Raw genomic sequence first — 60,948 nt, forward strand, 5'->3', positions numbered from 1 at the left:
ACTTGTACAACCTATTTTCTTGAAGTTTCTTAGTGATTTTAGAAGGTTACATGACTAATACATCCTATTTTTTTTCATTTGAAAAATGTGTATTCTGAATTGTAGAACTGCAACATAATTTGAGAAAATTAATAAATTATTATTCTGTAATGATTTTTTAATGGAGCTTAATATGTTATGTTTGTTTGGTCAGCAAAACCTGCTAAAAATTTTAAGGGTGTTTGGTCCGTAAAATTCGTGTTTTTTTTTTTTTTTTAAATATGGGCATTAGAGGCGGTTTTACCCACCACAATAGTGCAGAAACGTGACGGTTTTAACTGCCACAAACCTGTAGATCGTTTATTTTTTACATAACTAGGTGCGGCTATGACCGCTGCAATTCTGGATCATTATAGCGGGTATAACCGCTGCTATATTCAGCATTCCTCAACACTACCCCGCCGGTCCTGAAATCGCCGTGGAATGTCTTTGCAGCGTATTGTAATTACGGTGGACATCCAACGGTCATAAAACCGCTACAAAAATATTTGTGTCGGGCACAACTGCCGAGAAAGGTTGAAATTTGTGCTGCGAAAGCCTGATTTTTTGGTAGTGAGCTTTCTTATTGTTTTCTAAAAGAATTTTTTAGCATAAAAAATTATGAAAAACGGCAAAAAATAGCTTTAAAAAATTATCCCTTTATCTCCAATAAGTATCTTTTCATCTCTCTCTTTGATATAATTAATTAACTATCTAATTTTTATTAAATTTCATATATTCATCTTAGGCCTCGTTTGGGACGGCTTTCTTACTACCTTTTAAAATTATATTTTAGTACAAAAAATTTGTAAACTAAAAAAATTTATACTAAAATGTTGCTTTAGAAAACAGTAAGAAAGTCGTCCCAAACCAAGCCTTAATTTCTTACAATGATTACATTCAGCTAACCTAATAGTGACTTGTTGCGGGCTAGAATATACGCGGCGGTAGAGTTTAGAAATTCACGTCCGAGCGTTTCACGAATATTCAACACATAAACATAAAAGAAAATGAACGTCAGGATTTTTACATGGAAAACCCATAAGAGGGAAAAAACCAAGGGGCCATGCCCAGCTAAAAAGTTCCAATAGTGTTTTTGTAAATTACAAGAAACTGATTCGTCCCACAAATCGGGACGATCAGATTACAACTTGAAGAAAATTTACAAAGTTTTGCAGAATCCTGTCATTTCCCAAAAATCCGGCAGAGTTTCGGCGTATTCAGGCGGCGGGAAGAGCTCCAGCGGTGGTCGAGGAGGAGAGGATTCTCCTTTTCCCCTTTCTCTTCTTCTTATCTTCTTCTTCTCTCTCTTCACTTGAGTCCAATTTTGTGAAGGATGAGGGCTCTATTTATAATTTTTCTGGAGTGGCATTGCTTGTAAATAGGTGGGAGATCAGGGGCGAATAGGGAGTGGTTTGAATGGACGGTCGATATTGAACCTTTCGATCGTGCACCGTTGATGTCGGAATTTGACGATCTTAGGCTCGTTGGATTCTTCTCGTCGAGCTGCTCGATTCGAGTATAAGCTCGTTAAAATCGGAGACCGTTTGGTAACTCAAATTGCGGTTTGAACCTTCCAACGGCGCTTCGGTTCCTTGATTTGGACCCATTTGGGCTCGGATCGGGTCGAATTTGGTGTCGTTGTGTTCGTATTTCCGAGACGCTCAGTTTGAATGTAAGCTCGCTGAAATCGGAGTTTGGGTGCTTCCGGATTTAATTTTTGAAGTTTCCGAGTTGGGTTTTGCATCGAGATTCATGCGCAATCAAGATAATTTGTGGTGACATATCATGACTATTGCTGCCTAATATTGAATCTATTCAACAGAAACAACCTAATTGAGTTTCATAAAAATCTTTTTATATCTTAATTATATCCTCTTTTTTAAATTTATATTAATGTAATTAAAACTACAAATTTTATATTCTTATATATAATTAATTATAATAAATTCAAAATTTAAAAATTGATCACATCTGCACAATATTTTTTTAAATACTAACTACAGCAAAAGCTTAAAAATATTTTTTTTCTAGAAGAATTTTATATTACTTTCTCACAATTATACAAAAACATCAAAGCCCCTAACTTCTGTAAGTTTGTATGGCACATTCGTAAAATTCAGCCAAAAATTTAGAAGCTGTAGTATGTTATAGAGGGACGGATTTGCTTTGTACACATCATCAACAAAACCACACATTTTATATAGAAACTATAGAAGATAATGTTCGGAAATTTTCATACGTGGGTCAATATATTTATACATATAAATAAAGAATTATATATTAGACGCTATCTAAAATTAAGACAATTAAATTCGTGATCTATTTAAGTATTAAACTATTATTTGACTTATGTAGCATCTGAATTAAATTTGTCTGGAATTAATTTGTGTAGAAGCCGAATATTTATTTTATTTTAATGATAGGCTGAAATAAAATAAATACAATTAAAAAAGAGTAGTGGTCCCCATTTTAAGCGGTTAAGTTCTTATTTTCCTCATTTTCCCATCTTAAGTGAAAAGAAGGGGTACTCTCTCGCTCTCTTGTGAACGCCGCTCTAAACGTGGAAGACCGAAACCTCAATTCTACATTTTAATGGATTTATGTACGTTTTCGAAAATTCTTCTCGATGATTTGACATGTCTTTCAGAGACGTTCGAATTATTTTTTTGTCTCCATTAAACCCTAACAGATAATGCATTTTACTTGCTAATATTGATCGCAACTTTATGGAAATCTGGCCTATTTTTTAAATATAGAGAAGAGATAATTCTAAAGGCTTAGATATGGATAAATTTCACGACAGTGAATAAATATTAAATATTATAATATGAAAAAGAATTTATGTTTTAATATTATGATTAAAAAATGATTAGGATTAATCTAAAAATTTTTGTAGATCTTTTGAGTTTATTAATGAATTTTATTTATCTAAAATTGTATAAAAAATTTCAAGCTCATCATCATAAAAAATTTTAATTAAAATATATTGGTCTAATTTTTCTTTTAACATTAATTAAGTATTTAATTTGTTAATCTATTCTTTTAAAATAAACTTAAATTTAAAAATAGTTCAAAATCAAATCGACGAGCACAAAGCTGTTCTTTTTGTCATAGTAGATGTGATTAAGCTACAGTAAAAAAATTATTTATATTTTATGTATTAAATAAAAAAGCTACAGTAAGAAAACAAGAATAAAAACTGTAAAAAATATCTTGAAGAAGATGAAGGCCTAAGGCTTTGTTTGTTTGAGCGTTTTTTTGCCTTTTACGTTTGGAAATGGAGGAATTTTTTTTTGTGTTGTTTGGTTCTTCAAATCACGTTCCCAATAACTCCATTTTTTCATTTTTCTACAGTTTCAAAAAAGCTTTTTATATATACTTTTCTGTTAGAAAATTTCATTTTTTGAACTAATATTTTTAAAACTGCCTTTTATAAAAGCACAAAAAAAAACTATTTATTTATAAAAAAACACGGCCACTCACTCTTTATTTTTCAATGGTAGCAAAGCCATTTGTAGTTTTTTTAATTTATTATTTATTTAATTATTTATTAATTAATTATTATTATTAATGCCGTTTGTAGTTTGTGCCGAGTGAGAGCAGCCTTTACAATTTAATAATTAATATATTCTTGTTTACATAACGCTGCAAAGACAAGTGGAGATGATCAAAATAAATAATATATATTAAAATGCATCTATTTTATAAATGCGAAGTAGATTTATAGTAAATCAAGGGATGTGGACCATGTGGTTACCCATCTCTCCTATTTTTTCATTTAGGCAATGTTATTTGAGAAATTTGGTTTTATATGACTCACAAAATTTGAATTGAAGAAATAGATTATTTATTTATTTTCTCGGAAAATATGTCAGAAAGATTATTTTAGTTTTAATTGTCCATTCACTTATGTAAATGAACTACTTCTTGGTGTCGATCTTGAACTAATTTGGTTCAAATAGACTCAAAATCGAACTAGGAAAGGTTTGAACCAAATCCAAAGAAGGTTAAATTTGATTTAGGCAACTAGTTCAAACTTTGTTCGAATCTAATTTGAACCACAAATTTGAATGAGCTTGTTTTAGTCTCATACCTAATCAATCTCATTAAGAAGCCCTAGCGAATGGAAGCAACTTGGTTGAATGATCCGGGTTTCTTGATGTTAAATCGCATTCACGTTCTTTTTTGGATGTTTTGTCAGGTACCTCTTCTTCGCATATTTTTTCTGATCTTAAAAAATCGACGCACTGCAGATTAACTTCTCTTTGGGTTTTGAAAGAGGAGTTTTTAGCTCTTGCGATTCCATTTGAATTTACTTTAGTTGGTAAATTCCCTGCTAGAAGGCCACCTCTAGATTCTATTAGGAAGTTCTTTTACAACTTTAAACTAATTGGGGGTTTCTCGGTTACCCTCTTAAATCCTAAGCATGTCTTGATTAAACTACTTTAAAGATTTGGATTACAGCCGTGTGTTCTCTCATCGATCGTATTTTGTAAACAATTGTTATATGAAAATTAACAAATGGTCGCATTTCTTTAATGTTGATATGGAATCACCAGTTATTAAGAGTAACATTTGTCCTATCACTGATGCCTCAAATCCTGTTACAGCTGCTTTCGTTAGAGATGCAATTGTAGATCCTCTTCCTTCTCAGGAATTAGCTTATGTCAATAATCTTGAAGTGCTCCTAAATTTGGCTGTTGTGGCTAATGTTGGAAATCTTGATCCTTCTACTGCTAATTTTCCTAATTATGTTGACATTTCTAATATGGGGAATGTTATGGACGTTGTTGACATGGGTGTGGTGCAAATGAATAATATTAATCCTAGTATTGTTAATAATTTAGATGTGCATTGTTGTTTGGCTGTTTTAGTTCCTAATGATGGTATGATTTTGAACACGCCTATGGTTGCTGCACCACATATTGTGCATTCAGATGAGACACATCATATTGTGCAGGCACCTATGAATGTAAAGCTTTGTGATTTTAATCAGGTTAGAGCTAGTTCCAATTTGTCTACTAGCTCTGATATTGGCTAGGATGTCGTTGAACATGAGAATTATGGTGATTTTTCGGGTTCTTTGAAACCTGTGGTCTGTAATGCTGCTAGTCCTTTGGATGCTTTGGGTGCTAATGCCCTTGTCGAGAGTGATGATAATGTTATTGTCTCTGATATCTTGCCCTGTAACATGAGGGGAAATGGGAATGTGGTTGTTGTTTCGATTGCTCTTATGTCAACTGATGAATTGAAAGTGAAATTGTCTGAAACTATTGTGCATCAATCTGATTGGTTGGATGTGTATGTTTCCTCGTATTGCGGGGATGATGGGAAGGACTTAGATGAGTTTTATAATTTGAATGTGAGTCGTATTGTTTTGAAAGATTTTTTTCATGGTGGAAGTAAAGGCCGTAGGCGAAAATTTAGGAAGAAGTAATTGGTGGGTTGTCTTTTGCTTTTAGGCCTCATTTGGATGTTTGTGGGTTTTCTCATGCTGTTCTGTTGGTGGTTTGGTTGTTCAGTGAGGGAAGTATGGTGCCTCTTTATGGTTGGTTGTTTTGGTTGCCTGCTCTTGGATCGATTAGGCTTTTTTTATTTTTTATGGTCTCCTGTTATGTTGTGGTTCCTTTCTGTATTTTGTTTTTTACAGGTCGGAAATTCAATAGATGATGTGCCTTGATCACTGTTGGTTGCTGCCTTAATGGCGGGTCTTATTTTTTGGCTTTGTTTTGTTTCTCGTTCATTTATTGTAATTAGTTTGAATCTAAGGCTCGTATGTTTTGCTTTAAATATTATATTTTAGAGGGCTTTTGATTCTTTAAGGTCATGTATCCTTGCTTTTAATTAACGCATATAGGTCATTTTTGTGGGTTTTATCTAAATAAAAAACTGTTTGAATTCAGGCCAATTTGAATGAATTTCTCTTAAGAAGAGCTTCAATGAGCAGAAAGCAATAGGAAAATATAGGTAGAACTGTCTGAAATAAATTTTCGGATATATCTCCCCAAGAAAATAAATAACAGGTTTTTTTTTTAAATTTTAAATATTTTAGAACATATAAAGTTAAAATTTTCTATTCCTTTGTACTCATTGTGTATAAAATTAAATTTTTATTTCTCTTAAAGTGTTTAAAATATCATGAATTTCAATTACGAATGAGACTTGTATTGAAATTAGTAAATGTGAAGTAAATTACTAAATTCAGTATTTATTCGAGCCACGATAAATTTTATTTTTAGCAGTTATATTATTATTATTGATACGTCATGCAAAAATTATCTTGATCGGGCACGAATCTCGAGGAAAAAAGCTAGCCGGAAACTTCAAAAATTAAATCCGGGATCATCGGCACTCCGATTTCAGCAAACATACAATCAAACTGAGCGTCTCAGAAATACGAACCCAACGACACCAAATTCGACCCAATCCGAGCCCAAATGGGTTCGAATCAAGGACCGAAGCGCTGTTGGAAGGTTCAAAACTCAATTTGAGTTACCAAACGGTCTCTGATGTTAACGAGCTTATAGGGAGCACACGAACTCCGATTTCAGCGAGCTTATAGTCAAACTGAGCGGCTCGACGAAACGAATCCTACGAGCTCAAGATCTCCAAATTTCTACATCATTAAGGTCTCCAAATGTCCAACGAATGGTGCACGATCGAAGGGTTCAATATCGGCCGTCCATTCAAACCACTCCCTATTCGCCCATGATCTCACATTTATTTACGAGACATGCCACTCCAGAAAAACTATAAATAGAGCCCTCATTCTTCACAAAGGGGACTCAAGTGAAGAGAGAGAAGAAAAAGAGAAGGAGGAGAAGGAAGAAGCTCCTCCTCGACCACCGCCGGAGCTCTTCCCGCCGCCTGAAGACACCGAAACTCTGCCGGATTTTCGGGAAACGCCGGGAATTTGCAAAACTTTGTAACTTTGTGAGAAGTTGATTGTAAACTGATCGTCTTGATTTGTAAGACGGATTAACCTTTGTACTTCAAACAAATAGTAGTGGAACTTTACAATTGGGCGAGGCCCCGTGGTTTTTCCCTCTTTCGGGTTTTCCACGTAAAAACCTTGGTGTTCATTTCTTTTTTTTGTTTGTGTTGAATACTCGTACAATGCTCGGACGCGAATTTATAAACTCTACCGTCGCGTACATTCTAGCATGCAACAATTATTATTACTATAAATAAAATGGTATTCTAATCAATTTTAATAGTTTAATATAATTCTAGTATTATTGAAAGTGAACTATAAAATATTAAAAAAAAAAGACATTTTAACCCTCACAAATAAAATTAAAATATCATTTTCTTAAAGTTATTTAAAAAATGAGAATTCTGCTCCATCAACAAACCTTCAATAAAAGCAAGCATTAGAACGTTTGTTTTGCATGCGCGGGGGCCACCACAATAGCCGTGAGCTGTGTCATAATAATTTTACACTTTTGATGTTAACAATTTTAAAACGTTTCAAGTATTCAACTTAATTAATGACTTTTAAAAATATTAGAAATTTTATGGTTATAAAAATTTTATGAGTTATATTTTAAACTTTTATAAAATTTCATATACTCATAAATAACGCAAAAAAAAAAAAAAAATATTAGGATACTAAGGATATACTTTTTACTCTTTTTAATCCTAAACAAATTTAATTTTACTGTTATTTATTTATTTTGTAATAGACCCCATAATTCAGAGCAAAATCTTTTTTTTTTCATTATTATCGATGCTTACAAGTTTATTAATCTATTTTGTATTTATTTATAATGTTGCATTATTATTTTATTAAAAATCAAATCAAATACTTTATGTTTAATGTAAATTACTAGAAAGTCATTAGCTAATCATCATTCATCATATCATGCAATCGATGTTTGATAATTCTTGTTGCATAAAATGTTATCTTCATTGTAGCAGTAGCGACTGGTAAAATTAATGCTTGGACAATAACTCAAAAATTAAGAGATGTACATCAGCTTTCTTTACCTTAAGAATTTGTTTTTGCAAAATCAACAATGGTGCTTAAGGATAAAGACTCATCACGAATACACATATCAGTAATGTATGTGGTAAGTTGATGTTCAAGAGTTATGTGCTCAATTGTAGATAAATCATTTGGATATAACTCTGTTAGGCAAATTAATTTCCCTTTATCATAAACAATGAATTAATCAATTGAGTTTAAGTATGCCAAAATAAAGAAGTAACTCAGTATTAGCTTTGGAGAAACGATTATTTAACTTTTGAAATCATATATCAACCATAGTGTAAAATAACTCAACATGATAATGATGCAAGTATTTTTTATTTCTTCACATCTTTGCATTAGTTGTTGACGAGCCTTTTATGTATCATTCATATTGGGAACATCAGTTTTAAGATATTACAAAAGCATGACACTTCATCTAATAAAATTTTTTATCCATGCTCTCTCATCATTTGTAACAATTGTATTGATACGTGCACCTATTTCGTTACATTCTTAATGCCGTAGTCTTTTTTTTTCTTAAGTATTGCGATAACTCATTTGTAATCTTAAAAATATCAATCATTAACTGTATTGTAAAAACAAAATCAAATGATTATATTACATCAATTAGGACACTCGCTTCAACTAATAGTTGATCATTCACCCCATCTTTTATAATAATCTCAAGCATCTCACGTATAGAAACATATATTTTCATAAGACTAATTAAAGTATGAAAAGGTGAAACCCAACGAGTGTCATCTACTTGTTGTAAAATGGTCTCTTGATTCAAATCTTAATCACTGATAAATTTGCCAGTTTTTAAATGCAAAAGTATTTTATCATGTTGAATGACTCTAAGAGCATTTGACCTCTAACAAGAAGCTCCAATAGTATTCAAAGTGAACTCAAGCATATGTTTCACTTGTCAATATTTTTTTGCAACAACTTCTAAGCATAGTTGGAGTTGATGGACAAAATAGTAGACATAAAATTATTGAGAATTAACATTAAGATTAAGTATCTTCAAACCATGAAACTCTTCTTGCATATTAGACTGCTCATCATAGCCTTGACCATGTATTTTATGTAAGCTCAATGAATATTTGACAAAAAAGGTTGCTTTAAGTGCAACGTTATTTATTGAGAAAATATATTTGATACAAATAAATCTTTTAATAACTTTCCCTTTTTTATCCATATATCTCATATTGACTATCTGTTGTTCTTTTTTTGACACATCATAAGTCTCATCTATCATAATTGCAAAATAAGAATAGCCAATATATGAGTGAAACTAATGTTTCAACAACTGCAGTAGAATATATCTCTTTCTGAACTTTTGGTAAAGTCAATTTCAACTTAGAATTAGCATTTTCAAAGTAACTTTCTTAATATCTTCATTATTATTAACAAGATAATATACAAAATAACTCCAAGTAATTTCCTTTGATATTTATGGCAACTCATCATAAACATAAAATGCTAATTCTTGATGCAAAAGGAATCTAACACAATCAACAAATGCAACTAATATAATTTGATATTCTTTCTTATTTTTGACATATTTATTTAGCCACGCTGTACTTAAGAATTTATTAAGCCTTCACATTTCTATTTTGCCTTGTTATGAGTGCTATTAAGCTCTCCAATATAAGCTAATAGCTTATCTTTTATCTTCCAATTTTTAAACACTTACTCAACAAATGAGCCTCCTTCATCTTGACCTTTAGTGGCTTGTTCTTAAACCTTGAACAAGAAGCAATATAGGTAGAATGCAGCATCTTATGTATACTCTATTCTAATCATTTTGAATATTTTGTTGAACCATTTTGAATTAAACATCCTAGCAATATTTTCTATTAGTATCTATGATAACTTATGATTTTTTTGGCGAATAGGGACCCTTCACCAAATATGCTCTTCGAACTCTATTTATTTCATTGACATCGATCATAACTCCAAATAGTAGGCCAAAGTATTGGGTCAATTGGATGACTATCAATATCAATCTTGTGGCAGGCTAGAATATATGCGATAGTAGAGTGAGGGTGTTTTGTCTTAGCATTGCATTAATATCCAGTACACAACAGAAAATATAAATCCTAAGTTTTTTTAATGTGGAAACCAAGGAAAAGGGAAAAAATCATGAGGCTTGTCCCAGTTTAAATGATTCAACTAGTATTTGAATGAATTACAAATCTTGATCCTTCATGTAATTTGAAGACGATAAAATTATAATACTAGAGAGAGTTAGAAGGAAGTCCGACGTCAATTGGTGGTTAGGCCAAAGTTCGGCGATGGTCGATGGCCGGATGGAAGTTATGCGATGGTCGGTGGCCAGGCAGAAGTCTTGTGACGGTCGATGGTCGGGCGAAATTCCGATAATGGTCGGTGGCTGGGCTGAAGTTTGGGGATGGTCAATGGCCGGGTGGAATTCTAACGTTGGACAAAAGTATAACATTGGTCGGTGGTCGAACGGAAGTCTGGTATCGGGCAGTAGTATGATGACATTTGGTGGTCGGGCGGAAGTCCAACGTCGGCGGTGGCTGGGCAGAAGTCCGATGATGGCCCGACGGTGGTTGAGGAGGAGCTTGGTGGCAAGAGAGATCTCATATTTCTCTTTCTTCCTCTTATTCTTTTCTCTCTCCTCTTTTATCAAGAATGCATGATCTATTTATAGTTTTTTAAGACTGACATGGCTAGTAAAGAATGAGAAGATCAAATATAGGTTGAAAGTGTTTCGGATGGACAAACGATATTTATTCCTTAGATCATGGATCATTTATCGTGTATTTGAGTATCTTAATAATGTTAGAATTCATAGATCTTGGGCTCGTTGGATTTGTCTCGTCGAGCCGCTCGATTCAACTATAAGCACGTCACATTTAAAAATCATTTGATCGTCTAACTTATGCTTTGAAGGTTCTAAACGTGTTTCAGACCATCGATTTGAACCCATTTGAGCTTAGATTGAATCGAATTTGGTGTCGTTGGGTTAGCCTTTCGAGAAGCTCGATTCGACTATAAGTATGCTAAAATCAAAGTTTGGATGGTCCCGAAATTAATTTCGGTAGTTTCTGATTCAAATTTTCCTTGAGATTCGTGCCAAATCTAGATAATTTTTTGATGATATAACAAATCTCAACCAGTTTCTTCCTCTTCACATATCAATCCATTTATGACTCCCTAAACAAAGAGAAAAATAGCAAGGATTTATGAATAAATTTTATTGATCTTTGTTCTTAGGGTAAAATCAATTGCCCTACCTCAAGCAATCAATGGTCTCTTAGTCGCTAAAATTATATATATATATATATATATACAAAAAAAATGACAGCCTCCCAATTTTTAAATAAGGATTTTTTCATAGAAAAAAATTAAGCTATAGATGTTACGAATTTTTCACTCGTTGATAGATTTTTAAAATTTTCTGAATTAGAAATTTTTTTTTAAGAAACAATAAGCAAATTATTCCAAATTAAGACTTCTTTTGGGACGACTTTTTTACTGCTTATTAAAATAATTTTTTAGTATGAAATTAAAATTTTTGTAATAAAAAATTTATTTTAAGAAATAATAAAAAAAACCGTATCAAACTAAGCCTAAATCTAAGAGAGAGAAAGAGTCTGACCCAAGGTATGATTAAATTAAAGTTTGATTTAAGAATAAATAAATGGCTGCACTTAAAAAAAATAAAAGAAGTAATAAAAAAAAGTGTACCTCAGATTTGGTATTTCCGCTATAAATAAAAACCTCTCTCCAATTCTTACCTTCACTGCGAAATCACATTAATAAAATTGAGAAATTCCTCTCACCGGCTTCCTCCATGTCCATCAACTCGCGCCGCCATCTCCAAACCGGTTTAGCCGGAGACGCCGTTTACTCCGGCAAACCCATCGGAAACAGCATCGGCGCCGACGTCATATTGATCATCGCCGTTCTCCTCTCCGTCATGATCTGTGCGCTTATGTTGGACTTCATCGTTCGTCTCGTCGTCCGCTGCCTCTACAGCGGTTCCGGCCCGAGGAACCCACCTGGCCCGATAAACCTCGGTCGGACTACGGACGCGATCCGGAAGCTGCCCATCGTGATCCACGGCTCGGATTGCTCGATCTGTTTGAACCAAATCGAACCGGGGGAACGGGTCCGGCTTCTGCCAAACTGCGGTCACTGCTTCCACGTGCAATGCGTGGACCGTTGGCTCGCAGTCCGATCGTCCTGCCCAACATGCCGGCAAACTCCCTTTGCCGCCGGCCTCGAAAGTGCCGAGTGCGCTGAACCGGAGAAGGCGGTTTGGAAGGCGTTGAACCGGGAGCTAGGGCTATAACCTGTAGATGATGCAAGCGGAATTCGGTCGAGATTGCCCGTTTTACTGTTAAGCTTGTTTGTTTGCTTTCTAATTAAGCTCAAGTAGAATTTTAAATCTGCTCAACTTTTTTTTTTTTTTTTTTTTGAGATTTACTTTTCATTGAGGTTCTTATGAAGAGAAAGGTTAGAGTCAATGGCCATTAAAGTTTCATTTGTGGCAGTTTTACATCACTGTTTTATTTTTTTTTTTTGCTTTTAAGAAATTTTTTTACTAAAATAATAGTTTTATAAAACATTGAAAAAGCCATTCAAAATAAAATCTAAATATGATTAGAGGAAAATTATCATTAGTATTTAATTTAATTTGATACAATCAATCATTGATTGGATAAACTTTTAATATAAAGGGAGGGCGTGACGGCGTAATTAATCTCTCGGCGGATCTAATGAGGCAACCCTTCGGCATCGGGCCCACACTTATTTTGCCCTATTGAAGAGAGAGACAGTAGTAGGGGGGACTCGAACCCGGGATGGGGGTTCCCTAAGACTTGGCGGGTAACTTTTAACATTCCTCAAAACATAATTTTGTGTTAAAAAATATTTGAATTAATATCAATATAGAATTGTGGTTGAACTCATAATATACTGATTGAAAATAAATTTAAAATCACGATTGATCAGATCCGAGCACTTATCCTGCCTAGAAAATTAAACTAAAAATTAGGATTAGAATCAAATCATACTGTAGATTTTCTTCAGATTATCCGTGAGCCAAAATCAGCAATATGTCTCAATTTTATTGGAAATGTTGCAGTGATATTATTTTGAACATTTTGAGATTGATCAAATTCTTCTGTTTTTTTTTTTATATTATGTAGAGTTTTTGTTGTCTTGATCAAGCTCTGTAATTTTTTTCTTTGTAATTTTTAATAAAAACACGTCTTTTAGGTTGTATATGTAATCGAAATTTTAGACATAAGAGAAGGGTGAATCACTTGTGCTCTATATATTTTGTTGAAATTTCTTCAGGTTCTAGGGCGCAAACAAGAGAGAAATTATTCTATACGGAGACCGGACGCAGAATGTCGTCCAAAGACCAATCAGAATGCGCCAAGTCAGCGGTACCGAACCGCAGTACCGAGCACATAGGTTACTTGGCGCATTCTGATTGGTCTCCGAAAGATGTTAAGCATCCACATAGAATATTTTTTTTTTCAAAATAAGAGGTGATCAAATTAATTTTATTTTCAAGTTACAAATCAATATTATCCAAGTTTTCATGTTACTGTAAATATAATTACTTGTTTGAAGTCTTTTATGAACAGTAAACTAAATTATCATAATATTGATATAGCTCAAATATCCCGGAGGCCGGATCTAATCTAATTTATAGGATATATGAAAAAAGTATTGTTATGTGCTAGAAAATTTGTGACAGCAGAGTTGGAGTTTACTGTCTTAGTGTTGTACAAAAATCAAGAACGCGCATAAAAATCTATAGAAGGTCAGAATTTTTTTACGTAATAAACCTGAAAATTAAAAAAAGCACAGGACCCGGCTTGCTTGCCCTATTTATAGCCTTTTGGAATGAATATTTTAGCAAATTCAACCACAATCCAGAACATTATCATACGACCCATATTGATCCCAATGTTCATAGATTGTTTATCAAACACTTGAATACATTAAATATATCATAATTGAGCGATCTTGGATTCATTTGATTCATCTTGTCAAACTGCTCGATTTGATTATAAGCAAGATATAATCGGAAGTCATTTCATCTATATATTTATGTTCAAAAATTTCTAAATATAATTTTAAGCATTTTATTTGAGCTCATTTGAAGTCGGATATGATCATTTGTAGCGTCAATAACTTCATCTCATCGAGACATTTAATTTTGCAATAAATTTGTTGAAATCTAAATTACTATACAAACATCATAGAGGCCTTAATAATGCATGGTGCATTCATAATATTTACCAAAAACTTTCGAGGAAAAAGTATAAGATAGGGACGGGTAAATTATCTCTGTCCTTATCATAAAAAAATTGAAATACAATAATACACATTTTAGACATAAACGATAAAATAACATCTAATATTAATATGTATTTTACTTAACCAAATTTGAAGACAACTTTCTCTGATAGCTATGTTTCTTTGTTTAATAAAGCATAGAAATATAATATAGCTTCCAAAGACAAAAACAATATATTTTAAAATCTTGATTTTTAATAGGACATTGCCATAATTTTAGAAACTTACATATTAATGCTCCGATATGATTGGATGCCTAACTTTCATAGTCATGATATAATCATACTATACGCATTTGTTTGCACCGTATAAAATTTAAATATGTTTTTAAGAGATTTATCCTACTTTACGACGTAAAATCAAGGGGCTAAATCAGAGTAAATTTCGTATTGTATTATACCTATCGTACAGTTCAATAAAATAGAGACATTGTATGGATGATCTTCATTTGCATAATATGATTCAGTGATCTAAGTTAAAATTCGAACTAATCATACTGTATGATATATATCATACTATATGATCAAATAAAGAATAATTTTTAGTGTTTTATGCTGATTGAATTAATCATATTGTATAATCTCTAGATCACATATATGATAAGGCTGACAATGTTCATAAACAAATTTTTTAGTATTTTTTTTGGATTGATCATATAAATATCAATAACCAAGAAATCTAAGAGCACTTTTAAGGCTTCTTGTTAGTTTTTCCTAAGAGCTTTTGAGAGTTTTTACAAATCTTTTGACTAGAGATTGCAAAGAGAGTTTGAGAGAGATTGGAGAGACATTTTGAGAGAACTTTTGGGTGGCCGGGATCAAATGTTTGGCGAGGGATTCACCAAGGTTGTTTAATCTGATCCATTTCTTTAATCCTTGAGTTTGTTGTACAATCTCTTTGAGAGGAGCTCCAGTGAGTCTTGGTAAGAAAACTTGGATATAGTCAAGGAGGCTAGGGAGAAGTTGCTTTTCTAAGAGAAAAGTATCATGGGGTTCCTCCACTAATCGTGAAGGAGAGGAGAAATTATTATGTGTGGATACCGGACGTAGCTCTGTGTCCGAGGCGAATCAGAGCATGCCACATCACCCAATACACAGTTGGTACACAACAAATAGGTGACGTGACGTGACGGCTTCTTTGCCTTGCTTGTAAAAGGAGAGAGGCTTTTCCATCTTGTAGGAAGCGAAATGATAGAGTTAGTGAAATTCTCGAGGAGTGAACATATGTCAAGTTAATCAAACTACTATAAATGATTAACATTTTTTGTATTTTTTTGCACAATTTCAGTCTTATTTCTTTACTGTGATGGTTTGGTGAGTTGTGAAAAATATCTAATGCAACAAGCAAGTGTTCTTAATAAAAATTTTGCTTGATAAAATAATTTAAAATTTACTATTATTTCAAAATAGTTTTATTTATAAGAAATTTTATTTTTGAACAAGTTTTACAAAAAGTTTTAACTGTTCTTGTTATTTTTCATACTCTAAATTATTTTTTTATTTAGAAATACTTCCACACAAAAATACTATTTTTTAATACACATCAACTCACCCCCCTCTTTGTATATATATATATATTATACAATTTTGATTAACATCAAATTATTTTTAATTGTTATCAGAGCAGGTTCTTATTTGTTAGGCTAAAAAATTTTAAGTAGATCAAGACACAGCACATTATGAAAATATTAACACGTTAGAGATACTCAATTACTTGTTTGCCACTTCTTGATAATATTCCTTAAAATTTCTAAAAAAATCATTCAATTTATAGATTTTAGAATTTAGAACTTAGTTCATGTAAACTATGCAAATCCCTTAAGCTTATAAAATCTCTTTTGTGAAACATAATATCATAAAAATACTTTTTGTTGTATGCTCAAGGAGGCAAAGTTTACCATCTTCGTATTGAATGAAAAATCCGTAAAAGATATAGAAATATTAAGCACATAGGAGACTTTTGAGTTTTATTTAGATAGAAAAACTCTAGAAATAAAAAAAATCATTCCACTTTTGCGAGATGTATATTACAAATAATGAAAATCTTCATAATTGAGGAAGAGATTAATATAATACAATAAATATGAATTATGAAATATGACTTTTATGATGGAAATAGGAGTGTTAAGGCGGCGAAAATATATATTGCAAATAATGTTCTTTTTAATAACTAGAGAAAATATTAATACAATATAGTAGACATGTACTATAGATGATGACTTCTGTGTAGGGGTGTAAATTTATGACACAGATTGAAAATCCGACCCAGAAAAGTTTCGGGTTGACCCGTTTAACAAATCAGTTGTGTTTGGGTTTCAATTCTTGACCGGTTTGAAAAAATTGGGTAGTGTCTGGCTCAATCTGCTAACCTGGAAATGACCCGAAAATGACCTCTCATCCCCATGTCTAGCCCGTGCACTGTGTCTTGTTGTTGCACCGCGTCGCTCGCGCTTATAGGCCCGTGCGGCTGCACCACATCGCTTGCGCTGGCAGATCTAAGTGTCTCGCCCGCACCAACGCAATCGTGCTCGCTTCACGCTCACACCCACTCTTGACCCTCGCTTCCACCATTTGCCCGTGCTCGATGAATGCTTGCATGTTGTGCGCTCGCCCAAGTCAGCTTATTGGGTCTAGCTGACCCGGGTTTGCGACGGGCCAAATTTGGGTTTAGATTTAGGACCCATTTCTATAATCGGGTTGACTTCGGATTAGACTAGTCACGAATAATTCCTTTCTAGATTTGATCTAAACTCGACCCAAACACCCATTTTAACACGCATACTTGTTTGATAAAAGTCAAAGCAGCTTTCCACTACATACCATTATATCACTTCATTTAACATAAGTAGTTAATGATAATATCATTCATACAAATAGTTTACCTCTTCTATCATGCACAACTTAATTTCCTCATCATCTATTCCTAGGCGTAGTAAATGCACCTTCGGCTTGCATCAAAGGAATCCCACGCAATGTACTTCATATCAAACTCCAATAATCGGTGAAAAAAGAATATATACCCTATAAGGAGGATGTTGCTAGATCTTCGCCCCAATGATTTCCACGGCTGTATTAAATGCTAGTAAAAGTTTTGCTCTTCTTTAGTTCAATGTTTAAAGAAATCATGTGCTAGAGCTGAGATCAAAATTTGGCCGCTAATGCTTTCACTAAATCATCATATTTTTTTTCTACGAGTGATAAATAATGACGTGTATATTGCTCAACTTGTAAACTTTGAGAAATATTTTTCTTGTCTAATCTTTGGGTCAAAATTTTTTTTTATATATGTTATTTTATTTTTTGTTGGGAATGGTGAGAGATAAATCACCTAGCTATGAATACTTTACATTTGTTATATATATACATACAAATGAGACCTTTTTACTAGCCTCTTCCATATATTAATTGACTTAATATTATTTCCCTCATAATTTTTTTTTTAAGAAAATATATTTAATGAAATCAATCCTCTTTTTCTAAAATTTAGAGCTAATTAAACTCATAAATTTGAGCTCAAATTTAACATAAGCCAAGCTCAAGCATCAACTTAGTACTTTTTTTTTAAAGAACTTAACCTTCATAATTAGAAGTATAATAATCAGCAAATAATATAAAAAGCAATATTTCCTATCCATACTCGTCTAGAAATTTGCATAAAAGCTATATTATTTTTTATGTTTTTAAGATACATCATAACAATAAATAAATAAATAAATAAATAAGATATAAAAACTTGAGAAATATACATGTGACGTACATTTATATCCCCCCAAAAAAAAAAAAATTTATTTATTTATTTTAAAAAATTGAACTGCCAAAGTAGAACTACAATTTCTCCTATTGGCTTCCAGGCTTCCAGGCTTCCAGCGAACGTTATCCTCTCATGTGGCCACCAGATACAGATCACTTTGCCCTGCTTTTATTTTGTTTAGTTATTTTCTGACAGTCTAGATCTTTTTAATTTTTTGGGAAAGTTGATTTTTTCTTTTTTTTGAAGTTTCGGATTATTATTTTTTAAAATAATTTTATAAATATGATGTGTGCATAAATTTATCTTAATAGACTTAAATGTCCAAAAAAAAAAATCAGCCTAGATCTCATTTATAAGTTTTTCAACATATACCAGCCTGCTCTATCTCTGGCTGAAACCTAATGGCAGCCACTGCGGCGGTGCTTCGCCCGCTACATCGCCATCTCACGCAAGTTTTAGCTTCACAACAGGAAGGAATCCTTCCATACCCACTTGGCCTGGAGATTAAGCCACTTCCTTCCTCAGGAAGAAGACGATGCCTTTGGGCGAAGCAAGTGCCCATGGCCGGAGCTTCAGAAGCTTCTCCTGGAACTGGAGTATACAAGACTACGGAAGACATCAAAGCAGAGCTTTACCTGGCATTGCAAGGTAAGATTTTGCTTCTTCTTGCATCGTTTAGAGCGAAAGTACTTCAAATTTTTTGTTTGTTTGGTGGGTGTCCGATGAAGGTACTAATAGAGGAGTATTTGGACTGACATCTACGAAGAAATTAAAGATAGAGACGCTGGTGGAGCAGCTGGAGTCGAGGACTCCTACACCAAATCCAACTGATCACCTGCAGTCTAAGGTATATGTTGCTGCTTTTATATAGAATTCATTAATGAGGTCACATTTGGGTTCTTGATGTTGGAGATTTAAATTTTTATTTGGAAAATTGGTTAACTTTTTTTTAAATCTATTATTTGGTTGCGTGTATTTAGATATAAATATTTATAAGCTTAAACTTATGAGTTAATATGAAATTTGACTACTAATGTATCTTACCCAGTGCTGTCCCCCTTTAATTTTTACTCTCTAACACCTTATTATCTGATTTGAAGGTTGTTTTACATGTAGGGTTCAGTATGCATAAACAAACTAATCAACAGATTTGAAAATTTTTTAGAGTTTTATGTGCTAATTATGTCACTCCCTTCGGAAAAAATTATTCTATGAGGATGTTGAACGCCGTCGAAGGACCAACCAGAATGCGTTACGTCATCCCTTCGCTCGGTATCGCGGCTCGATACCGCTGACGTGATTGCACCTGATTTGCCTCCGAACGTAGAGCTGCGTCCGGCGTTTGCACAGAATAATTTATCCTCCCTTTGGGAGCTGTTGTGCACTAAAAATTGGTGTTGTAGTGAGTAAAAACAAGTAGCATTTCTTTGTTTCATTTAGGAGTAACTATGGAAATGCCAAGAAAGATAAGGCTGCCATCTCTTCGAATATCAATAAAAAATTAATAGTTTCAGGTCAAGGAAATGGACCTTGAAAAGTGGAGCCCCTCAGTACCGAATTATATGATATTAAATTTCATAATGTAAAGCAAGAAGTTTAGCCTACTGTCTTTATAACCTTTCCATGCTTCAAAACAGCAATGTATTGTGTAGAAAGTCATTAATTGCTTAGAAAATTTTATTGATCGTTATTGTTCCTTTCCAATTCTGATGCTGCAATTCATCCAAATACACTTTAGAAGTCTATATTGTTCAACTTCAATAATTCCTCTTTTAGGATCTTGATGGAGGAAGAAGAGAAGCTCTTCTTGAGCTTCTTGGAAGAGAGGTAGAGATAAAAGGAACAAAAGTGAACATAATTCTATTATTATGGTCTTGTTAAACCCTCTACCGCCAATGCCAATGGTATAAGAGCTGGGAGGTTTGTTGGGAATTCTTGGAAGAATCTTGAGAGCTTCTTGCAAGAGAGAGAGTGAGAGGGAGGAGGGAGAGATAAAATTTGGAGGAAAATCTATCCTAAAGCTTTATTAAAATTTTCCCCAAATCAATACATTTCATACAATGCTTATATATAGGCATTTACATTGTTGTGGTAATCTGCAGAAATAACCTATATTAAAACTAGACCAATATCTCACAATCTTCATATTGGTTTATGTTTTACAATCAAAGAACCACATGTGCACATACAATAATCTAACTGACTTCATATACTAACTACAAGTGCAATCTCGTTGAACCGAGCTTAATCCTGCTCGTGAACGACCTCCACCGTGAGTTTCAAACCATAACTTCAACTCATACTCAAGTAATGACTCGTCAGTCTTCCTCAGACACTCATGCAACATCGCAGTACACCTGTTCGATTTAGTTTACGTGACCAACCTGTCACCCGGATGTCACACAGGAGGCCGTGCGAGTTCCGGAACTAGGATTTCAATTTTCTTAACTAAAGATTGGACCGAAGGCCGAAGATTCAAGATTTTTCTTGTTCTTTACTAAAGATCTGTTCAGATCTTTGAGGTGGAGCTTCCAAGTCTGATTACGGGTTGATTGGCGAGGGGGTTATTTGATTATTGTGCGTCGGAGCAGTGGATAAAATCAAGAACCTAGGCGACAGGTTGGTCGCGTACACGAAATTGGACAGGTGTAGTGCGAGGTCGGAGGTTGGAGCGCGCATGAGTGTTCGAGGAAGACTGGCGGGTCAGTATTCGAAGCATAAGCTGGAGCTGTGATTTGGAACGCACGGTGGAGATCATTCGCGAGCAGGATTGAGCTCGGTTTGACTGGATTGCTCGTGGAGTTAGTATATGAAGCCAGTTAGATTGCTGTAGGTGCACAGGTGATTTTTTTATTGTAAAACCTAGACCAAGGTGAAGATTGTGAGGTGTTGGTCTAGTTTTAGTATATGTTGTTCATGCAGGTTATCACAACAATGTAAATGTCTATAAATAGGCATTGTATGAGATGTATTGATTTGGGGAAAATTTTAATAAAGTTTTAGGATAAATTTTCCTCATCCAAATTATGTCTCTGCCTCCTCCCTCTCCCTCTCTCTCTCTTGCAAGAAGAGCTCAATAAGCTCTTAAGATTCTTCCAAGAATTTCCAACATCCTCCCTTCAACCTAATCTTCAAATTTCTTGAATTGCATGATCTTCTCTAAATATTCCTATAACGATAACTTCAATTCTGAATATTTCAATGTTCTATGGTGAACAAATATGATTTTGCAAGAATAAGGTGACATGTCTGTGTTATTTTTGCCACTGCTGCAACTATTAAGGTTTTGCTTAAAAAACCTCTAAGTTTTTAACTATTATATTCTGCAAGAGAAAAGGTGGATGGATGTTGGAAGCTCATCTATAGTACTATTACGATACTTGGATCTAAGAGAACAAAGCTTGGCTTACGTGACTTCATCAGCCTAGGAGATCTCTATCAGACAATAGATGTAGCAAAGGTCAGGCAAGTTCTCTCATTCAAGAAGCTGCCCTACTGAGGAAAACCTAAATCTTTCTTTCATCAATAGTAATAATCTCATTGCAATTTGATGAGATAAAAGTCTCCTCACTTGCCCTGCATTACAGCTGCAGAAAAGCTTCTTAAGTTACTAACTTTCCATTGTTTGCTCAATAATGGAGGGGAGAGCCATTAATGTGATCAATTTCAATGCAAAGGGCCTAAAGCTGCTCACAGGACAACTAACTATTGAGGCATCATATACGATAGCATCAAAAACAGTGAGAGTTACTCTTAATTTCTTCAACTGGATATGTTCATAAGTATTTTTTTTTTTCTTAAACTACATTAAAGTTTTGAAGCTCACAATGCATTACACTTATTGCCTCAGAGGGTCAACATCAAACTTGAAAATTCAATCATCACGCCTGATCAGGTTACATTCAATCTCAGCTTATAGGTGAAGAAATAGTGATGTTCTATACCAATAAACAAATTCCATTAATTTTCTTATTGTTGATATTTTGATGGGACAGTTAATGAATTTGTTCCAGAAGAACTACGACCTTTTGATTGAAATCTTCAATCCTGCAGGCTGGCTTGATATAACGTATCCTTTGTTTAGATTTTGTTATGGAGCTGAGCAAAGCAATATCATTAGAACATATCATGAAGTAAATTATTCTCTTCAGTAAGATATTGACTAACTTTAAGAAACTTAGTATTGTTCTTTCTAAAGCAGCTTTCTTCAAGAGATTTTTGTACTAAAAAGCTGCTTTATAAAGCAATAAAAAAGTTGTCTCAGACGAAGCCTAAACTTGTTTTTGAAAAGCTAGCGTGACATCCAAGCTTTTGTAATGTAGTATAAAAGTGTTTAATTGGCTATCATTTTAAAAAATTCATGCAATATTCTCCAAGATATAGATCATGAGGAACTATCATCAGTAAATCTTGTTTGGTTGTTTCCTATGCTATGATAGATACATTGATGATTCTCTGAGGATTGGAAGGGATGACAAAGGCACCATCTTTGTTTTAGAGAGAGTTGCACAAGAGTCTGTCTAAAATTTATTTAGTATCAAAATATGCCAAGTAGCACAAATTTTACAGGGAAAAAGACCTATCAATTTGCATGTTATTCATGACAAAATAATTTCAGATTATATTTCACTACCCATATTTTTATTGATATTCTTTGAGAATTGAATAGTATTATAGTTTTATATATTGGATGATAGAGCAATTTTAGACAATAGAGGACACTAATATGATATTTAAACAAATATAATTCAATATTGCAATTTAATATCACATCATTCATATTTATAATAAATTTATAAATTAAAAATGATGATATAATATAAGATTGTTAAATTTGTTGAAGAAGGAATGCCAAGCAATTTGTTGATTTACTGATGGATTTTGCCCCAACTTAAAAATTGGTTTTATCCATCCTCAAAATTTATTTCTACATATGAATGGAACAATTTTGGGATTTAATCTTGCACATTTTTTATTTTTTTATATTTAATTATGCATTTAATGAATTTGTCCACCCTAAAAAATATAGCTCGTTCTGCCCCATTTATGATGAGGTTAAACCGAGTTGGTATAAGAAACGAGTGTTAAAGTACTCTCTTGACTTATTAATTCACTAATTTATTGAGTTTTGAGTTTGAGTCGAGCATTATCAAGCTCAAGTTAATGCTGACTTTTACTGAGATTCTACTGGAGTTTGATGGAATGGTTAGTTGGCCAGAAAATTCGTGAAAAAAAAGTGCAAGAATTTTTACATAAAAAATTTCAAAAGAGAAAAATCACAGGATCTTGTCCGGTCAAAATTAACAATTATAACATGATCATATTTTTTTGTCTCAATCCTAATCTTCAATCTAACTAATCTTCCTAAGCTAATGACCACATGCCATTATTGAAGGAACTGACTAAGTAATGATCATGATTAGTTACTTATATTAATTAAAAAAGAATTCTGCTCTAATATAACATCTGTCTTGATATATTCTATCGACACCAATATTTATGTCAGGATAACATAATGGTCATGATGTTTATTTAACATCAACATTAGTTTATACATATCTCATTTAGGGGAACTAAGGCTTCGTTTGTGACAGCTTTTGACCATTATTTTTTCACATCTTTCATTGAATTTTTTTTGCTCAAAAGCTATTTTTGAAAGCAATAAAAAAGCTTGTGATGAGGTTAAACCGAGTTGGTATAAGAAACGAGTGTTTAAGTACTATCTTGACTTATTAATTCACTAATTTATCGAGTTTTGAGTTTGAGTCGAGCATTATCAAGCTCAAGTTAATGCTGGCTTTTACTGAGATTCTACTGGAGTTTGATGGAATGATTAGTTGGTCAGAAAATTCGTGAAAATAAAGTGCAAGAGTTTTTACATAAAAATTTTCAAAAGAGAAAAATCACAAGATCTTATCCGGACAAAATTAACAATTATAACATGATCATATTTTTTTGTCTCAATCCTAATCTTCAATCTAACTAATCTTCCTAAGCTAATGACCACATGCCATTATTGAAGGAACTGACTAAGTAATGATCATGATTAGTTACTTATATTAATTAAAAAAGAATTCTGCTCTAATATAACATCTGTCTTGATATATTCTATCGACACCAATATTTATGTCAGGATAACATAATGGTCATGATGTTTATTTAACATCAACATTAGTTTATACATATCTCATTTAGGGGAACTAAGGCTTCGTTTGTGACAGCTTTTGACCATTATTTTTTCACATCTTTCATTGAATTTTTTTTGCTCAAAAGCTATTTTTGAAAGCAATAAAAAAGCCATCCCAAATGAAGCTTAAATCCAAACAAAACTTTTGCATAATAAATTCAATTGAATCACCCTTGCTTCATCTAAATATCATAAAAAGAGAATAAAACCATATTTACCTTTGGGCTGTTCTTTCTTTTCTTGGCTCCCTTATATTTAGCAAATTCATGAAGCTTAATCTGCCTAAAAATAGCAATAGTACATGGTGAGGCCATTGAACCACCAAAGGTTTAATATGTTTCAACATAACAAGGTGGTGCAATTGTACCTATAAACATATTAACATAGTAAGGTGAATATCATTATTCTTAAAACATGTATAATAAAGCAATATGACAGTATAATAAATCAAACTAATCAAGTATTCACCTAAAACATAATAATATATCATAAGAAGCATGAGAGCATCAATTCATTTCAATCAAGTTATTATTTATTTTACTCTTGTTATAACACTGTCATTGTCAGGTCCAAAGTCTTGAATGAGAAAAGTTGAGGGTTGTGTTAGATAGCCGACAGCCAGTGTAGAACTTGTCAAATAATCATGATATGAATCCTTTAAAAAATTGTTTAGATTTAAATGAGAATTTGACTTTTAATAAGGCACGATGACGAAAAAGTATTCATTTAGTTGACCCCACGTAGTGGAACAAAGGCTTGATGTTGTTGTTGTTGTTGATCTAATAACCTGTTATTGTTTCCTTCTGTTCCAGTATGAGAGACAATTAAAAAAAAAACACACAAGAACTTGAAGAAAGAGTGGAGTGAGCATGAGAGACAATTAAAAAAAAAACACACAAGAACTTGAAGGAATTTCCGGCATGCGGCAGTGCAGAGATGGCAGGCGAAGGAAAATGAGAAATCCCTAGAGGTAGAGGCGGTCCGTGCAGCAAAACGAATTAACGAAAATAAATATAAATATTACATTAGCTTATTTTCTTCTTCTCCGCCACCCTCGTTTGACCACGCTCTATAATCCGGAGTTTCTATTCGGGCCACTTGATGAGCTACCTGCTTGAAAGAAGCGGGGCTGCAAGGGGACTCTTCACGATTGGCAAAAGGGAAAAATTGATAGCAGAATGCTGGAAGTAAGTACATGTTTGAAAATTGAATGAAGTGCGGAATGGTGGAAGGAAAAAATAAATAAATTAGGCGGTAAACATGAAGCGTGGTTTGATTTAGTAATTAAGGATTACTATAACTTTTTTTTTTTTATTTTTTTTTTGAGGCAAATCATAACTAGCCTTAGGCATTAGTTAAGCAGTCACTGGCGACCCGTGCCCCCAAGGCCCCATGCTAAATTTGCCCCTGCATGTGCATATAAATGACTAAGAGCAATCTAAACAAAAAAATATAGGATGTTCATATAAAATATTAAGAGTCACCGACCACGTCTTAGAAGAACTCAAGTCATTAATTCTCAACTTGATATTGTCCCCCTTTTTAACACTTGTGAACCCATAAGTTATTTGCATGAGTGCCATTAAGAATATGAAATCAAATTATTTAAACTTCTACTAAGCTAATCTTCTTAATTTATTTGTTTATTCTAACTAAAGACATGGTTACACAAACCTCCCAACCCATTGTCCATAATAGGCATGCTACGTGCTCTTTCCCTTAATCAAAGATTATTTTAATTTGATTAAATCTCCACTTACTTTAAATAATCATTTTATTTAAAGTTTAAATGTGAAAGGATTATTTATGACATAATTGTATAACTTCTTTATCATGATAAAAACACTTAGCTAACCCTGAATTTAAATAACTTCATAATATTTGGAATGAATTAGTGTTTCCCAAATTCAATTCAACTTTGCCCAAATTAATGAATGCATTACTAGTAAACAAGAACTTACAAATTATTAATACTCTCAAAGGGTTTCCAGCATGCGTACATCATTAGAGTTATCTTAACCTACTGTTTGCACATGATGTTTATATTATGAATCGATGGTGCATAATTATTTTTAGGTAGATTTATATAGTTTAATTAGAGAAGGAAATATTTCTTCCCTTATAGAGGCAAAAAATCAAACAACTAAAAGGTAAGTAATACATATGAAGACATTGAAGATGATGGCTTTGGAGTAAGTGTATTACTGGGTGAATCAGGAGAAAGAAGAAGAATATGAGAGAAAAGAGAAAGAAGATCCCTTGCAGTTCCAAATCTCTTCCTCAAGGCTGATCTCAGCCCTAGGTTGTTCCCACCTTTCTTTCTACTCCAGCCTTAAGCCCCAGCCTCATCTCATTCAATCTCAGGTGTAATTCAATTACCTGAGTTAGATTGTTTTCATACATTTTCAATCTGTTCAATTCATAGTTCCTGATATGGGATCAAATAAAGAAAATATTTAATCAGAAATTTACTTTGTTTTAACAGTTGATCTACCAAGCTAATTTAATAACATAAATAATTAATCATAATTATGAATAATGTAATTAAATATTATTTAATCATAATTAATTAAATTAACAGGCTCAGCACTGACTTAATCATGTAATATTAATACTGATTTGATCAACTGTTATGTTTGCCTAATTAATAACTCTTATTTAACTAACAGGCACTTATTTTTAATCAGATATATATTATTTCTATCTAATTAATTTAATTTCATTGGTGCATTAATCAAACATAATTAGCAAGCTATTATCATTAATTAAATATTAATAGTACTTAATTAAATTTATAATTTTTGAGTCATTACACTCTTCCCTAACAGAAATTCCACCTGGAAATTTGAATGTATATTATGGGTTACAATACTTTATCATGAAACTATGAAACAATTAACTCCTAGCATTCATAAGTAAACCTCAATTTTTCTATCATGTTACTCCTAAATCAGTACTTGTCATTCTTGGTGATAGATTATGCAAATAACTCAGTTTAGTGTTTTGCACTTTCTAAAATAGACTAACTACACGTTCAGAACTAGTTTCAAATCCAGAAGATCCAACCTATATTATGATACCATTCTGTCACAACCCTAGCCTTCAATCTAACAAATCTTTCAAAATTAGTGATCATGTTTCTTATATTGAAGGATGCTTAGGTGGATGAGTGGCCTTACCATTAGACATAGGATACGAAATGAGCATATACGTGAAAAGGTTGGAGTAGCTCCAATGGAAGATAAGATTATAGAGAGTTGTCTTAGATGGTTTGGTCACAATAAACGGAGGCCTTCTGATGACCGGTTAGGAAAGTTGAGATATTAGATTTGACTTATGTTAAGAAAGATAGACCTAAAAAAACTTGGTTAGAAAATATTAGAAATGATCTTTCTTTATTGGATTTAAATGAGAATTTGACTTTTAACAGAACACAATGGCGAAAAATGATTCATGTAGTCAACCCACGTAGCGGGACAAAGGCTGGATGTTGTTGTTGTTATTGTTGTTTCTTATATTGAAGGAACTAAGAAAGTTATGATCTAGATTTCTAGTTAATATTCATTAAAAAGTAATTCCACTTTGATACAATATATGTCAAGAACTGTCTTTATCATCACCAAAAATTATGATCACAATGTAGATATTTTCATAATCAATCTCAAGCAATTATAAAACATCAATATCAATTTATATCCATAAAAAGTTCATTCACAGCAAATAAATCCAAACAAAACCTTTGCACAAGAAATCTTATGATGCACCCTCACTGCATCTAAACCCTATATAAAGAGAAATAAACCATCTTTGACCTTTAGTTTATTCTTTATTTTCTTAGCTCACTTGAAGCATAACTTGACAGAAAAGGCTAATAATAGGTGGAAGTCCGTTAACCCACCAAGGATTCCAACTAATCACATAATGCATAAATTTACATACATACCACTTTATTTCATGCTATTTACATATTTAACACCCAAAACATTAATATTACATGCCTACCACTCATATAAAACTTTAATATCAAATATACCACTTCTATAATTCATTTCTACCATTCATACCATCCTATAAACTTTAATATTTCATTCCATACACCCAAATTTGTTCTATGGGTGGTAGTCATGCATGTAATATTGATATTTAGGGTGTTAGATATGTAAATAACATGAAAAGTGGTATGTATGTAAATCCCCCATTAAATAATCATGACTAATAAAATACGATATTAGAAATAAAAAAGTTCAAACAAAAATTTCCAGATGCTTACATACTCACGTTGATGTTTAGGCTTTAGATATTCATGCTATTCAGATGTCTCCCCAACTATTTTCCTTCTAAGCAATGAATCGCAGATCTTTGCAGCATCCAAATTGTCTTTAACATTATGCACTCTAATGATATTAGAACCTCCTAGAATTCCAACAGTAGTAGCTGCAATAGTGGCAGGATCTCTCTCGGCTGCATTGGCCTTACCACAAATATCACCCAAAAACCTCTTCCTTGAAGGTCCAACCAATAATGGCGCATGTGAAGCAGCCAAGCTTCTTTTAGCAATTTCCTTCCTAATGGATGGTAAGTTCATGAGAATTTCCAAGTTGTGTTCAGTTGTCTTTGCAAATCCAATGCCCGGGTCAAGGATAATCCTCCACAATGGAATTCCTGAAAGCTCGGCTTCGCTTACCCGTGCACATAGCTCAGAGGCTACTTGTTCACAAACATCTTCATAATACAAATTCCCTTCACTTTGCATTGTACATGGATCTCCTCTCATATGCATCATTATATAGGGAACTTCTAGTTCTCCTACTACAGTCAGAATATCAGGATCAAGCTGTCCTCCAGAGACATCATTAACAATATGAACTCCCCTCTTTACTGCTTCATATGCTACTTCTGCATAGAAGGTATCTACTGATAAAAGCTTCCTTTCTACTTCAGGAATTTGCATGATTGCATCCAGCACAGGAACTAGCCTTTGAAGCTCTTCTCGTGGAGAGAGCCTATGAGCGAAGGGGCGGGTTGATTGAGCACCAATATCAACAATATCTGCCCCCTCCATGATTAATTTTCTAGTATGAGAAACTGCGGATTCTACTTCATGAAACTTCCCTCCATCGCTGAAACTGTCAGGTGTCAGATTGAGGATCCCCATGATATGTGTTTTCTTAGACCAGTCCCACAACTGACTTCCAATAGGCAAAACTCTTTTGAGTCCTTCCCTTCCAATTGATGTTTCTCCACCTACTTTCTGCCATTCTTCAAATAAGCCACCATTGCAGCTTGAGAAAGAATTCCAAATTGATTCAGTATCATCACTAGAAGCCATCCCTAGGAGATCAATGAGAGGAGCCAATACAAATGGTCTCTCCCACATGCGTTCATGAGGGATAGTAAGAATATCTGATTCAAATTTGTGACTTCCATAGAAAAGAATGTCTAAATCAATTGGTCTCGGGCCATATCTAATGCCATCGGTCCGGCCTAATTGCTTCTCTATTTGCTTCAGCACTTTCAACAGTTCAACTGGTCCAAGTCCAGTGGTTCCTCTAACAGCTGAATTCAGAAAGCGGGGTTGATCCGTTACATATGCGGGCTCAGATTCATACAAACATCCATGCCTTGAAATTTGGATTCCTGATTTCTTCATCAACCTAAGAGCTTCATTGAAATTTTTTATTCGATCACCCACATTACTCCCTAAAGCTATTACTACTTCCTGATTTAAAGGAGCCTGTACTGAACTCATTGGCACCGATGAATAGGAAGATTGTTGCCTAAGTGGACATTGCGACAAGCAACTAGAGAAAATCCTTGATTTTGATTCTGGAATGCAAGTGACTCATTATCAGCAAGTAAAGTTTGAATCACAATAGAAAACCAAGAAGCAAACCTGTTGAGGCATTCAAATGCTGAAGCTGCTTGAACCTGAGTGTGAAGATAGGGTGAATGCGATCAAATATCCCCATGTGACAGAATAGTGTTCTTGATTCTAAAACACAAGAGGAACGCATAATCAATCATGAACAGATTCAGAAAGCTCATGCAAGTACACAAAATTTGAGGCTTCAAGCATTCTCCAAGATGAGCAAAAAATTCAAACTTGCGGCCCAGCTTCTCGCAAGATCACACGGAAGGGATCTGTGTAAGTACATTAGCTCCTTAAGTTAGCAACTAAACTTCCGTAACAAATTGATGAATTTTAACATATATCTTGAATATAAAGGGCTCATATATCCAGCAAACGAAAGGGAATTTCAGTTTAAATGCAATGATATCTCTGGAGCTAGAGGCATTCGTACACAAAACCCATGAATCACCTAACATGTAAACAACTCAAAGCATACACCAAACGGATAAACTGATACTTTTCAAATAAGAATTTATATGGAAACCATAAATAGTTTGGAGAACACCCAAAAAAAAGGAATTGACACAGAGAAAGAGAAAGCGATCATAAGAATATATATACACATCCCATTTGAGAGTAAATGTATATATATATATATATATATATATATATATATATATATACACACACACACATCCCATCGGGAAATTCTCAAAACCCGATCGTTGGCCGCAAGAGATCAACTTGTAGTCAAATGGTCAGCTTTGTCACAAGAAGGGCAAATGGGGCTCATTCCTTGAAACTTGCTTCAAAACAAAAATAATTTAAAACTCCCCTTTCCTTTCTAAAAATTATTCTCATTAGGGCTTTGATTAAAAATACGAATCAACCGATTTCAAATTTACTAACTTTCGTTCTTAACAATCCCGATTATAGTTTCTGTTAGTAAAATTTCAGGTTTTTCTCCTTCTATGCAAATCAAATATCAAAAGCATGGAAATCTATAAATTTCTCATTATCATTCTTACGTGCAGGAACTAGTTCTAGGTTCCAAATTAATTTCATGAAGAAAAGGAAAAGAACGAATCAAATTAGATTTTACCTTTCGCAACAAGGAGGGAGAAGCGATATATAGCTCCAAAGTTTCCCCTTCCTCACAAGCGGCAGTCCTTCCCAGTCTCACTCGGTCCTTCACGGCCTCGGCCGACCGCGTTCTTCACGACCTCCGCTTCCTCCACCTCGCCCGCGCCTTGCTCTCGCCTCCTCCACCCGCTCGGTCGCGCCCTTGCACTCAAGCTCTCTTGCAGTTGGCCCGCGCCTTTCTCCCCTGCAGAGCTAATTTCCTTCGAACGGTCCAGCCTATTATTAATTAGCAACTTTTTTTTAATATTTATAGAGAACTTAAACCCCGAACTCAAGTTTTTAATAAAATTTTTTTATTAGAGCTTAAAAACATTCAACCAACAAATTAAAATAATTTATATATTTAATAATTTATTTCTATTTATTAATATCATGATTTAAAACAGAAATTGAGAAAATTTTCATATTGTTTCTCTAATCCGAAAAAGAGCCAAATTAAAACTTTTTTGATATTTTAACATTATAATTTTTAATGATATTCCACTCCAATTTTTCATAGTTATTGATCTATTTATTCACTATTATTATTAGTATATCACTCTATTTTTTATCCTTTATTGTATTTCATTCTGGTTTGATGGTATCAACCTAAAAAATGTATTTCATTAATTTTAAAAAATATCAAATTTAAAATTTTAAAAAAGAAGTTTATGTAAAAATAATATCCCGTTCTATTTCATATAAAAAATTAATCAAATTTAATTAGTGAAATTAACTTTACATGATCATCTGTTGCAAATATTAACTAAATATATATATTTAATTCCATAAAATTGCTAAAATAAATTTAAATAATGAATTTAATAATTAAAAAATAATTTATGTAAAAGTATATCCCGTTCTTTTATAAAAAATTTAACTTCACATTAACATTTCTTGCAAATAATGACAAAAACATATTTAATTCCTTAAAATGGTTCAAATATTTTTAAATATATTCTATTTTAATATCGTACTACAATTAATATGTTCAAAATGTATATTTCTAACACATAAAGGTTATATAAACATTTTATATTTCATTTTTCCCAAATCAATCACAATTAAATATATTTCTTACATTTTAAATAATTAAATAAAAATTTTACATCAATATATCTAATTTAATTTCACATTAAAAATAAAATATTTTAATTATATATATCCTAACATAATTTTTATCCAATTAAATATATTATTAATCATTATTACCTATGAGCTATTATGAATATAAGCTCGATTTCATGCATTGAGTTTAATCTATGTACATGTGAAGTAAAATGATACATTTATCTAATATTAGATATTAGATAATTTTATTATTTCAAAGAGAATATTCTTTTATTCAAATAAAATATCCTCTTAAATTAGCACAATCCAACTTAACTATAAAGAACAATGTGATACCAATAAGTATAAAACATTTTGCTGATATCAACGAAAATTCAAGCACATCGCTTGGCTTGAACAACACAGTTAAGCAGAGAAATTATTCTGTGCAGAGTCTGGATGAAAAGAATCATTCGGACTATGAGTGTATACATCATACAAAAATTTGATACACACTATATACAAATATATGCACTCACATATCTAAACAATTCTTCCCGTTCGAACTCCGCACAAAATAATTTTCCTGTTAAGCCTCACTAAAATGGAACACTAAACAATATGAAAAATTACCATAGTCTCAAGCGTCCACCCAAATATGGGCAAAAAGGTTGCCCTGATAATTATTTTGATAATCAGATAGGAAAAGCTTTGGAAACTGGTGGGATGTGAAATCCCCCAAGTACATAACTGCAGACCGATATGGCACATGATGGTATTGAAAATCTCCTAATAGTTTCAATATAAGAGTAACTCTTTTCCAACATCGATCCTTATACTTGAATCCTACATAATCAGGTGGGAAAAACAAGAGACAATGTAGCAAACACAAATGATGATAAGGCTTGTTTGAAAACTTAAATTTCGTTTGGGACGGCTTTCTTATTGCTTCATAAAGCAATTTTTTCGTACAAAATTTTATTTTTTTTATTAAGAAGTTGTAAGAAAACCGTCTCAAACGAAGCCTTAAGCTGATGAGAAAGCACCAACGTGCATTATATTGATAAATATTATAACGCGCCTGGATCAGGCAATTAGTGAAACACCAAGTGAAAAATCCTTCATCCTTGAAAATAACATCCACACAGAGAGAGAGAGAGATACTAACTTAAAATGACAAAAAATAATTCAGCACTATTAGTCTCTTGATCTAAAGATTTGCATAAAGGTTCAGGACTGTCAAGTTGATCTTAGTGGTGGTGAAACCAGAATCACTCCATCTCCTCTGACAAAAAGGAAAGGAATAGTACGCCTTGTGGTCTGGAGAGAAACACAAAAAGATTTAAAAAGGTGAGGTGCCTTCTTGCATTTTATTTGAGCAAATAAGCTCATCAGCTCATACTGCCAAAGGAAAAGTATTGATGAGGGGTTATAATAGACAGAATGAGAGGGAAAAAAAAAACATAGTAACTTTTTAATCACGTATTATACTCAAAACAGCTCATTTAGAAAACAATCCGCTTATGTCTAAATCATATAGACAATTCAATATGTTCGAGAGAAATATTAAGCACGATTCAAATAGTTTATGCATGTATGTATTTATAAGCTTCCATTTAGGTTTTGTTTGGGATGACTTTTTTATTGCTTCTTAAAGCAGCTTTTTAGTACAAAAATTAAAAAATTTATACTAAAAAGTAGCTTTAAGAAGCAGTAAAAAAGTCGTCCCAAACGAAACCTTAATATCATTAAAAAATATTATTGACATATTTCATCCCCTTAAACACTCTCATCTTAAGACAAATTATGATAAGTGACATCACAATATTAAATCTTTAATGATTTGTTTACAAGTAGTCAGACTATGATAACTACACATATCACGTATATTTGTGTGTTCGTCAATTGGTAATTAAATCGACTAAAAAATAACAAATAATCCATCACTCAATACAACAAATCCAAAAAATATTACATATGATGTACACACAATAGCACCAATTTAAATTTAGATATAACTTCTTATTTTGCAACTTTTGAAGGATTTTTTTAATATGCACCAGCCACCCCACCAAGTGATCTTTTCTTCTCTTTGTTGTAAATCAAAATATTATTAAAATATTAAGAGAAATTTTTTAATGAAAGGTCATAAAATATGATTCATGGTTCTCACAAAATACTTGGTACATTAATCAAACCAAAAGATATCAATAACCATGCATAGAAAAATCACTTTTAATTTTAAAAAAAATTCAATCATCATCCTCTTCCAATCTTAATAAATGGAAAACATTCCACAAGTTAATTTTTTAAAACATACAACAAAACTAGCCAACATATCCAATATATCAACTAATCTTGGTACAATAAATAGATAAAAGACCATTTTATTAAATGACCTATTATCTCCGCGCATCCTCTAAGTACCATCATTCTTAGGTGCGAGTAATGATAGAATCACATAAGAACTTAATTTCTCTGATAAAGATTTTTAAGCAATTCATCTTCTTATCCTCTTATGTACAACATGTTCAATTAGATCCATCCTAAACATCATTCCTAGGTGCAAGTAATGATAGAATCACACGAGCCCATTTTGTCTAATAAATCTTTTTAAGCAACTCAACTTCTCATCCTGTTAAGTGTAGCATGTTTAATTAGATTCATATTCGAAGTGTTACTACTTCATTATGGGCTGATATGGGATATACTTACAGAGCAGTACTTGCAATTTGATGAATATAAGGATTAACTGTATAATCAATTTAAGGATTATAATCAAGATAAAGATGACTTGTTCGACCATTATGCAAGATTTATAAATCTTGTAGCTAGACACTATTTATCTTTAGATTATTTTATTACAACTTTTATTTTACTAAAAGTCTTAAGTAAAAAAGTAGGAATGAATACAATTATAATTTACTACAAACCTTAGATGATGCATTAAACATAGCTTGGGATTGATGCATATTTGTTTATTCCTAACGAGAACATAGAAGCATCTTATATAAAACTATTGAAAATACATCAATATAAGAATCATGTACATGTATGGTTGAATTTGATTTAATTTAATAATTTTTATCAAGAATATTTGTAAGGATGTTTTAGATGCAAAAAATGCTTTGGATTTACAATATGAATTTACATCTAATGATTTTGAAAACTTATAAGAATTTGAAATCGATCAAATCCATAAAATTGAACATATTATTGATTAAACGTTAAGATTGGAATTTGAGAACAAAATCGAGCATGAGGTCAAGTTGAGCTTTAATTTCTAATGGAAACCGAACCTATGTATGCTTGTGAAGATTAACCAATCATAATTGAAGGAGTTAATAAATCAAATGAACAATCTAAAAATACAACTATAAAGAATTATCAATTGATGTCTTTTACATGATTGATGATCATTGTGATCGGTTTGTGGTTTAGAGACATACAATTTCATGGAATGAATCTTATGACAAGAGCTAAATTGTGTTAAACTTTAGAAAATTTGCTAATAACAAATATATTAAAAGAAAACTAAAAGTAAAGCTCCAACCATTTGGCCAAAATCCTAAAGGTGCATATTCATCATAAATAATTTTCTGACATTTAAGTTAGTTTTCTTTAAAAAGTTTGTTTGTCCATATAGGCATATCAAAATTATGTGATTTTATCAGCTTATAACAACAATAGCATTTCATTTCGTAGAATTTAGTTGTAGTCATTATTAATATTTCCTTCTTAGGAAACAAATTAGTATTTTAGCATTTTCTTACTTGCCTCGTTTCTTAATAGTCATTTTCATGATTTATTGGATGTGCATAAGGATGTCCAAAAAAACTAATTGTTTGCAATAATAATTACAAATTTTTTTACCAATATGAGCATGAGATATGTGGAATTTAAACCTGGTAATAATTTCACTGTGCATTTAGATCTAGAAAGTTTTCCATTAGGAAGCTTCAAGAAAGTGAATAAAAGGAAGACTCAACCACTTAAAATTTTGAAATATATTTGAACTAATGCGCAACATGATATAGTTTGGTTTAAATCCAAATTTCAAAGTGTCTAGTTTAACTTAATTTTCTTAGCCTACAGTTAACTCATTGGACTCCTCTCTAGCTTCACCTCTTGTGAGTTCACAATCCAATCCTTGACACTAATATACAGTTTGATCCTGATGCTGTTTTCGATGATGGGATTGTGCCTACCAATAACGATGGAATCCATCCAATGATACTTAGTGTATTGGAGCGATGGACCTATTTGTGATGCCTGATGAATTATTTTATAGGAAGCACAAAATTTGCATTGATTTGCTTGACGAGCATCAAATACTAAATTTCTCGGAGCTAATTTTTCAATCTTAGTAGATTATAGCTTGCCAAGATAGGTAGCACATATGTGCGGTTGTGCTATTACCACTTCTACCTCAGAATGCAACTTTCTACATAAGAAAAGCACAAGCTTACTACATCAAGCCATAAACCTTGATTAAAGAACTACAGTATCCCTTCAATCTGGTAACTAACAGGTTTTCCTGGTTCAGGAGATCAAAGGTCAAACACATAACTAATAAATTCATCATTTTATGCCTACTATGCAATTTACAAGCGTGGACAGATTCTCCATTATTGTTGTTAAGCTCAAAAAGAAAGAAAGTAGTAAACATCTGCAATATGGTTTCAACCACTAGCTCAAGGACATGAAGAGGACGCCACTAGCTCAACGACATGAAGAGGATGGGTGAGGCCTAATTTCTTTATTCTCTCCCCTGTAATCTTGACCTATCCACTAATTGCAAGGAAAAAAATCGGAGCCGGGCCAATCAACTTATTTCTACAAGTTTTTCTGACATCTGATTACAGTTCCCACACTCGTATAATCAATACTAATAACTAAGCAGCCTAATTGGACACGTCATTTTTTTGGGTCTATTCAACAAGGAGTGAGTGATCTAATATTTTCAAGTTGCATCTTTTTTTCTAGTCATGAGATCTTAGTTAATTCAAAGATGAAAAACAAATGGCATTTGTCACCAAGAAATTCTAGAACTTTCAGCATGTGCTATCTGATATGAAACACTTGAAGGTCTCAACTCTCAAGTAATTCCTATCAATCTTCAGAAAAACAGCGAACATCCTCCACAAATATCCACACAAAACCAAGAAAATAGTAGAAAATTTGTATTATTTAATGAAATAGAAACGGAAACTGGCAAATGCAGTTGATCCTCAATTCGAGAGGAGGACCGATCTCTCCCAAATCTCTAGACGCCGCTAGAGCCCAAAAGAAAACCTAAATCTAAGATATATCAAATTTCAGCCAAATTCAAGATGCCCTAACCCTAGGAAAACAAACTATTTAATGCATATAATTCAAAAGGAAATCTCTAAACAGTCCCTACATTCAATTTCCCTCCTAAACTTCCTCAAAAAACCTTCCAAAGATGTTCCGTTAGCTCCTACGGTCAGATCGGAGGAATTAGAGGCGGAAGATTTCCGCCTTTGTGTCGCACGGGCCGGTCCCGCAAGGCCGGCTAGACCGGTCTAACACTATCTTTCTTCTTACTGTTTGCAGATCATGTTAAAGCTATAAATCAAATCAGATCATTATATTATTGAGACAATCTTATCTGAGTACAAACTCCATGATCAAGGTTGTTGATTGGGTTGTCAATAATTGACCCGACCTGAACACGACCTGAAAATTTCAGGTTTAGGTTGACCCGAACCCGAATCGGGTCAGGTTCGGGTTTGGGATTTCGACCCGATTGTAAAATCGGGTCGGGTTCAGGTTGACCCGGAAACTCGAAATCAACCCGATTTTACCCGTTTTTAATTGATTTAGGAGTGTTTTAAAATATTATTATGAAATAAATAAATGTTAGTTTCCAAGAATAATAAACTATTTTTCCCAAACTGAATTAAGCTTGGTTTATTTTAAATTAATTGAAGTAAATCTTACGTTAATTAGATTTAGGTTTAAATCAATCGAATTAAATAAAAAATTTTTAGTAAAACATACCAAAAGCAGGTCGGGTTCGCCAGTTTTTAATTGATTTAGGAGTGTTTTAAAATATTATTATGAAATAAATAAATGTTATTTAATAATAATAAAAAACTATTTTTTCCAAATTGAATTAAGCTTTGTTTATTTTAAATTAATTTAAGTAAATCTTACCTTAATTAGATTTAGGTTTAAATAAATCGAATTAAATAAAAAAAATTTAGTAAAGCATACCCAAAGCGGGCCAGGTTCGGGTTGACCCGAACCGGAAGCGAGTCGGGTTTGGGTTGACCCGGACTTGAAGCAGGTCAACCCGGACCCGGACCTAAAGCGGGTCAGGTCTGAAAAACCAACCCGTTTGCAAAAACAAGTCGGGTTCGGGTCTGGTCGAACAGTGACAGGTCAGTTTCGGGTTGGACCCGAACCCGACCCGCCAACCTGAACCCTACCCGTGACCTGATTTTGACTGCCCTAGCTGTTGAGCTGATAAACTTCCAAAATTGCATTATAACAAGAACAAAATTACTTCATTCAAAATTTTAGCAGATAAACTATGATGTTGTCCATCACATAGAAGACACATATATTGAATGATGCCCTTTGAGACCTCAACCTTCCCTTCAGAGGACATAGGCAATAGACAAAATTATAGCAAAAACTGATATTTCCAACAAAGGGTCAAGTGCTGAAGAAAAATGCATGTATCAAGCATGGAACTACTTTAAACAGCAAAATAAGAAGCAAATGTGCAAATGGTCTTAAAGAAGAAATCAAACTAGGAAAGGGCTAAATATAAGCTTCAAATTAAACACAAAGCAAAATCTTCAAATGCATAGTTCTAATAAGTTTTATTAATTCTACAAAAGAGCCAAAATCAGAAACTATCCAAGATTTGAAGATGAGATAATGAAGCATAAAATTGATAGCTTACCCGAACAATCTCTTCATAAGTTTCATCATCAATCTCTACAGTAGTAATGATTTCCTCAACATCCCCAAGTATCATATTCAAATGTTGATCATAAGCCTGAAAATGCCCCAAAGAAAAGAAAAGCTCGTTACACATACAAAACATTCATGAATAATATGCCCTTCAGCAACAAGAATCACAATTCTCACTAACCAGCATATGCTAAGCATAACGGAGAAGTTAAATTAAGATCCAAAAGCGTGTAACCCAGAACACAATTCAAACATACAGAAATTTACATCACCCTCAGCAAACCCATAAAATTCCAGAATTGGGCAACAGTTATTGTTCTGAATGCGGACAATGGCTGAAAACATTTTTCCATGGCTCAACTTATGTGTCATCTAAATTAGGCATTATCTCAACCCTCCACCCGCTCTTGTTTTTATTTTCTCTCCCTTGACGGGCAATGGTTCAGTTCAAAACAAATTTTATGAATCCATATCTGCCAGAAAATGGGAATCCTGAAAAAGCAGGATTACATAAATCCGAATTTATCTAAGGGGAAATTTGATTGAAAATAGAAATCAAATTTCAAAAAATAATGAAATGTGTCAGATTTAATTATTTGGTTGAATCAAGCTATAATTTAATAAAGAAAATTGAACTTTACAATCCCCTGAAATTTAATTGTTACAATTTTCACACACAAACGAATGAAAATGCAACAATCACCTTTTAAAATATGCTTTCTATCCACAAGCAATCAAATGAACCCTAACCCTACTTAGATCAAAACTGCCCTTAAGAATGTACTAAAACTCCATAATCCATAAACACATTAAACAATGCTTGGCAGTATTTAAGGATTTAATGATTTTAATCCCTAATTATGAACATCCAAACAAACCCTAATAACAAAACCCTAAGCAGTTACAGCAGAGGCGCCGGCGCCTGGGAATTGATAAGCTACGACCGACAAATTACAACCAAAACAAAACTAAAAACTACAATAGATAATTGGCATGCATCTCGATAAAGCTTCAAAAGAAATAAATTCGGACTTCTTCGCTTTAAGCAGAATGGTCAAGGAAGAACCAAAGAGAGACTCACGTGAAGCTTTCCTCGGAGCTCTCTATCGGATCGAAGCTTTACGTAAATGCGTTCATCAAGGCTAAGCCTGATGAGGTCGAGAGGCTCTTTCACCGCGCTCTCCTCCTCCGTTGCCATTCTTTGCTCTTTGTCCCTCCCCCCTTTCTCGACTTAACTGCGCTCTTCTATGGATAGTTAACAGCAGTCTCACCTCCTCGAATGCTTAAAGCCTTAAATCCCAAGTGTGCTTAAACCGGTTCCAAGCGGGTCAGCTCCGCTTAGCGATGATATGGTTATTTAACGAATTTTTATTAGTTCCGATGTCCTGACTAGCGCTACGTTCAGATATCAGTAAAATAGTATCACGTGCTCTTACTCTTTATCATGCGGCCCGACGATCCGACCGAGACCGGACCCGGGATTGATATGTATTAACTGATTCGTGCAGACCAGGGTATTGTTAGGTATTGCTCGATATTGCTCAGCAATAACGAGAAATATCATTATGTCAAGACCAATACCGAGCAATACCCCGGTTTTGCTAGGTATTGGTCTTAATAGAGCGGTATTTCTCGTTATTGTCAAGCAATAACTAGCAATACCGAGCAATACCTAGCAATACCCGAACATAGCAATACCGGGTTCTGGTCCGGGTCGGGTCGTCCGGCCGCGCGGTAAAGAGTAAGAGCACGTGACGACATGTTATTGGCCTCCAGATGTAGAGCTACGTCCAGTGTCCGGATCTAATAATTGTTCCTATTTAACAAATAATAATTTACATATTTACCAACTAGTTTTATTTTTATGGACATAACATTCAATATAATAAAATAAAATTACCACCTCTTTCATTTATGACCATCCAGATATCGTTGGAGCCTGCTGAAGTCTTACAAGATAGTTATGCACGGAGTGCTATAGTCAATATAAATTTTTTTTTAATTATTATTCAAAATTTTGTTTATGAAATCATATTATCTAGTGATGATTAAAAGCGCAAAAGATTTTTTATTCTATTGTACAACAAAAAGCTATAATTTTTATTTTAATTAAGAAATATAACTTGTTAGACATTAGAAATAGAAAAGATTATAACTTGTCATAAATTATCGACAAATAAAGATCAAACATATAATGACTTTGAGGCCTTAGTGGCCTTAGCTCACATCATAATTTAGACTTCAATTGGGATGATTTTTTTACTATTTTTTAAAATTAGTTTTTAGTATAAAAATAAAAAATTTTGCACTAGAAAGCTTCTTTTATTTTTTAAAATAATTTTTAGTATAAAATTAATATTTTTTTAAAACCCCACAAAGCAAGTGGGCATAGATAGTTATTGTATAATATATTATCTTTGCAATTTTTTTAAATAAATATCTTATACCTTTTCAACGGTACAAAGTTGGAAAATTTTAATTACCCAAAATAAGGCTCGGATGCTTATCTTACTTTGCTGATATCATTACGCAACCTTACACATTATTTAATATATCCTCCATCGATTGTGCGAATCAATCAGTCTGAAGATGGAAGGGGAATTCAGCCGCGGGTTCATCGCCACGACGGCAGAAGCTTGTATTTTGTAATAATTATCACCATGATTGCGTGATTACAAAATTATTTTAATATGACACGTCAGTTTATTAACAGTAGAAATATTAAATACGATTTTATTTTTATTTTAAATAATAGAGCTCGCGCGTGCTGCCCCTCTGGTTGGTTGACACAAAGGAATTCCTCTGCCCCTAACATTCCAAAAAAAAAGTCAGATAATATTGAACATAAAATATAAACAAAATGATTGTACAGACAGTACACAGCTTACTTGTATTTGTTCATCTGGAGCTTGAGAAATTATTCTATAAGATCATTAAACGGTGTAGAGGTTAATCAGAACGCGTCACGTCAGTCGGTATCAAACAGCACACAGTAGTGGTACACAACAACAAAATGATGTGGCGTGTTCTGATTTGCCTCTGGATGCCGTTCGATGACTGTGCAGAATAATTTCATCAAGAGCTTTGACTAACAACAAAGAAATTTTGGATTCAAAATTTTTAATTTACGTATATGGTCGATTTGTGAGTTTGTGTTTAATTGACTTAGAAGTAAAAAAAAAAAAACTATACATATAGTAGACAATGAAATGAGCTTTGGACTTTATTTATTTACTTATTTTTAGTTGGGATTAGGGAGACGAGGGATTTTGGTCAAATTTCATGGGAGGAGAGAGCGCACAAAATAAAATATTAAGTATTTATGCAAAATACAGTCAATCTTGATCTATTATTTGAGGGCTTAGACTATTAATTAAAAATTCTGAGATTCAACACTTACATATGTGGGTGTGTGAATTTGCATTTTATTTACTCAAAAGATCTACAAAAATATTTATGTGAAATAACTTTATCATAAATTTGTATTTTGGACAATATCAACAATTTATTTTTCATTTTTTTGCATTTCAAAAGTTTTGATTGTGAATATGAAACTTTTTAAAATGAAATTTAATGGATTATGTTAATATAATATCAATTTTTTAAAAAATTAATATTTCTATAATAGTTTTTATAGAAATTTCTAGCTACTCTAAATTGGCAACAATGTTGTTGTAGCGTCCTAAAACATTTACGGTGGTATAGAGATATAGAGCTTAGCGTCCAAGTTTTGTATGAATATCCAACACATAAACAAATAAGAGAGATGAGGTGTAAGAGTCATAAGAGACACAGTTATGTGAAAATTCTAAAAAAAAAAAATCATGAGGCATGACCCAATTAAAATGATTATACCAGTATTCATTGTTGATTACAAATGAGGCCCTGAAACATTTACAGTGGTAGAGATATATAGAGTTTAACGTCCAAGTTTTGTATGAAGCTGATCCAACACATAAACAAATAAGAGAGATGAGGTGTAAGAGTCATAAGAGGTACAATTATGTGAAAATTCTAAAAAAAAAATCATGAGGCATGACCCAACTAAAATGATTATACCAGTATTCATTGTTGATTACAAATGAGGCCCTCCCTTGGGGGGAAGGCCTTGGCTCTATGTCGCAAATATACATCATATAAAGCACATTATATGGTAGAAATTTGAGAGTTGTTCACAAGAGAGTGTTGGCTTGCTTGTTTAGTTGTAGGATGATAGTTGGATGATGGTAGTTGGAGGGTTTGTAATTTGAGGGTGACAGAGGTTAGAGGGAGCATAGTCGGCTGGAGAAGGAGGTTGAAGGGACCGTAGTCTATGTGCGGTTGAGGTCGAAGGGATCGTAGTCGGCGAGCAACGATGGTTAGAGGGTTCATAGTCGGAGAGAGACGAAGGTTCGAGGGACCATAGTTGGAGGACGATGATAATCATAGGGATCATATTCGATGGGAGATGGAGGTCCGAGCTAGGGACCATAATCAGTGGGAAATAGAGGTTAGAGGGACCATAGTCGACAAGCGGTGGAGGTCGAAGGGACTGTAGTCGATGGGCGATGGTAGTTGGAGGGATCGTAGTCGACGGAAGTTCACCAACGATGGTACTTGGGTAGAACTCTGGGAAGTTTGAAGCCTCAGAGCTCTCTCTAATCTCTAGCCAAAATATCTTTTAATGATGAGAGCATAAGCCTATTTATATATATTTTTGTGAGTAGCATGCTCCGTAAATAGTAAGAAGACCCAAGACGTCTCATACTGATTCTCTCAATAATAAAGCATTTATAAAAAATTTAAGTGTCTTAATGATGTTAGAATGAAGCAATCTTAGGCTCATTGGAATCGTTTCATTGAGCCGTTCAAATTGACTATAAGCATGCCATATGTAGAGATCATTTTGTCATCCAATTAAAGCTTTTAACCTTTCAAATTGACCAATTTTGATGTCGTTGGGTTCATCTCCTTGATACATTTGATTTGTCTATATGTTTACTGAAATTGGAGTTCAGATGGTCCTGCATCTAATTTTGGAAATTGCCAACTAGAATATGCCTCAAGATTCGTGCTTGATCAAAGCAATTTTTGGTGACGTATTAGATGTATTTGGGTGAATTTTATTGTTTTACTTTTCATATTATTTTCACACTTTTATTTGATTACAACTTTTTCACTTCTTTTATTTGATTGTCTAACTTTGAGCACTTTAAAAGGTATGAAGACCTTAATTCTAAAATATATCTCAATTCTAAAATGAGTTGCATGTAAATATACCTCAATTTATACTTGAAATATATAAATATATCTCAATTCTCCTTCCCAGGGGCAGTATCATCTTCAATTTTGAGGGGGGCAAGTACAATAAAAATAACTAAATTAAAATATATATATATATATATATATAATAAAATTAGTAAAATAAGGATGGATAACGTAATTTTTTTAGGAGGAGAAAAATAATCTCTTTCTTTTGAGACGTGCATGGCAGAAAAATAGTTATTATGTGCTCATATGCATTTATATTTATGAATTAGCTATCCTACTGGCAAGAGATATCTATCTTAGTTTCCCTATATTTAATATTTTTTTTTTTTTTTTTTTACCATGATCGTTGATGGAGTTGGGCAGCTTTTTTGGTGAGATTAATGGTCATAGAAGTAGAATGATCTTTAGTTTAATGTTTAAAGAAAAATTTAAAGTTTATAGTGAAATGACGAGAGACATAAAGAAGCAAACATGTAAAACATATAATAATGTTTTGACCTTATTTGAAATTAACAACATTGTATTCTTGTTGTCCAATGTGTACTTGACACGTAGACATAGGATTTACAGTAATCTATATAAATTGTACTCCAGGCTGTTAATAAGACGGACAATATACTTCTCTATACATCTCGGTCTTCTTGAACCTGAGAACTTCTTCTTCACTCTCTTCATCTCATCTGATTCTACAGATGGTAGATGGTTAGCTTAAGATGTGAGCTTATGAGTTAGAGTTAATAGTAGAGCTGGTAAAGTTTAAGGGGATGTCGAGATATAGGGAAAAAGATTAGGTAATAATGTTCCCTAGTTTGGCTTGGGCCTGTGAGCCATATAGTAGTATTTGGAATGGTTTTATGATTATTATTGTTGATTTATTGATATTGGAATGTGACAATAAAGTGGTGAAAAAGATTTGAAGAGTTTGTAGCAAGTGTTTAAGATGAGTAATAAGTACCTTAAAATATATACAAATATTATTATCTAACTCACTATGATAAACAACTTGAAACCACCAAGTCAAATTTCTCCATCGAACTATTTTATTTATAAATGAAAAATAATAAAGAATTTTGGCCAATATTTATAGGCATTATAGGACTCTTGTGCAAATACTTCTGGATGGAAAACATGGAGAGAAAAAAAAGGAGGGAAAATGATGTTGATTGCCATTAATGAGGAAGAGTTCCAAACACATATTTTTAATGTTTAATCCATTCCAAATCATGTCCTGGCTAACCATAATTTTTTTTTGTGAAAAAAAAAAAATATATTAAAATATTTTAAATTATGGGCTCTTTATTGTCTCTTATAATTAAGCACTTTCTTTGATCTTTTTCTTCTACTTTAATCTTAGCTTTTGTAATTACACTTTTTAGCTTGATTGTCTTCATGCATATTATCTTTTATCACCAAAGTTTGATTGCAATTGACACAATCACTCAGCACCACCTTTAACATAACATTGGCCATATATTCTCTCCTTTATTTACCACTCAATGCAAGTCAATGATCAACATCAATAACTTTTGTCATGATCCCCCTTATGTTGTTTGTCGAATGACACTAACATCCCTACCTCCACCCTTGCACTTCATCGACATCAAATAGTTGTCAAGCAACAAGTCCACCAATATTTAACTCTCATCTCCTGCCTCATTGATTCACTAATGCTCACAGACTTGCAACATAAAAATGTCCACTATCCAATGCCACTTAATGCCTATAGTCCACCACCTTCCAACTCTCAATATTCACCAACATATAACTTCCAAAGCTAGTCATCAACCTTTACTGATAATTTTTCATAACATCAAAAGCTCAGCAACGACTATCACACAAACATATATTGTCAATTAATGTTAACTGATATTTTACTAGTTGTTTTCCTTATCATTGACCAATGTCTATCGATCGACATCCTGCTCCTAATGTTAACTAATATCACCTTTCGCTAACGTTGTTGAGCTACCCTAGTGTTGCTACTTTTGTGGGCTTTATTTAACTATTGTGTTCCAATTAGTGGATGAGGCACTCTCCTAAGATGCTTAGGAGAGTAAAGTTATGTCTGGTGGAGTTTAAAGTTTATTGAAATTAGGGTTGGAAAGAATTTAGTAGTTAGCCAACCTAATTCTAGCAAACAACCATGATCTAGAACCTTTGATTCAAACCCTTATAACTCCCTATCTAGAAGTCAAAATGATATGTAATAAAAACTAAACTGAAGGTTAAGATGTCTAGTTATGATTTGGGGAACTTGGTGATTTTTTATGAAGTTTTTATAAAGGTTCTTGAATTTTTCCCAAGGCTGGTATGAGAATATCCCTCTCTAGCTGTAGGCTGAATTTAATTTAATGCTTCAAGAGTATTAACTTTTTGTGAAAAAAAAAAGTATGAAGATCAAAGCTTAGGGTGCCTACTATGGATCTGAAGTTTTTGGTGATTTTTAGAGGAGTTTAATTCAATCAATTGAAAGTAAACCTATAACTAGTTTTGACCTAGTTTGATCGATTCTCACAAAATCCCTAAATAAATTAATTGGATTTTTACGAAATTCAATTTTATATTTTTTTAGAGTCGGGAATAGCACAAAGAACAAATGAAAAAAAAAAAATTATAGAAATTAAAGTAAAGACAAAATTCTACTACTCATCAAAATTCTACTACTCATCAAAGTCGTGGTCATGGAGATTATCATCAAAACCTTTCTAATCTTGCCAACAACCAAGCTCCAACTAATAAATTTTCCTCAAAATTTAGTCGCAAAACACATCAATTATTTTCATTCAACATCCAATCAAATATTTATATAGGTTGCACAAGACAAGTTTTAAATTAGAAAAGAAGAAGGAAAGGGGAAAGAGGTGGCCCACACTAGTAACCACCATAATTTATCTCCTTCCATATTTAATGGGCTTTTACACTCCTTAACTCCTTGGCTTGGCCAACCACTCCTACAATAATGAGGCACTTAATTAACTCAATTAAATGCCTTTTACTAGCCAATTAGCTCATGAAATCTAAAATACAAGTAATAAGTCTTTCACACATATAATTACAATAACACATGAATTTTTCACACACATAATTATAAAATATAAATAAAATTTTCTAGTTTATAATATTCAACTTGCTCTTGGTGACATCTCTAGTTGCTTTTTTTATATATATTGAGCCATGGTGGTGGGACCCTTTCTATATTCTTGATGCTACACTTCCATTCCTCATCAACCTCAATAACACATAAAACTAAAGGCTTATGGACTAATATCATACAAAATTTGCAATCATTCCACAATCAATTGATGCCTGCCAATGCCAACACTTGAAGTAGTTGTACTTAAGTATTTTGTATTTTAATAGAATTACTTAAATAAATTTGAAATAGCAAAAATGCCAAAAAAAAAAAAAAAATCATGTTGGTGGGTAATTTCGGGTTGACCCGAGGTCAAGTTCGGGTTCAGATTTTTAACCCATTTTCATAACTGAGTCGGGTTCAGGTCGGGTTAGCTAGCAACTAGTCAAGTTCTAGTTGGACCCAAACCCGACCTGAAGTTTCATTTTGACACCCCTATGATAGACATTTTCAACTTCTTGCTCAAATTAGTTGATCTAATTTGACTAAAAAAGACGATATCAATTTTTTCTATCGAAATTTTGCACTTAAAATATCTATTATCTAGATATGTATAACTTTATCTCTAGTTATATATATAGGAGTGTCAATTTTTGACACGACCCGAATCCAACCCGGAAAAATCCAGGTTCGGGTCAACCCAAATCCGAAACGGATCATGTTCGGGTTCAACAAATCAACCCGTTTTAAAAATCGGGTCGGGTTCAGGTTGACTCAGCAACCCGAAATTGACCCGAAAGTGACACGAAAGCTCATATTTGACCCGAAAACCCGAGATTGACCTGTTTTGACCCGATTTTGACCCGAAAATTAGCAATTTTAGGTCAACTTTGGGTCATTCGTGTCAGGTCAGGTTGACCCGGACCTGAATAGGGTCGGGTTCGGGTCTAGAAACCTGACCCATTTTTAAAAACGGGTCGGGTTCGGGTTGACCCGAACAGTGCCGGGTCAATTCCAGGTTCGACCCGAACCCGACCCGCTGACTCGAATTGACACCCCTATATATATATATATATATATATATATATATTTATCTAAGCAAAAATATAACTTTCAATCACTATCATTGTGATTTTTCTAGCACACATCATGCCTATAACAAAAACATTTATTAATGAATTTAAGAATCTCTGAATAGATACACTTAAAATGGTTATTTTTATTTTGCGTTCATAAATATATGTCTTAATAATTTTTTAGAACACACATCATATCTAAGCATATAAAAATAAATATTTTAGGGGTGAAGTTGTCTTTCTACTTTATATAGCCGCCGGGTAGTCATAGAAATGGGTTCGCTTTCTCGGTGTCATCGTTCATTGAACCGAACCGCTAAACTCTCCCTCCGTCGGTCGGAAAAGTCGGTACGCAAAACCAGTAGGTGGCAATTCAGAGAATCTCTCGTGTCGACCGCATTTCCGCCATGATTTCGTCCCCAAATCCTATTTTTCTTACCAGGTCTCTTCGCTGATGGTTAGGTTTTTCTTCTTCTACCCACATTTCGTTCTTGATAAGTCTTTTCCTGCTCTAATTTCTTTTAGTTCTTATTAATTTTTGGAATTTTGTTGGGAAATCGGAAATCATAAGGGATTCACATGGGTTTTTAACCTTGCCGGGAGATTTTGCTTCGATTTATTGTTGTTCTTAACCCTGCCGGCTTCGTGCTCTTTCTTCTTCTATGTAAGATTTTAGCTTCCAGGTCGATTTTGCTATTGTTGTTGGAATTCCGGGGATTAAGTCAGTATCAGTTTATGGAGATTGAATAAAAAAAAAACTATATTTGTTTCTTCTATCTTCTGTTAGTTCTTTGGAACAACTTACCTAATTATATTAGTCAATCTGCTAAGAATAAGGTGAGAAGAAAGCGGGATTTGGTTTGTTTATTTTGAAGCTTTTTTCTCATGGATGGGAATTTAGCTTCAGGTAATATGGTCCCTGGTGCTTCATATGGGGTAATAGATCTCCAAGGCTCCATGCACCTGCATCACCATCAAAACCCAAATGCACCCTTTCACCATCATTTGCAGCAGGCAAGCCATTGTCAGCGCCAGAGCTTAATGATGCATCCTCCTATGCATGAAGTTTTCCCAACACAAATAAATCATTTGAAGGACTGTGATCAGCAACTGGTTCATCCGATGATGGATTATGATAAGAAGGGAGAGTGCTGTAAGAACTCAGCTAGTGATGATGATGAGTTGAGCTTGAACACCGATGAGCGTGTTTTTTGCCAGAATGAAGCAGGAAAGGGGAAGAAGGGGTCTCCTTGGCACAGAATGAAGTGGACTGATTTAATGGTTAGGCTTTTGATTACTGCTGTTTCTTACTTAGGGGAAGATACCTTGTCTGACTGCAATAGCAGTGGGAGAAGAAAGGCCACCATAGTGCAGAAGAAAGGGAAGTGGAAGTTGATATCAAAGGTTTTGGCTGAAAGGGGATTCTATGTATCACCTCAACAGTGCGAGGACAAGTTCAATGATCTCAACAAGAGGTATAAGAGGCTTACTGATATTCTTGGTAGAGGAACTTCTTGCAAAGTTGTGGAAAATCCAGCTCTCTTGGATTTGATGAGCCATATTCCTGATAAGGCAAAGGATGATGTGAGGAAGATTTTGAGTTCGAAGCATCTTTTTTATGAGGAGATGTGCTCATACCACAATGGTAACAGGTTGAATTTGCCAGCTAATCCAGCTCTTCAACGCTCGCTGCAATTGGCTATTATGAGTAAAGATGATCATGACACAAAGAAGGCTGTTCATGAGGATCTTGATGAGGATGATCAAGGTGATTCAGAGGATGGGGAAGAGGATGCAGAGGATAACAGGATGTTACACAGGGATAGTGGCGGATCATGTTTCCACAAAAGATTGAAGCATGGAATGGATCATGAAGAAATGTCCTTTCCAAACTCTTTGGGTTCTCAGGATTTCAACAGAAGGAACGATTCTATTTCTGTTAGCACTGAAACTAGCCACGTGTTGCCCGAAGGTCCCAAGGCTGCTTTGGTGCAGATGGAGATGCTGAGGTCTCGCTCAATTCAGCTGGAAGAGCAGAGTCTGCATATCCAATCTCAGATACTGGAACTTGAGCAGCAGCGGCTTAAGTGGCAACGTTTTAGCAAGAAGAAGGACAAAGAATTGGATAAGATGAGGTTAAAGAATGAAAGGATAAAACTTGAAAATGAAAGATTAACATTAGATTTGAAGCAAAAACAGTTGGAGCGTGGAGTAAATTGAAATATCAAATCTGCTTATTTACTGGAGCTGCAATGTCTCAATCTACCGGTGGTTTTGAAAGCTTTTGTTAATGATAGGTACACCAAGAAAACTGTCTCCTTGTAGATTTTGTGTCTTGTTACAATTTAGTGGTACTTAGTACTGTCACATTGGACTTGCTTTAGAAGGTTTTGGTTATCGCAGGTTGTTATCAGCTAAATATTGAAGAAGATGAATTAGTTTTTATTCTAGCTTCATTTTCTTCTGGAAGGTACTGCATAGAAAAAGTTCTCTAATCTTTGATGCCTTTGGGATTGGATACTGTTACTGAGCATTTACAATTATAGATTTATTACTTGTGTCTGTGAAGGGTTTCTTTTGTTTCCACAACTACTACTATTCATTTCCCTTCTTTTCCATTTGACTTCTTTGGAAATAACAGAGACATAGAGGCTATATTGTGGCCAATGCCAATAGTTCTTACCTGACGAATTTGTATATTAGAAACTGAGGCTAGGAGTTTGGGCAACCGTCCTTGAACTTTTTTTTTTTTATAGCAGAAACTTTTGCTTTCTTAACCGTCCTTGAACTTATTGCTATATTTATTTATGTTTTGGTTTTCATTATTGCATTATTTTATAGTAAAGTTGGAAAGGATAAATTAAAGAATGATTATTTTAAAGAATAGTGATAGTAATATCTATTGAAGTTAATATATTGAAAAATAAATATAGATGGTTTGTCCTTTGTTCAATGAATGGATGATAGAATATGCACAAATAAGATGGTGTGATAAAGTTAATTTGAAGTACTAGGAAAAAACAAAGGTTAGATCAAAGGTATTATAGATAGTCAGCATGAAAAAAAAAAAGAGGGAGAGAATAAAATTGGCTTAATTTATTAATCAACATTCAAGCATGAAGGAATCTAGAACGGAAACTCATAAATCTGAGCATGAATTGTTGGGATAAGGTTAATGATGATGATAAACATACTTTTATGATTAAATATAATGTTTCTTTACCTCATTTTGTTTGTTGGGACACTTTTATGCTATTTATTTTATACTCTAATGTCTTCTTTTGTAGTTGCTTCTTGAGCATGTAAACTTGCACAGAAGTTAAAGACTTGATCTATTTCTACTGTTATATAGTCTACACTGTTGCTTTGAATAGTAGGCAACATCATACTTGAGGATCTTCTTCTATAGTTCTGCGTCTATATGAGTGTCTTTTTATATGAATCCGCAGCTTTTGCTCTTGAGCTTGCATTTATATGTTTATTTGTGATACTTTACCTGAACATTTTCTCCCAAACTTTTTATATGAAAATGCTACAAACAGGGACATGCTAATGTAACCACAACATGCATTTGTAAACACACATGCATGATGCAAGCACATCCACATACACCCCCATGTACAAGTAAAGCTGTGATGTATATGCTATAAACATATTACATAAAAGCAGAAATTATATGCATGCTAACACTTAAAAAAAATAATAATAAAAAGGCATGTTAAGACTTTGGATATGCACCACAAATTCATATACCAAGTTAAAATGTGATTCTAATAACATCTTTCACATTGCATCTTTACTGGTGCTCTAGGGTGATCTTGGTTAAAAAGGATATTTTGTTGAGTGGAGTCTGATCTCAGCAAGCAACTTCATTTGTTCAATTTTATTGCTCATAGTTTTATAAAAGGAAAATTTGCGGCAACTAGCTTTTCAGTCCTTTATGGTATGTAGCTTTATATAGATTCAAATCTTCAGTAGCTTTCAATGGTAAAGAAAGTAGTCCTATTCTTAACAAAATATAATGAAGTAAATATTGTGAACTCCTCTTTGAATTATGTTTGGTGGAGACTGGAATAGTTCTGAAGCAACTTATAGTTTGTATTGTTACCTTGAGTGTTGATACTAAATGATCATACTATGACCAATGCGTATGAAAGGACTGCAATGACGAACCGATCTAAGCAAGCTTCATTTGCTCAAGTATAATTGCTCATGTTTTTATACAAGGAAAATTATTTTGTGGAAACTAGCTGCTTACTCCTTTATGGTAACCTTGTATAGGTTCAATTCTTAACTTTCAGTGGTAACGAAAGCAGGCACATTCTTAACAAAATACAATTAATTGAAGTTAATACTATTAACTGATCTATGAAGCTAAGTAGATGTTCATTTGTTGTTTTCACAAGAGCAGAGATTTTCCTGCCAGCTTAGCTCAAGACAAATTTTTGCGCTAATGGACCGTACTGTGCTTAGTTTTGTCATTACTGATGTTAATACAATATTGATACTGACAAGTAGTAAGCATAGTACCGACCATTAGAGAAATCTATCTTTCAAGTAATATGGTACTATTAGTTGTGCTCTCTTTCTGCCCCTTTTAGTGATTATTTTGTTCTATTAGGTACGTTAGAAACAAAACTAAGAATCTGTTCATGTCCCCTACAATAACGAAATGAGTTGTGTTTAAAGTGTGTAAAGTAGCTCATTTTATCTTTCTTTTTTTCCAAGTTTTAATTTTAATTTTATATTTTTAACAACATCTATATTCTTTTCACAAAAAAATTATGGATTTTTTTGGTAAATTAAATTACCTCTAATTTTTTTATTGTTGTTAGTGTTTAGCCTCTACACATAAAGTGGATGTAAGGATGAAGTGCTGTAAAAAATAACCTGCTATTTAGTTTATTTGTATTTTAAGCCTCTTAACCTTAGTATTCTCATTCATCTGCAGTTAATTCTTCTGTATATTGATATTCACATATTCTAAACAATTGTATGTGAAAAAATTGCCTGCTAAGTTCTTATGATAGATGATTCTTTATTATTATTATTATTCAGGAATTTTTATTAGGGACACATTTAACAAAAAAAGATTTTATGATACAATATTTTAAGTTTCAATATTGTTGGCATATTATGTTACCGTTTAAAACTTTAGGATGTATTTAGGATAATTATTTTCGTAGTTTTATTTTATTGATGGTTGACATTTATCTGCTTGCTTACATTTTTTTTGTTATTTTTTTAAATTTATGTAGTGAGAAAGAATTTATATTAAATATATTAAAATATAATAACAGTAAGAAAGCTATTATTTGATTTTTTTTTTTTTTAAGGGAGAAATTCTGTACTATCTGAACATCTTTTAAAATTTATTATTATTATTTTTTTTTTGACAATTTCACAGCATGTTTACAACAATTCGTATGATCATAGGGACATTTGATCTGACTGAGTTGACCCGATCAGGAATTATGTGAAGTTGATTTGTCAATATCAAAGTGATCATTCTGATCTAGTCTTTGACAGTTCTATGGTGCACCTCCCAATTTGATTTATGACTTTTCTATCAATCCCAATCAAACTTAAATTGAGGGAATGTTTTTTAGCCTGGGTCAAGTTCATCTCAATTCAACTAATTAATAGAGGCCGATTTCATAGTCAATTAAATCTAATTATATTGGTGATTGAGTGTTTATCATATATGAGATTAATTAGAAGTTTCCCTCATTGGTGGTGCTCTCTTTTCCCTTCCTATTTTATAGACAATTTTATGATTAAGATCTAGATGTTCCTCACAGATAAAATTGAATTTTATAGTTATTTTGACCATCTCTAATAACAAGTGTCTATGCATGTCACCCTCTCACATCCATTCTATTTTGCTCTTAGTTCAACCTTGGAAATGAGCAACCTCATATTGGCTAATTGTTAGAAAATTGACAGCTTCAATATTTTCGAAATTCTTAAATGGAGGCTACATAAAGTTATGATGGAGACTTATCCCAAACTAGAAGTCTTTGGAAGAAACTAGAAGACAAGTAGATGGGTAAGTATAGAGAGCCGAAGATGCTATTTTATTTGTAGTATACAAAATGGGCCTATGATTGAACATCTATATAACTTTAAGAAGATTATTGCTAATTTACATAATCTTGTTGATGACATTAGTGATGAATATATTTATTACTAAATTCTCGGTCCGAAATATATGATCATTTAACCACAACTTTCTTATGTAGTAAAGATGAGGTTAAATTTAGTGATGTTTTTATTGCTTTGAGTATTGGAAGAATGATCAATTTGATCACAATGATATTACATCTAAGACATCAAAAATATTAAGAGGCAAACCAAATAATAAAAAAATATGACAAATTTAATAGATTAGATATATCGCATTTGAAGTCGAAAGGATAGTCATCACAAAGACGCCCTCCTGCGAAGGATGAATGTGCCTCTTGTAATTCGAAAGGGCACTTGAAGAAATATTGTCCAAATAATGGCAAGTTAAATGCAAATGTGATATGTAAGGTTAGTGATGAAGATGAATTAACATTTTCAATTTCATCTTTAGACATCCCATATATACAAATTGGCATTAGTTTACATGTTTTGAGGAACTTGATAGATTACTTGTGCTGATAGGCAATGATAATCCTAATCAAAAAAGAAGCAATCCTATTCCTTATCTAAAGAACCTGATCTCAAGGAAAAATTATTAGGTGCGGAGTGTGGACCGTCCGCACAAGCACAGAGTACCAAGCGGTACCTAGCTGGGTATTCTATACTTGTGTGCGGACGGTTCTTCCCGTCCGCACTCCGCATCTAATAATCTCTCGATCTCAAGGGGTCCTAGACTTGAGTGGTTACAAAGAGACATGGAAGTTGGAGTTTTAAAGTAGTATGAGGGAAACTTTTGATCATGAAGGATGCTTATTAGATATATTTTAATTTCTTCGATGGGCATATAGTTACAGGAAAAGCATCTATTTGTATTAGCAAATAATGACTCATTTGATACTTCCTCACTCTGACATATACACTTATGGCTTGATAGGGAGAATGCTTTGCTAAAAACTTGGTGCATAAAGATTTACTAAAAGCTGCAAAATGTGGGATACTTTTCTTCTGTATCTATGAAAGCTATTTTCTTGGGTTTTAATGAAGTAGGTTAAACATTTAGGCTTCGTTTGGGGCGGCTTTCCTTCTGCTTCTTAAAACTTATTTTTTAGTAAAAAAATTAAAATTCTTGTATTAAAAAACTGTTTTAAGAAGCAGTAAGAAAACCGTCACAAACGAAGCCTTAGTTTTGAGAATCCCAAGTCAAAGAAGATCGTGCTAGCAGAATGGCAACGAGGATATTCTTATGCCAATTTCAAACGCGCATTCTTTTTTTCATTTTTTCACTTCATTAAGACTTTGTTTGTGATAGCTTCTTATTATTTTGTTTTTCAAATCGTAACCGTGATTTTTATTGGTTACTGCTTTCAGTAAATTTTTTTTTTTTATTTATTTTAGGCAGCTGCTTTTACATAGTCGTTTTACAACCACTTATATAAGAAACTGCAGCCGTCTCAAAAAGACCCTAACGCTTCGTTTGGGACGGCTCTCTTGCTGCTTCTTAAAGCAGCTGTTTAGTACAAAAAAATTATTTTGTTAATTAAAAAGCTGTTTTTAGAAGCCGAAAACAAGCAGTCTCAAACGAAGCCTTACACTCTTGGTTTTGTGCGCAGAATATGAAATTTTGCTTTGTATTGCATGTTTGATCGAAATTCAAATGCCAACTAGCCTTTTGAACTTAATAATTTTGAGGCCAAACCAAGTGAGGCCGCCTAAGCCACATTAAAATTGTTGTATAAATCTTTTCTTATCTAATTTGGTAGATATTAGGAAAGATTTTATTGGCTGATTATTGCATTAATTAGGAGTTTTGATTGCCGCCAAAATTAGGAGATTTAATTTATAATGATTAGATTTTCATTAATTAACTTTTTTTTTTATTTTGTTTTGTTTCAATTTTATAAATAGAGCGTGAGGGTTGTTGTATGAAAGTAAGAAAGAGAACCAATTGTAATTCCTATTTTTTCAATATAGTGAAATCATCCCCTCCCTGTAGATGTAGGCATCTTCATCGAAACACGTAAGAATTTCTGGTTATTTCTGAATGGGGAGTATCAGCTCTCTGCCACGTCAGCTAGTGACGCGTTTGGCGATGTCCACTAGTCTCCTCGGTTGACCTAGACGAGCGACCCACACTCTTTTTTGTGCCAGTTCTGCAACAAGTGACTTTTTTAGACCATTTTTTTATCAAGAGATGTTTTATCTTAGCTCTGCCACGTGGGAAGGCATTCCTCACTGAAGCTGTTAATAGGAAATACTTGAGTTCACAAGTAACCCTAGCATGAGATACTTGAGTTCGCAAGCAACCCTAACAAGAATTGGTGAAAACAACGAGAAAACTTCAAGATCTCTAATGAAATAGCCCAAAAAACGGTAGATTAAATTATAGGAATAAAATCAAAGACAAGAACAAGCAAAGATATAATTGATCCTCAATTCGAGAGGAGGATCGTCTCTTCCAATCTCTAGACGATGAATCTAGAGCCCAAAGCCACAAAAGAGAACTCCAAGAGAACACAATAATCAAGCATGCCTTAACCTTAGCTTCTCATCTTCTTTAAATATATATCTTCCTAATAAAAAACACACAAGGTTGGTGTAAAAAAAATATATTCATAATAAAAAGATTTCTAAAATAAACCAAAGTCAGCTTTAGCCACCCCCTTCCCTCTCTCTAATGCAGTCCGGCCGGGGGTGGGGCATATGTTTGGGCGAATAGCTCTTAAGGAGGTGGCTTGGGCCGCCTCCTATAGACCAAAACTGGCACCACCTGAGTCGGTTTGGTCGGTTCACATTGAACCGTAACAGCTGTTCATTTTTTTGCCTATTTTTGGTGAAATTATTTTGTGTGGATACGGACGCCGTTTGGAGGCGAAACAAAATATGCCACGTTACCTGTTTGTTGTGCACCACGCTTGTGCACCGCTGTGTACTATGTGACATGACACATTCTGATTCACCTCCGGACGGTCCGGTGTCCGCAAAAAATAATTTCTCTTATTTTTGTGGGATATTGTGAGCTTTTTCTTTTTGTTTTGTAAATTTATGGATTGAGTTTTATAGTTTCTTTCTTCTTTGTAACTTTTTTATGATTTCCTATTGTGTGATTTTTATGTAATATTTTGACCTATGACTTACAAGTTGCAATAGTCTCAAAATGCAATCCACCTCTCTTTAGGATATTTAGATTAAGGTAAATTCACACACACACATAACATACTTAAAATTTGAAAACTAATTTTTTTTTTATTAGCAGCCTAAGTTTTCAATCAACACATCAAGATGAGTTGAGATGCAATCCGCCTCTCTCCACGCTATGCATGCGTCGTAAATAATAATCTTGCGTGCAATTAATTGTAAGTTGTAACCATCATTAAGATTTAGGTGAAGGGGGTGAGTGCTAAGAGTATTTCGAGGGCATGATAACTGTTTTCCTTAAGAATAACACAATTTATTTAAAATTTACTAGAGAAGTCCACATATTTATTTTTTTAATTTCGCAAATAAAGTTTTATTTGGGACGACTTTCTTATTGTTTCTTAAAGTAGCTTTCTAGTAAAACAAATTTAATTTTTCTACTAAAAACTACTTCAAAAAAATAGTAATAAAGTTTTTGTAATTTTTGTATTAAAAAGTTGTTTTAAAAACATATATTTTAACATTGTGATGCTTTTTTATATTTTTTACATTGAAAATAAAATAATTATATTTGAGATATTATTTAACTTAATCATAGTAAATTTCCAATTATAGTAAATTCATCGTTGTTTTTAACTTCAAGCGACCAGTTAAAGTAAAATGGGCTGTAAGGAATTCCTTGTTCTACAGATTGTAAACGAATTGGTATATTAAATAAAATGACAGATTCATTTATGTTAATTTATTTAAGTAATTGAATAAAATTTTCGAAATATATAAACTTGAATATAAATAAATTTTGTTCATTTATGTTCATAAAAAAGCTCATTTGTATATTATTTGAAATATAACTATGGAAGAAATAATTAGACACACAAATTAAAATAATTTTAAAAAATATTTGAATTGCATAACATAACATAACAAATACTTAGCAAATTATATCAATTTTAATTAAAACTCACAAATTCATTTCTAATAATAAATATATTTATTAAAATCACCAACATCAAATATATAATTAATTTGATTTAAAAAAAAATTAATAATAAGAAAAATAAGAAAACCTCAAATTTTAATTAAAAATAAATAAAAGATAAATTTGAAAGAGATTTTAAAACGTTGGGGGCCATCTACGATATGAACAACTAAATTGAAAAAATATATAAATATAAAATAAAATATTAAATGTCTTTATTAAGAAAAATATTTATGAACATTTAATTTCTTATGATATATTTTGATCACACGAATTCGTTACAAACGAAGGCCTAAGGGAGGATACAGACTGTAGATGTAAATTTCACATCTGTACCCATTTATTTCGTTTGGCCACCCATTCATAAGGCAACGGCGAGCATATATCGGCGAGAAATTGGAGGTTCCTATTATAAAATCTGTGGAGCTGCATCGCTTTCTCAATAAGCTCTTTTCGTTCTCTCGCATTCTCTTTCTCCATCTCTCATTCTCTGTCTCTCCTCTCTCTTTCTTTCTTTCTCTCTCTCTGATCAATTTCGAAACCTTCGGAGAGAATCGGAAGAGAGAGAGAATGGGGGGTTGCGCCACGAAGCCGCTGGTTTTGAAGGAGGAGACGGAGGCTCTTAAACCGGTAGAGGACGTTGCTGAACCCGTCAAGGCTGAGGAAGCCGGCTCCGGGGAGGAGCAGGAGGCGGCCAAGTCAGAGGAGGCTGAAGGCCAAAATTCACTCAGCAATTACTTCCAGGAGAAGGAGGCGAGTTTACTCTCTTCCTAGAAAAAAAATGTTTTTTTTTTGTCAGAATTAGAAACAAAACATTAAATTTATTTTAAGATGAATATAATATAAAATTTTTGATCCGATATTCTGATGTTCTGATCCAAAAATTTTCAGTCTGTTAGTTTGCTTTTCAAATTGTTTGAACAGGAAGAAGAACGATTTATGGTTAGATTCGAAATATGCTAATTTTGGCAAATAATGAAAGCAATTTATTGATGTAAGAGAATTGTTCTAAATATTTGAACTGATTAAATAACATTAGTTTCTCTACAAAAACAATAAATATATTAATTTTTTGAACATTCAAGAAAAAAATTCGTTATGATTTCAGCAGCGCTGAAGTAGAGTTATTTTACAGGCCGAGGAGGCCGCCGGTGCTGCGGGGGAGGAGAATGTGAAAGCCGCGGCCGAAGAGGCAGAATCGAAGCCGGAAGTCTCTGAATTCAATGTTGAAGATGCTCCTGCTGAAGAGAAGCAGCAGTAATGAGAGAGCTCGAGAAGGGAATGTTTTTTGCTTGTTCTTTGATGTTTGTGGATTATAAGTGATCGAATGATCATTTGATGCTTTTGTTTTGAACGGTTGATTTTCGTTTCTTTGAATTTCATTTTGTTAAGAACTAAATGATGTGATTATTTATTTGGTCGAACAGTTTATTTTGTTTGGTTGAGATGATCGGCAAGTACCGGTGGACATATATATTGATAAGAAAATTTGCTTGCTGAGTATGACAAAAAGCGTTCTTTCTGGCTTGAATTTTACGATATCATTTTCAGCTTTTGGCCGAAATTTTAGGACAGATTTCTCTTTAACTTTTTTAGGGGAATAGAATTTTTTTTTTTTAATTTATTGAAGCCGGCAAAATTTTATGTGAATCATTTTTTTTTCGGCTAACTGTGGCGGTTTAAATAGCTGTATGTCTTTTCCCCAACGGTCTTAAAATCGCTGCTGAATGTTGTTGTAGCGCATTACAATCATAGCAGGCGTGTAGCAGTTTTAAATTTTAAAACTGCTGCAAGGAAATTTATGGAGGTTAAATTTTTCAGGAAAGATATAATTTTGTGCTGCGATAATCTTATTTTTTTAACATTAAATCTAATGATTTGTGGTTTATTTATGCTATATATTTGTAAACTTTCCTGTAATGATTATGAAAATAATTATTGTCATTTATAAGCAAAACTAGTTTATTAGGAAATACTTAGCTATCATTGGAAATGAAATCGTTGATCATAGCTGTTGATTACATAAATATTTAGTGACTGTCCATATTGATATA

At 33.1% G+C, this 60,948-nt stretch overlaps 6 protein-coding genes across 9 annotated transcripts; 4 read left to right on the forward strand and 2 right to left on the reverse strand.

The window, feature by feature from the left end:
- The first annotated feature begins 11,744 nt into the window (after nucleotides 1–11,744).
- On the forward strand, nucleotides 11,745–12,450 carry LOC110102946 (RING-H2 finger protein ATL78). The gene has a single exon (XM_020831471.2). It carries the CDS (start codon nucleotides 11,823–11,825, stop codon nucleotides 12,321–12,323), a length of 501 nt encoding a protein of 166 aa, XP_020687130.1. The 5' UTR covers nucleotides 11,745–11,822; the 3' UTR covers nucleotides 12,324–12,450.
- Nucleotides 12,451–18,373: 5,923 nt separating this feature from the next.
- LOC110102691 (probable plastid-lipid-associated protein 7, chloroplastic) lies at nucleotides 18,374–22,747 on the forward strand. 2 transcript variants are annotated; one of them, XR_002303856.2, is made up of 7 exons: nucleotides 18,374–18,745; nucleotides 18,826–18,944; nucleotides 21,435–21,557; nucleotides 21,739–21,837; nucleotides 21,948–22,016; nucleotides 22,093–22,166; nucleotides 22,537–22,604. XR_002303856.2 is itself a non-coding variant. In XM_020831135.2 (7 exons), exons 1-7 carry the CDS (start codon nucleotides 18,499–18,501, stop codon nucleotides 22,619–22,621), a joined length of 792 nt encoding a protein of 263 aa, XP_020686794.1. In that variant the 5' UTR covers nucleotides 18,379–18,498; the 3' UTR covers nucleotides 22,622–22,747. The 2 variants fall into 2 exon arrangements, 1 of the variants encoding a protein (XP_020686794.1); XM_020831135.2 differs by having other exon boundaries at nucleotides 18,379–18,745; nucleotides 21,948–21,992; nucleotides 22,537–22,747.
- A 5,230-nt stretch (nucleotides 22,748–27,977) lies between these two features.
- LOC110102673 (folate synthesis bifunctional protein, mitochondrial) lies at nucleotides 27,978–31,487 on the reverse strand. 2 transcript variants are annotated; one of them, XM_020831125.2, is made up of 3 exons: nucleotides 31,238–31,487; nucleotides 30,178–30,276; nucleotides 27,978–30,110 (listed from the first exon to the last, which is right to left on the reverse strand). In XM_020831125.2, the coding sequence occupies exons 2-3, from the start codon at nucleotides 30,251–30,253 to the stop codon at nucleotides 28,591–28,593; spliced, it is 1,596 nt and encodes a 531-aa protein (XP_020686784.1). In that variant the 5' UTR covers nucleotides 30,254–30,276; nucleotides 31,238–31,487; the 3' UTR covers nucleotides 27,978–28,590. The 2 variants fall into 2 exon arrangements, with proteins under 2 accessions (XP_020686784.1, XP_020686769.1); XM_020831110.2 differs by having other exon boundaries at nucleotides 30,178–30,425.
- A 1,879-nt stretch (nucleotides 31,488–33,366) lies between these two features.
- On the reverse strand, nucleotides 33,367–40,535 carry LOC110102905 (sm-like protein LSM3A). The gene is made up of 3 exons (XM_020831421.2): nucleotides 40,337–40,535; nucleotides 39,245–39,340; nucleotides 33,367–33,627 (listed from the first exon to the last, which is right to left on the reverse strand). Exons 1-3 carry the CDS (start codon nucleotides 40,451–40,453, stop codon nucleotides 33,547–33,549), a joined length of 294 nt encoding a protein of 97 aa, XP_020687080.1. The 5' UTR covers nucleotides 40,454–40,535; the 3' UTR covers nucleotides 33,367–33,546.
- Nucleotides 40,536–48,925: 8,390 nt separating this feature from the next.
- Nucleotides 48,926–51,216, forward strand: LOC110102704. Of its 2 annotated transcripts, none has more exons than XM_028698616.1 (2): nucleotides 48,926–49,096; nucleotides 49,562–51,216. In XM_028698616.1, the coding sequence occupies exon 2, from the start codon at nucleotides 49,567–49,569 to the stop codon at nucleotides 50,872–50,874; it is 1,308 nt and encodes a 435-aa protein (XP_028554449.1). In that variant the 5' UTR covers nucleotides 48,926–49,096; nucleotides 49,562–49,566; the 3' UTR covers nucleotides 50,875–51,216. The 2 variants fall into 2 exon arrangements, with proteins under 2 accessions (XP_028554449.1, XP_020686820.1); XM_020831161.2 differs by having other exon boundaries at nucleotides 48,927–49,111.
- An 8,073-nt stretch (nucleotides 51,217–59,289) lies between these two features.
- Nucleotides 59,290–60,387, forward strand: LOC110102921. The gene is made up of 2 exons (XM_020831444.2): nucleotides 59,290–59,647; nucleotides 60,030–60,387. The coding sequence occupies exons 1-2, from the start codon at nucleotides 59,465–59,467 to the stop codon at nucleotides 60,153–60,155; spliced, it is 309 nt and encodes a 102-aa protein (XP_020687103.1). The 5' UTR covers nucleotides 59,290–59,464; the 3' UTR covers nucleotides 60,156–60,387.
- The last annotated feature ends 561 nt before the right edge of the window (nucleotides 60,388–60,948 follow it).

The sequence above is a fragment of the Dendrobium catenatum genome, unplaced genomic scaffold (genome assembly GCF_001605985.2).
Source record: "Dendrobium catenatum unplaced genomic scaffold, ASM160598v2 fragScaff_scaffold_1117, whole genome shotgun sequence".
Taxonomy (NCBI): Eukaryota; Viridiplantae; Streptophyta; class Magnoliopsida; order Asparagales; family Orchidaceae; genus Dendrobium; species Dendrobium catenatum.

Bases quoted from the DNA above. Each gene is read 5' to 3' on its own strand.
- LOC110102673 (XM_020831110.2), bottom strand. From the start codon at position 30,298: ATGCGTTCCTCTTGTGTTTTAGAATCAAGAACACTATTCTGTCACATG. The intron at 30,111-30,177 runs GTTTGCTTCTTG...CTTGCATTCCAG, and splicing joins GCATTTGAATGCCTCAACAG to AATCAAAATCAAGGATTTTC.
- LOC110102921 (XM_020831444.2), top strand. From the start codon at position 59,465: ATGGGGGGTTGCGCCACGAAGCCGCTGGTTTTGAAGGAGGAGACGGAG. The intron at 59,648-60,029 runs GCGAGTTTACTC...GTTATTTTACAG, and splicing joins ATTACTTCCAGGAGAAGGAG to GCCGAGGAGGCCGCCGGTGC.
- LOC110102946 (XM_020831471.2), top strand. From the start codon at position 11,823: ATGTCCATCAACTCGCGCCGCCATCTCCAAACCGGTTTAGCCGGAGAC.
- LOC110102905 (XM_020831421.2), bottom strand. From the start codon at position 40,453: ATGGCAACGGAGGAGGAGAGCGCGGTGAAAGAGCCTCTCGACCTCATC. The intron at 39,341-40,336 runs GTGAGTCTCTCT...GGGCATTTTCAG, and splicing joins AGCTCCGAGGAAAGCTTCAC to GCTTATGATCAACATTTGAA. The intron at 33,628-39,244 runs GTAAGCTATCAA...GTTTCTCTCCAG, and splicing joins CTTATGAAGAGATTGTTCGG to ACCACAAGGCGTACTATTCC.
- LOC110102691 (XM_020831135.2), top strand. From the start codon at position 18,499: ATGGCAGCCACTGCGGCGGTGCTTCGCCCGCTACATCGCCATCTCACG. The intron at 21,558-21,738 runs GTCAGGCAAGTT...TCAATAATGGAG, and splicing joins AGACAATAGATGTAGCAAAG to GGGAGAGCCATTAATGTGAT. The intron at 22,167-22,536 runs GTATCCTTTGTT...ATGCTATGATAG, and splicing joins GCAGGCTGGCTTGATATAAC to ATACATTGATGATTCTCTGA.
- LOC110102704 (XM_028698616.1), top strand. From the start codon at position 49,567: ATGGTCCCTGGTGCTTCATATGGGGTAATAGATCTCCAAGGCTCCATG.